The following is a 72,089-nucleotide window of genomic DNA, read 5'->3' as shown; positions in this document are numbered from 1 at the left end:
TTGAATTCTCATTTGTAGAATAAAGCAATGACAAAAAGTTTAAATCAGTTTTCAAATTTATTAACAAAAAGACGGCTGTTGATTCATTGTCGTGTAAACAAAACTATTCATATTATTTCGTAACATTTCTTAAAATCACATAATGACAAAAAAATCCCTTCTTATTTTTTGCCGATTTTTGTGCTTTTTCAATTTATGCAAACTAATTGGTTTCAGGATTATTCACTTTGCTGATATTGCAAATAATATTGATAATCAGCTCACTTAAAAAGAAAGCTACAGATTTTTGACAATTCGATTTTTTTTATTGCTAGAATGTTGTAAAAAGACTTTAAACATTTTCCATACGAAAAATAAATTTAGTGTATTATCATACAAAACGAAACACGTCTTTTATAACGTTAACTGTACGTTTTGTTTTGTTTTTGGTATCAGCCGATTAATGTAGGTTTAATTGATAGGTCCAATTCTGAAATTGACTTGATTATGTCGGAAGTATTTCAGTTTTCAAGCACTATAGGATAGAGAAGCTGTAAGCTTTGTCTTTCATTGTGATTAGGCATCTATTTTTTGATACATATAAAATTGACACATTAGGGCTACAAGAGAGGGGTAGCATATTGGTATCTTTATAACGAAAAAGGGACAAAACAAAAATATAGCCTGATTTATATCAATAAAATTGAGAATGGAAATGGGGAATGTGTCAAAGAGACAACAACCCGACCATAGACCAGACAACAGCAGAAGGTCACCAACAGGTCTTCAATGCAGCGAGAAATTCCCGCACCCGGTGGCGTCCTTCAGCTGGCCCCTAAACAAATATATATACTAGTTCAGTGATAATGAACGCCATACCAAACTCCAAATATTTGTCAAAAAGGTGGTAAACACACAAAATAGAAAATTAAAAAAAACATAGGTCGAATAGAAAACGGAGAACATCACGACAATTAGAAACAAGTAACCGGATTAACAACTTTTCACATAATACTTTACAAAGGTTAAGAAGCAATACTACGCATTGAAAAAAAACTCGGGGGAAACTCAAGTGTCAATGATGGCTAAGCTTTTCATGCTCCACTTCTGCACACTTCGTGATGCTAATAGCAAGTACGTACTCAGGAAGATAAGTCTATACTATGTACCGTGTTTGTATATTCTTGTTGGTTTATCAGAAACCAACTATAATCAATGTAGACCGGTCAGCATACTTTTGTTTATATGATTTTCTTCAAATTGATTTTTTTTCGTGTAATTCAAAACAGTGAAAAGTGAACTTTTTTTAAGAATATTTTCAATAAAATGGAAAAAAAGCTACTTCATACTTTAAAAAGCACCACAGATTAAAAAAAAAACGATTTCAAAAGAAAAAGAAAACGGAAATTTACCAATATTAGTTGTAATTTACAATATCCAATTGCAACACCAGCAGATATCAATATAAAAATCAATTATTAAAATCTACCCATTACCAGTGAATAAGCATCTCATATATGCTTGTATATATGTTATATTACTTGATCAGTGAATTCAACTTACGGATTACATTTTGAACGAAGACTGAAAAAACAACTGTGCGACGGTTCAGGTCTTATAATAACGTATGCTTACAAAGGTTGTAATTTCTATGATTTCAACTCTATCGATAACCAACATTCAGTCAACATTGCAGTCTAGATATAGATAGATTTTTATAACTCACTTCAGAATTGTAAGAAAAATGTGGTCACCAAGACGTTAGTGTATTAGTTGTCAAGATTTACCTGTGAAGCAATGACCTATTTCTGTTTACATCCAAGGTTATTACGAATATGCATTCAAAGCGTACCGAAAAGTAAAATAATGTTCAATCATCAGGCTTTTAATTTTACAGTTATCTATTAAGGATGAGGGTTTCGGGTTCCTAAATGGAAATTATACAAAATGTATTAGTCAATGACAATAAAAAACATTCATTCGTTCATTCATTTGTTCTTTCATTGAATCGAAATTTTGCATACTAGTAATTATACGGATATATTGTTGCATGACCTTTCAAAAAAAGGTTTACAATCGATTCTGATGGACTTAGGACTTCATTATGTCGTCAAAATTAAACAGCTCTTGTTCAATTGTTTGTTATTGGAATGCACCGAATGTAATGCTATAAGAATGTACGTAGTGTAATGCTATAAAAATATTCCTAATGCTATGCTTTAAGAATGTAGCTAGTGCAAAATTAAAAGAATGTACTTATGCTATGATATAAGAATGTACCTAGTTTAATTCTATATGAATATACTTAGTGTTATGTTATAAGAATGTACCAAGTGCTGTGCTATAAGAAGTTACTCAGTGTTCTGCCATACGTATGTGCATAGTGTAATATGAATGAACCTAGTGTAGCGGTATCAGAATGAATCTACTGTTATGCTTTAAGAATGTACTTAGTTAAATGCTAGAAGAATGTACCTTGCGTAAATACTTTAACAATATACCTAAAGTATGGCATAAGGATTGTATTAAATACAATGCTAAAGGAGTGTTGTTAAAGTCTTGCTGCAAAAACGAACCTAGTGTACTGCTATAAGAATGTACCTAGTGCTATGCTATATGAATATACCTAAAGTATTACTGAAAGATTGTTCCTGATACATGGCTAAAGAAGTGTTCCTCGTCTCATGCCGTAAAAAAATGAACCTAGTGTACTGCTATAAGAATTATCTAGTGTACTGCCATAAGTATATACCTAGTGATATGCAATTAAGATATATACAATGTAATGTTTTATGATTGTACTTAGTGAAATCTTAGAAATGTATCTTGTGTCAAGCTATACAAATACCTAGTGTAATAATATCAGAACGTACCTAAATTATGGCTGAAAGAGTGTACCTAATACAATGTTAAATACGTATGCCTTCTGTCATGTTATTAATACGAACCTAGTGTACTGCTATAGGAATGTGCATGTATCTATGCTATAAGAAAGTACCTAAAGTATGACTGAAAGATAGTTCCTAATACAATCCTAAAGGGGTGTTCCTAGTGTCATGCTATAAAAAATGAACTTAGTGTACTGCTATAAGAATGTACATAAAGTATGGCTGAAGGATTGTAATGAATACATTGCTAAAGGAGTGCTCCTAGTGTCATGCTATAAAAACGAACCTAGTGATCTGCTATAAGAATGTACCTAGTGTCATGCAATAAGAATGTATCTAAAGTTTACTGAAAGATTGTAATTAATGCAATGCTAAAGGACTGTTCTTAGTGTCATGCTATAAAAACGAGCCTAGAATACTGCTGTAAGAATGTACCTAGTGTAATGCTATAAAAATATATCTGAAATATGACAGATTGTTCCTTATACAATGCTTAAGGCAAGTTCCTAGTGTCATGCTATAAAATGAACCTAGTGTACTGCTATAAGTATATACCTAGTGTGATGCTATAAGAATATACCTAAAGTATGGCTGGAAGATTGTTCCTAATACAATGCTGATTGAGTGTTCCTAGTGTCATGCTATAAAAAAATGAACCTAGTGTACTGCTATAAGAGTGTTCCTATTGTTATGTTATCGGAATGGACATTAAGCATGGCTGAAAGATTTTATTAAATACAATGCTAAAGGAGTGTTCATAGTGTCTTGCTGCAAAAATGAACCTAGTGTACTGCTATAAGAATGTACCTAGTGCTATGCTATATGAATATACCTAAAGTATTTCTGAAAGATTGTTCCTAATACATAACTTAAGGAGTGTTCTGTAAAAAATGAACCTAGTGTACTGCTATAAGAATGTATCTAGTGGACTGCTATAAGAATATACCTAGTGCTATGCAATTAAAATGTATACAATGTACTATGTTTTAAGATTGTACTTAGTGAAATAGTTGAGATATGTATCTTGTGTCAAGCTATACGTATTCATGGTGTAATGATATCAGAATGTACCTAAATTATGGCTGAAAGATAGTTCCTAATACAATTTAAAAGGAGTGTTCCTAGTGTCATGCTATAAAAAATTAACCTAGTGTACTGCTATAGGAATGTACTTAGTGTTATTCTATAACAATGTACATACAGTATGGCTGAAGGATTGTAATTAATGCAATGCTAAAGGACTGTTCTTAGAGTCATGCTATAAAAACGAACCTAGTATACTGCTAAAAGAATGTACCTAGTATAATGCTATAAGAATATATCTAAAATATGAAAGATTGTTCCTTATACAATGATATAGGCGTGTTCCTAGTGTCATGCTATAAAATGAACCTAGTGTACTGATATAAGAATATACCTAGTGTAATGCTTTAAGAATGTACCAACAGTATGATTTGAAGATTGTTATTGATACAATGCTAAATTAGTGCTCCGAGTGTCTTGGAATAAAAATGAACCTAGCATTCTGCTATAAGAATTTAACTAGTGTAATGATATAAGAATGTACCTAAAGTGTCACTAAAAGACTGTAACTCATGCAATGTTAAATGAGTATGCCTAATGCCATGTTAATAAAACGAACATATTGTACTGCTATAAGAATGTACCTTGTGATATGCTATAAGAATATACCTAGAGCTCTACTATAAAAATATATCTAGTGCCATGCTATAAGAATATACTTAACGCAAATGTATATAATGTAATGGTTTAAGAATGTACTTAGTGGAATGCTATAGACATGTACCTTGTATAATGCTATACGAATACCTTATGTAATGATACAAGAATGAACCTAAAGTATGGCTGAATGATTGTAACTTATACAATGTTAAATGAATAGGCCTATCGCGTGTTTATTGAACGAACCTAGATTACTGCTATAAGAATGTACCTAGTGTAATGCCATCAGAATATATCTAAAGTATGAATGAAAGATTGTTCCTAATACATGGATAAAGAAGTGTTCCTAGTCTCATGCTGTAAAAAATTAACCTAGTGTACTGCTATAAGAATTATCTTGTGTACTATCATAAGAATATACCTAGTGCTATGCAATTAAAATGTATACACTGTACTAGTAATGTTTTAAGATTGTACTTAGTGATATACTTTAGATATGTATCTTGTGTCAACTATACGTATTCATAGTGTAATGGTATAAGAATGTACCTAAATTATGGCTGAAAGATAGTTCCTAATACAATCCTAAAGGAGTGGTCCTAGTGTCATGCTATAAAAAATGAACCTAGTGTACTGCTATAAGAATGTACTTAGTGTTATGCTATAAGAATGTACATCAAGTATGACTGAAGGATTTTAATAAATACATTGCTAAAGGAGTGTTCTTAGTGTCATGCTATAAAAATGAACCTAGTGATCTGCTGTAAGAATGTACCTAGTGTAATGCTATCAAAATATATCTGAAATATGACAGATTGTTCCTTATACAATGCTTAAGGCAAGTTCCTAGTGTCATGCTATAAAATGAACCTAGTGTACTGCTATAAGTATATACCTAGTGTGATGCTATAAGAATATACCTAAAGTATGGCTGGAAGATTGTTCCTAATACAATGCTGATTGAGTGTTCCTAGTGTCATGCTATAAAAAATGAACCTAGTGTACTGCTATAAGAGTGTTCCTATTGTTATGTTATCGGAATGGACATTAAGCATGGCTGAAAGATTTTATTAAATACAATGCTAAAGGAGTGTTCATAGTGTCTTGCTGCAAAAATGAACCTAGTGTACTGCTATAAGAATGTACCTAGTGCTATGCTATATGAATATACCTAAGGTATTTCTGAAAGATTGTTCCTAATACATAACTTAAGGAGTGTTCTGTAAAAAATGAACCTAGTGTACTGCTATAAGAATGTATCTAGTGGACTGCCATAAGAATATACCTAGTGCTATGCAATTAAAATGTATACAATGTACTATGTTTTAAGATTGTACTTAGTGAACTAGTTGAGATATGTATCTTGTGTCAAGCTATACGTATTCATGGTGTAATGATATCAGAATGTACCTAAATTATGGCTGAAAGATAGTTCCTAATACAATTTAAAAGGAGTGTTCCTAGTGTCATGCTATAAAACATTAACCTAGTGTACTGCTATAGGAATGTACTTAGTGTTATTCTATAACAATGTACATACAGTATGGCTGAAGGATTGTAATTAATGCAATGCTAAAGGACTGTTCTTAGAGTCATGCTATAAAAACGAACCTAGTATACTGCTATAAGAATGTACCTAGTATAATGCTATAAGAATATATCTAAAAAATGAAAGATTGTTCCTTATACAATGATATAGGCGTGTTCCTAGTGTCATGCTATAAAATGAACCTAGTGTACTGATATAAGAATATACCTATTGTAATGCTTTAAGAATGTACCAACAGTATGACTGGAAGATTGTTATTGATACAATGCTAAATTAGTGCTCCGAGTGTCTTGGAATAAAAATGAACCTAGCATTCTGCTATAAGAATTTAACTAGTGTAATGATATAAGAATGTACCTAAAGTGTCACTAAAAGACTGTAACTCATGCAATCTTAAATGAGTATGCCTAATGCCATGTTAATAAAACGAACATATTGTACTGCTATAAGAATGTACCTTGTGATATGCTATAAGAATATACCTAGAGCTCTACTGTAAAAATATATCTAGTGCCATGCTATAAGAATATACTTAATGCAAATGTATATAATGTAATGGTTTAAGAATGTACTTAGTGGAATGCTATAGACATGTACCTTGTATAATGCTATACGAATACCTTATGTAATGATACAAGAATGAACCTAAAGTATGGCTGAAAGATTGTAACTTATACAATGTTAAATGAATAGGCCTTTCGCGTGTTTATTGAACGAACCTAGATTACTGCTATAAGAATGTACCTAGTGTAATGCCATCAGAATATATCTAAAGTATGAATGAAAGATTGTTCCTAATACATGGATAAAGAAGTGTTCCTAGTCTCATGCTGTAAAAAATGAACCTAGTGTACTGCTATAAGAATTATCTTGTGTACTATCATAAGAATATACCTAGTGCTATGCAATTAAAATGTATACACTGTACTAGTAATGTTTGAAGATTGTACTTAGTGATATACTTTAGATATGTATCTTGTGTCAACTATACGTATTCAAAGTGTAATGGTATAAGAATGTACCTAAATTATGGCTGAAAGATAGTTCCTAATACAATCCTAAAGGAGTGGTCCTAGTGTCATGCTATAAAAAATGAACCTAGTGTACTGCTATAAGAATGTACTTAGTGTTATGCTATAAGAATGTACATCAAGTATGACTGAAGGATTTTAATAAATACATTGCTAAAGGAGTGTTCTTAGTGTCATGCTATACAAATGAACCTAGTGATCTGCTGTAAGAATGTACCTAGTGTCATGCTGTAAGAATGTACACAGTGTCATGTAATAAAAATGTATTTAAAATATAGCTGAACGATTGAAATCAATGCGATGATAAAGGACTGTTCTTAGTGTCATGCTATAAAAACGAACCTAGTATACTGCTATGAGAATGTACCTAGTGTAATGCTATAAGAATTATCTAAAATATGAAAGATTGTTCCTTATACAATGATAAAGGCGTGTTCCTAGTGTCATGCTATAAAATGAACCTAGTGTACTGATATAAGAATATAGCTAGTATAATGCTTTAAGAATGTACCTAAAGTATGACTGGAAGATTGTAATTGACACAATGCTAAATGAGGGCTCCTAGTGTCTTGGAATAAGAATGAACCTAACATACTGCTATCAGAATGTAACTAGTGTAATGATATAAGAATGTACCTAAAGTATGACTAAAAGACTGTAACTCATGCAATGTTTAATGAGTATGCCTAATGTCATGTTATTAAAACGAACATATTGTACTGCTATAAGAATGTACCTAGTGGTATGCTATAAGAATATATCTAAAGTATGGCTTAAAGATTTAACAAATGCAATGGTAAAGGAGTTTTCTTAGTGTTATGCTACAAAAATGAACCTAGTCAACTGCTTTATGAATGTACCTATTACTATGCTGTAAGATATATCTAGTGTACTGCTATAAGAATATACATAATACTATGCAATAAGAATGTACCTAATCTAATGTTTTAAGAGTTGCTGAGAAAAATGCTTTTGAAATGTACCTTGTAGAATCCTGTACAAATACCTAATATAATGATATAAGAATGTACCTTAAGTATGGCTCAAAGATTGTAACTAGTCCAATGTTAAATCAATATTCCTAGTGTCATGCTATTAAAACGAACCTCGTATACTGCTATAAGAATGTATCTTGTGATATGCTATAAGAATATTCCTAGTGTTCTGCTATAAAAATATATCTAGTGCCATGCTATAAGAATATACTTAGTGCTATGCTATACAAATGTACATAATGTAATGATTTAAGAATGTACTTAGTGGAATGCTATACAAATGTACCTTGTATAATGATATACGAATACCTAATGTAATGATACAAGAATGTACCTAAAGTATGGCTGAAAGATTGTAACTTATACAATGTTAAATGAGTAAGCCTAGTGTCGGGTTAATAGAACGAACCTAGTATACTGCTATAAGAGTGTACCTAATGTAATGCTATAAGAATAGATTCTTAAGTATGGATAGAAGATTGTTCCTTATACAATGATAAAGGCGAGTTCCTAATGTCATGCTATAAAAATGAACCTAGTGTACTGCTATAGGAATATACCTAGTGTAATGCTATAAGAATGTACCTAAAGTATGGCTGGAAGATTGTATTAAATACAATGCTAAAGGAGTGTTCCTAGTGTCATGTTATTGAAACGAACCTAGTGTACTGGTATAACAATGTACCTAGTCATATGCTATAGAAATTAACCTAGTGTAATGCTATAAAAATATACTTAAAGTATGGATGAAAGATTGTTTCTAATACAAAACTGATAGAGTGTTCCTAGTGTCATGCTATAAAAATGAACCTAGTGTACTGCTATAAGAATGTACCTAGTGTTATGCTTGAATGGACCTTAAGCATGGCTGAAAGATTTTATTAAATACAATGCTAAAGGAGTGTTCCTAGTGTCTTGCTGCAAACAAAAAGAACCTAGTGTGCTGCTATAAGAATGTACCTAGTGCTATGCAATTAAAATGTATACAATGTACTAGTAATGTTTTAAAATTCTAGTGCAATACTTTATACGTATTCATAGTGTAATTATATAAGAATGTACCTAAATTATAGCTAAATGATTGTAATGAATACATTGCTAAAGGAGTGTTCCTAGTGTCATGCTATAAAAATGAACCTAGTGTACTGCTATCAGAATGTATCGACTGTACTACCATAAGAATATAACTAGTGCTATGCAATAAAAATGTATACAATGTACTAGTAATGTTTTAAGATTGTACTTAGTGAAATACTTTAGATATGTATCTTGTGTCAAGCTATACGTATTCATAGTGTAGTGATATAAGAATGTACCTAAATTATGGCTAAATGATTGTAATGAATACATTGCTAAAGGAGTGTTCCTAGTGTCATGCTATAAAAATGAACCTAGTGTACTGCTATAAGAATGTACCTAGTGCTCTGCTATATGAATATATCTAATGTATTAGTGCAAGATTGTTCCTAATACATGGCTAAAGGAGTGTTCCTAGTCTAATGCTGTAAAAAATGAACCTAGTGTACTGCTATAAGAATGTATCGACTGTACTACCATAAGAATATAACTAGTGCTATGCAATTAAAATGTATACAATGTACTAGTAATGTTTTAAGATTGTACTTAGTGAAATACTTTAGATATGTATCTTGTGTCAAGCTATACGTATTCATAGAGTAATGATATAAGAATGTACCTAAATTATGGCTAAAGGATTGTAATGAATACATTGCTAAAGGAGTGTTCCTAGTGTCATGCTATAAAAATGAACCTAGTGATCTGCTATAAGAATGTACCTAGTGTTATGCTGTAAGAATATGCCTAGTGTCATGCAATAAGAATATCTCAAGTATGGATAAAAGATTGTTCCTTATACAATGATAAAGGCGTTTTCCTAGTGACATGCTATAAAAAATTAACCAAGTGTACTACTAAAAGAATATACCTAGTGGAATGCTTTAAGAATGTACATAAAGTATTGTCGAAAGATTGTACCTCATACAATGTTAAATGAGAATTTCTAGTGTCACGATATTAAAACGAACCTATTGTACTGCTATAAGAATGTACCTAGTGTTATGCTTAAGCCTATAAGAATGATCTTAATGTGATGCTATAAGAATGCACCTAGTGTTATGCTATTTAACATACCTAGTGTAATGCTATAAGAATGTACCTAGTGCTATGCTATAAGAAAGTATCTAATTTATGACTGAAATATTGTTCCCAAAACAACGATAAAGAAATGTTTCTAGTGTCATGCTATGAAACATGATACTAGTTTACTGCTATAAAAATGTACCTAGTGTTATGCTGTTAGAATGTACCTAAAGTATGACTGAAATATTGTAGTTAATACAATGCTAAAGGAGTGTTCCTAGTGTCTTGCTATCAAAATGAACACAGTGTACTGCTATAAAAATGTACCTAGTGATGTGTTATAACAATTTACCTATTGCTATGCTATGAGAATATACCTAGTGTAATGCTATGAGAATATATCTAAAGCATGGATGAAAGATTGTTTCTTATACATTGATAAAGGCGTGTTCCTACTGTAATGCTATAAAAAATGAACCGAGTGTATTGCTAAAAGAATAAACCTAGTGTAATGGTATAAGAATGTACCTAAAGAATGGCTGGAAGATTGTAAGTGACACAATGCTAAAGGATTGCTCCTAGCGTCTTGGAATAATAATGAACCTAGTGTACTGCTATAAAAATGTTCATAGTGCTATGGTATATGAATATACCTAGTGTATTGCTATGAGAATATACCTAGCGCAATTCTATAAGAATATACCTAAAGTATGGCTGGAAGATTGTAATTGACACAATGCTAAAGAAGTGCACTTATTGTCTTGGAATAAAAATGAACCTAGTGTACTGTTATAAAAATGTAACTAGTGCTATGCTTGAGGAATAAACCTTATATACTGCTGCAAGTGTATACCTACTATTATGCTATAGAAATTTACCTAGTGCTATGCTATATGAATGTACAAAAGATAATGTTTTAAGAATGCCTTAATGTTTTAGAAATGTACCTTGTGTAATGCTATATGAATACCTGGTGTAGATATAAGAATGTACATAAAGTATGGCTGAAACATTGTACCTCATACAATGTTAAATAAGTATCCCTAGTGTCATGTTATTAAAACGACTCTTGTGTAATGCTACAAGAATGTACCTAATGCTATGCTATATGAATATACCTAGTGTAATGCTATAAGAATGTACCGAAAGTATGGTTGAAAGATTGTAATTAATACAAAACTAAAGGAGTGTTCCTAGTGTCATAGTATAAAATGTACCTTGTGAACTGCTATAGGAATGTACCTAGTGCTATCCTATTAGAATATACATAGTGCTATGCTATAAGAATGTACTTGAAGTATGACTGAAAGATTGTTCCCAGTGCAATGATAAAGGAGTGTTTCTAGTGTCATGCTATTAAAAATGAACTAGTGTACTGCGATAAGAATGTACCTTGTGTAACGCTATAAGAATGTACTTCAGGTATGGCTGAAAGATTGTTATTAATACAATGCTTAAGAATTGGTCTTAGTGTCTTGCTTTTAAAAGGAACACGCACACTGTACTGTTATGAAAGTGTACCTAGTGCTATGGTATATGAATATAACTAGTATACTACTATAAGAATATACCTAGTGCAATGCTATAAGAATATACCTAGTGCCATGCTATAAGAATGTACCTAATGTAATGTTTGTAGAATGCATTTAGTGGAATGCATTAGAAATGTACCATGTGTAATGCTATACGAATACCTAATGTAATTATATAAGAACGTACATAACGTATGGCTGAAAGATTGTACCTCATATAATATCAAATGAGTATTCCTAGTGTCATGTTATAAAAAAAACCTAGTGTAATGCTATAAGAATGTACCTAAAGTATGGATGAAAGAATTGTTCCTAATACAATGCTGATGGAGTGTTCCTAGTGTCTTGTTACAAAAATGATACTAGTTTACTGCTATAAGAATATACCTAGTGTTATGCTGTAAGAATGTACCTAAAGTATGACTGAAATATTGTAGTTAATACAATGCTAAGGACTATTCTAATTGTCTTGCTATAAAAATGAACACTGTGTACTGCTATAAGAATGTACCTAGTACTGTGGTTTAACAATATACCTAGTGCTATGCTATAAGAATATACCTATTTCTATGCTATAAGAATATATATAGTGCTATGCTATATGAATGCACATAATGTAATGTTCTAAGAATGTTTACTCAGTGGAATGCTTTAGAAATGTACCTTGTGTAATGCTATACAAATGTACATAATGTCATGATATAAGAATGTACCTTAAGAATGGCTGAAAGATCGTAACTCATACAATGTTAAATTAGTTTGCCTAGTTTCATGTTATTAAAACGAACATATTGTACTGCTATAAGAATGTACCTAGTGATATGTTATAAGAATATACCTAGTGTAATGCTATAAAAATGTACCAACAGTATGGCTGAAGGATTGTTCCCAGTGCAATGATAAAGGAGTGTTCCTAGTGTCATGCTGTGAAAAATGAACTTAGTTTAATGCTATAAGAATGTACCTAGTGCTATGCCATAAGAATAAACCTAGTTTAATGCTATAAGAACGTACCTACAGTATGGCTGAAAGATTGTTCCCAGTGCAATGATAAAGGAGTGTTCCTAGTGTCATGCTGTGAAACATGAACTTAGTGTAATGCTATAAGAATGTACGTAATGTAATACATTACGAATGTACTTCAGGTATGGCTGGAAAAATTGTGATAAATACAAAGCTAAAGGAATGCCCCTAGTGTCTTGCTTTAAAAATGAACCTAGTGTACTGCTATAAAAATGTACCTAGTGCTATGGTAGATGAATATACCTAGCGTACTGTTATACGAATATACCTAGTGTTATGATATAAGAATATATCTAGTGCTATTCTATAAGAATGTTCCTTAGTAATGTTTTAAGAATGTATTTAGTGAACAAACAAAACAAACAAAGAAATATGTTTTGCCCCCCGCACACCCTTTTGAAAGTATGGGGCATTGACCCCTTCCCCGGATCATACCCCCAAATAAAAACAACCAAAAAACACAACAAAAATATGAATAACAGATTTAAGACATTTAAAATTCAACGACGTATGCAAATAAAAGAAGAAAGAGTAATCAGACAAACGTGAATACAACCTGTTTAAATATGAAATCAATAAAATAAAGAACAAACTATATAAATATGAAAAACAAAAATGTTTCTCTTTTTTATGAGGAATAACATGCATTGAAAAATGATCGATTTTGTCTCGTTTTAAATGTTTTGATCAATATATTTTGGAAATCAAATTTTTCAGTTTATTTAAGTGCTCTTTGCAGTAATGTGATATTCGAGTAGACCCAAATATTGATGACGTGACACGATGTTTTTTTTTCATTTTCATCCCGATACCCAAATTGGGTGGTAGTTTATTTGACGTTGAGACTGATTTTGCGCTATCATGATTCGACTTAAACAAATTCCTTGAACATGAAGAGAAAAGGGGAAATCCTCTGTATAGTTCGATTTAGACGATTCGAAAGATTTCAGCTTTACTGCTTACATGCTAAGCAAACACATGAGAAGTTTGTACAAGGAAACATTTCATGGTTGCAGTTACTCTTGCAATCAGTAAATTCGTAGACACTTTATTCAATTTCAGCGTTTTGGGACATAGTTAGCTTTTTTTATAAATATGATTTTTATGAACAGTTTTCATATAAAACCAGGTAATTAGGTCACAAGGTGTACGGTAAAGTGCCTATGAACTCACTGAATGCACGAGTGACTCTACTCCTAAAAAGTGCCCATGTAACACCCGTTAATGTACTGTTTTTCTATAGCTCTGCTTGGGAAAAAGTAGTACAAAAAATTTACTTACGTCAACGTGTCCCATTTGTCATCCTCCTTGGTAGTTTTAAATTGGCCACAATGAAATGGTGATGATTCTACTTCACTTATATTATATGCAGATTCCACATAAATCGCAGCGATTATTGCCAGCATTACAAAAGATATTGTTCTTTGATTAAAATGTCAATTTGTAACTTTCCTTGTCTTCCTAAAACTTGAAACGCCAAATAAATATAAAAAATTCGATTATTTCTTTGTCTATTCTACATTGATTTCCACTATTTAATCGCACAAGAGACCGTGAATGATTACAAATCCTTATTACTCTATCAAGTTGAAAAAGGACTAACCCTAGCTATAATGCAGTACAATTTAATTTTCTGTCCAATAAATTGATTTATTCTTTTTCTTTGTTTTCTTGAATGAAAGTCAAAATGTGTGTATCTAGATCGGTGGAGGGAGGGGGATGGGGTACACGAATCGAAAGGAAATTAAAGCGAGAAAAATCAAACGTTTTAGCGCCAGATTTTTATTTCATTTTAGCGAAAACAAATCTTGTCATTTCTGATTTTAGCGACATATCAAAAGTAATCCATGTTGAGTAAATGACTCATCAAAAATATAGAAATAGTAAATAATGAATTCCAAAGTCAAAAGAGGACAATATTAAAATGTGATATTCATTACAATGCAGCACTGAAAGTCTAAATACTTTGCACATTCATCAGTTTAGTTAACACTATTTATTCAGATAAATCATCACACTACAATATAAACTGGAAACTAGTTATTGATGACAATTATACAAGTTGATGTCATTCAAATGAATTTTATTTGTTTATTAAATACATACATCATAAAATTATTAATAAAGAAAGAAGATCATAATTGGATATTTCGCAACTCAAATAAAATATATATATATTGAATGTTGGTACAACATACAAGGTATTAGTTCATATAATTCACGAGCAAGTTAAGATAAGGAAAACCTTGGTTGAGTTGAAATTGTTTTTTAAATTTTGCCGCCACAAGTTACTTTAGCAGTAATTTCTACAATCAATAGATTAAGTCACGTGTACCTATAATTGCCCACAGTCAGGATTCTACTTCCATAAAATTATCTCCCCAATTACGTTTTCTACAATTATTTCATCCCTCAGCTTGGAAAAATGTGTTTAGTAGATTAAGTAGATGCTGTTTTTTTGTCCAATCATAGCGTTCAGATATATTGACCTAAGTAGAGTTCACAAAAGAGCCACATAGTTCCTGGAAAGCAAATACTATGGTTCTACCTGTTGGCATGACGCGCTGTCAATTTAGCTTTTGACCATGTCATTATTACGATCCTTTAAGTTACATGACAGTTGTATTTTGAAAGAGAAATGTTTCTACTTTTTTGTCAACTTAAAAATGTTGTCTAATAGGGTGTCCGCGGGAATTTTCGAAAGTTGTAAAACACCATTTCGTGGAAGGGTAGAATTAAAAATTCAGAGGTTGAAGAATAATTGCCATAGATAACACACAATATATGCATACAAAAGATCCACAAGTAAAGTCTGTCGTCAAGGGCTTTCGGTCAAAAGGGGGCTGTAAGTAACATTTTTAGTAGCACGAACCTTTATTTTTTGTTATTCAAACACACTTTCTCTGTAATGACTCATTTTTTGGTACTGTAGATACTATTATTCTATATTTTGCAAAAAAAAAGAGAAAAAAAAAAGAAAACAACCTAGATTATGCACCTATATTAAACTTTTAAAGGCCATATATACAGATGTAAACAATTCAAATATACCAACATGGCCATTTTTACCTTCTCTAATAAAGAGTTTTATTTTTTTTTGTTTAATTTCAACTGGATATCAGCCTGCCTTAATAATGGTCTACTTCATGTGTTCATCTCAAATGAATTGACAAAATGTCCATGCATTAGTTGTAATGAAAACGTAAAAAATTAAATTGAGAATGGAAATGGGGAATATGTCAAAGAGACAACAACCCACCCAAAGAGCAGATAACAGCCGAAGGCAACCAATGGGTCTTCAACGCAGCGAGAAAATCCAGCACCCGGAGGTGGTCCTCAGCTGGCCCCTAAATAAAAATGTGTACTAGTTCAGTGAAAATGGACGTCATAATAAACTCCAAAACATATAAATGAACTAAAATTAAAAAAACATACAAGACTAACAAAGGCCAGAGGCTCCTGACTTGAGACAGGCGCAAAAATGCGGCGGGGTTAAACATGTTTTGTGAGACCTCAATCCTCCCCTATACCTCTACCCAATGTAGAATAGAGAAACACACAGCGATACGAATAGTAAAACTCAGTTTAAATACCTATTTCAAAAGCACAACACGTGTTTCAGGAATTAATTTTGCTCAAAACAAAAGGTCTGGGAAGTCATACACATACATCCTCTGTGAGCATCAAAATATAGTCATCACTGCCGGAGTTAGCAATAGCTGAAACCATCTATAGTCATCATTGCCTGAATAAGCTGCAATGTTTGCTAAAATCAAAGTGCTGGATAGCATTGTTGGAAAGATTGCAACAGTAGTTGCGTATTATTTCAAATAGGAATTTAATCACAGCTTTGTTGTATGTTACTTAGAGATAGTTGTCTCATCAGCAATTATAGCAAATCACGTCTTTTTCATATGTTCATTATGAATATGTTTTATATATTTATTGCAACCTTGCGTGATCAAAAGTTTCACTCGTAATTTAATCTCAGGTATTTTGTAGTAAATTGTAATGTTGACTACGAGATTAACGTATTTTCATTGGTTGTTTTGAAATAGAATTTAATTCTTGGCAAATGAGAAATTTAAATGGCAAACCGTAAATAATGGACTGTACATTTAAACAATTAACAAATAAATGGATTCTCAATGCATCAGAAGTAGTTTTTGAATGCCATGTATAGAAACGCCCAGTGTTTACTGCACAAACTCCGCTAAAAATAACCATACAGAAGTTTAAAAGGATCAATGCACATGTTTCTCGACTGTGGGGTCAATTTAGTAAAAAAAAAAATGTGTTTTGGTTGAACAGATAAATTAAATAACGGATTATTTTGTTTACTGGCTACACCATTTTTCATGAATGACACTGAACATAAACACAAAAATGGCTGCAGAAAGTTCAAAACATAGACGATAACGACACAAACTGTTATTCTCATGTCCGTTGTGCATGTATAATGAATATGCACACACTATGACACAGCATAACAATACTATTTCTTATTGTTTGTCTCAAGCATAACTTGAAAAAATCGGTAAGCAGGCACACACACACATGGAAGTTTGAGTATTCATGCGCATGTCCTGAAATCCCGTAGATGAAAGAACAGGGTTTACATAAACATACAAAATGGCTGAAAATTCAAATCATGCATAATTTATAAGGGTCAATCATAAAAGCAAGTACAAACATAAATGATTGCTAGGGCATACACAAAGGGTTATACTTTAAATTCATACATAAATGTCAAAACAATCACCAAGAAATGAATATCAGGCATTTTAAATCTTCTTTGAATAAAACGTGGGAACTGCTGTCTCGAGTAGATTTGATATTAAAAATATTTTTCCGCGCGCGCCAGATCCGCGAAGTAATGTACCCTTCTGGTGCACTTAATATTTCCTTTAGTTTTTGGTGGAGTTCGTGTTGCTCAGTCTTTAGTTTTCTATGTAGTGCTTTGTGGACTTTTCAAATTTTGCAGCGGGAATTTATATACTCTTAATTCCATCAAATTTTCGGTTAACTTTCAGTTCATTTTTGTCAAAGCTATAAGCTTATTAACAAATATATAACTCTAACTTTTAAAAATCGTCATAAAAAACCATAAGTACTACATTTTTTTTTTGTAGAAAGAAACTCTAGTAGTATATGACCTAGCTATACTTCCGGTTGAGGCCGATGCCTTACGGCAGATTTGCAATCATATTACAATCTTTCCAAAAACTGAGGACGACAGACCCATGTCCGACAGGTTCATGATACTTAAGTAAATATACTAGATTTCAATTTTCGTAATCACAATACCGTACTCTTTTCCTTGATTATGACATTATCGAATGAAACTTACCACGAATTTGTACATACCATTGTGCAACATGACGGGTGACAGGAGTGTAGCAATATCTCTTCACCCTTCTGGTGCACTTAATATTTGTTTTTGTTTTTGGTGGAGTTCGCGTTGCTCAGTCTTTATTTTTCTATGTGGTGCTTTGTGGACTTTTCAAATTTTACAGCGGGAATTTACCCAAAAGGAACTTACTTTAAAAAAATCTTATACAGACATCAATAATTGTCCTTTTCTAGATTTTGGCACTTCAGTTTCACACGGGAAACTCTATACAATAGTTTACGACAAAAGGGACGATTTTTTCGTCTGTGATTGTTAATTTTCCATTTTTGACAGTGATGTTCATTTTGCCCCTTCTTACGGTGTGTTTATTTCACAACTTGTTCACTATGCCCGTATCTGTAGTTGCATTTTACATTTCAATGAACGTAGTTTTTGTATACAAGTAACTGGTAAATTTTTAAGTCAGGGATTTCAATACCACAAATTAATTAAAACCTTTACCAATTTTTTTCATAGATAAAAAGATTTCGTTAGAACGTTTGGCTGTGACTGTAGAGTTCTTATTAAAAACGGAATATCGCATCCTAATTTGTACTTTTTTTTTGTTTGAAAAATCAAAACATAACTGAATTTATATTGCTATATATGTACAATTATGGGAACGCATGATTCTACATTCGATCGATACTGTTTACCGTTTACTTATATTTTGGCATTGAACAAGGTGATGCGTTTTGTCTAATTCGGTAGGTCACATTCGGGGAAAAGGGGACGGTATTGTAGTTACGACAATTGGAACATATCCACTATCATCTGTGAAACGGATATTACATAAGGGTCAATCAATTCGTGATGGCGTCCGTAAAATTTACGAAGGGATAATTTCAACTTCACCACTTGGAACTCTCGGTTTAATAGCTTCCTTGTGAGCAACAACCCTCTATCGAGAAAACTATGATAGGAAATACAAGCCCTGGAATAACGTATCAACTGGGAGATATATACTCCGTATGCAGGCGCTTCTGGAATGTTGCTACATAGAAATGGAAAGTTCACAATTGGGAAGCTGAAATCATCTCTTTTGTCGTAAAGTTTTGTTTTCAACCGACCATCATTGTCAATTTCTAGATGTAAGTCAAGATATGAGACAGACTTAACTGTATCTGTTGTATCCTTAATCTGAAGCTCGATGGGATAGATGCGTTCAACATAGTCACCAAATTTTGAATTATTTAGTCAGAGAACATCATCTATATAGCGGAAAGTAAAATTAAAGGATACATCTTACTTCTTTTCTTTCTTCCTAAGAAGTTCCTGTATGAAGTTAGCCTCATATGAATAAAGGAACAAGTCGGCAAGAAGAGGGACACAGTTGGTTCCCATGGGAAAGCCGATTGTTTGTTGAAAAACACGTCCTCTAAACGTAACAAATATGTTGTCAATCAAGAAACCAAGCATCTTGATAATGTCAGTTTGACAGAATTTTTTGTTTGAATCACAGTGATTTTTTACAAAGTACGATTTATCCCACCCTAAGACAAGATACTTGTATCTACGTTGGCCATTCTTTTTTATGGAACAAATCAGGACCAACTCTTTAAATTTGTCGTTTAGTTTGGAATGGGGAATACTTGTGTAAAGTGTAGTAAAGTCAAATGTTTTAATACTATTGCAAGATGAAAGAGTCTTAGATTGTATGTACTCTAAAAAATCTTTGGAATTTTTTAGATCCACATCTGATTCACGCCACCTCTAGAATAGGTAGTTTCACAATAACTTTGTCGCCCGGCTTTGATTGCTGATAAAATTGATGTTAATAATTTAGGAAGAGGTTTCGTGGAGTACTTGGAAGATCCTGCAATATAACGTTGTTTGTAAGGACACTTTTGTAGTTTAGGTATCTAATACAGTGAAGGAAGATCCAGTTCTTCACCTTTGGTTGAAATTCCAAAGGAACATAGAACACACCTATGATTATCCAGGATTTCCTCCTTATTTATATATTATTTATACATTTGTCGTCGAACATTTTTTGCTAGACGCTGTAAGTTTATTCTCGACTTATGAGTTTTGAATCTCCCCTTGGTATCTTCTACCTGTTTTTTTATATCTACTACCTACGATAAATAAATCTATTTTATATCACCTCTGTGTAATAAATTGGACATTGATAAAGCTTTGCAAATACCGATTCACAGTTACATAGTTGATACAATTTCCAACTGCAATTGTTTTCGTAACGATGCGTTTTGAACTCGCCGTATAGGCAATTTGAAATAACCAAAAAGTAATATTAGGCATTATCAAATGCTGAAGATCAATTAACCAAGCATTTGTTGTCTAAACTTTTATGACATATGGTCTAAATAGACAAGTTATATCTTTCAAAAACTTTAAAACCTTACAAATACCGGTACTTCTGTTTTACAATCTTTTGGTAATATCCATTCAAAAATATGTATTCAATATAAAAAGGAGGTGTAGTATTAAATCCAGTTAGACATCTTTCAGTGCTGGGACTAAATGACCAGGATGTAAGCATGCATGCAAACGTCACCGTACGACCTTCAACAATGAGTAAGATCTATACCGTATAGAAAATAAGGAAAGACTCCGACATGACAAAATGTAAAATAATTCAAACGAAAAAACCAAAATGCAATAGCAGATATTTTACAAAGCTATTTTTACAGACCTTTGCCATATAGTTTCTACACTTGAAGGCTATGCCCCTGCCAATATTGTACACCAATAGGGTATAGCACGTACATTTCTAATAGTTAAGAAGGATGCAGCGAACAAAGTAAATAAAACTTTTCCTAAAGGGGTATGAGATCTAAATTAAGATATGATTTTGTTTTTGTTTCAAATATTTATAAAGACAGAATATAGAAATGATATTTAGCTATTTAGCAGTCAATTTGGTTCAATTTCGTTTAGATAAACTGAAAACATCATCGCTGGTCTATTATTGACTTGTAATTCAATTATGCAACTTCATTTAAATCCGTATTCATGCAACCTTAGTTTAACCTTTAGTGGAGATAGGCACGCATGTGTTCAGTAGGTGGTTCATTCATTAAATGGGAAAGAATATCAACATTGATAGTAAAACAAGAGAGACACTAGGAATAACCATTGTTGACTGCTCCGGCATACAAAAATTATTCTTATATAGGTAAAACGATGATATACATATATGTTTAATCTATAACATGAAATCAACAAACCTAGAAAAATCGTTATTATACGATTGCACGTGTTTGACTGTCTTTTTATTTTTTTATTTATATCAATATCGGGTTATATGACAGTCGGCAGTCTTCGGAGGTCTTCTCAATAGATAACTAGATGGCGTTTAGTCTAAGATATGCACGAAATGTAATATAACGAGTCCATGCAACTGTTTATTGTTTCTTTTGGACTTTTTTAAATTTGAATATATAATTTAGTATGTTATAAATCAAAATATGAGAATTTGGGTCAAATCGATGAACATGAAATTGACAGCTAATGCCCATTTAATATACTTCAGATTTTTATAGTTTGTTAGTATGTTGTGCTGTTACAACACTGTCCCACGTTAGTAGAAGAGTTGGGTGTCCGCAAACATGATGAACCCCGCCTCATCGATATGTGTCGGTCCCTATTCGGAAATTCAGTGGTGTTTCGTTGCGGTTTGTCATATTTGTTTTTTGCATTAAGCAGGACGTTAGTTTTCTCGTTTAAATTACCTTACATTTGTCATTTTGGCCTTTTTATAGCATGTTATGCGGTTTGGGTTTTGCAAGTTATTGAAAGCCATACTGTGACCTTTAGATGCCTACTTCTTCGTCAATTGGTCCCTGGTGGAGTTTTTTCTCATTGACAATCATACCACATCTTCTTATTTTTATAGTTCACAAGCATTGGCATCGATCACGTTTGCCATGTTGCTGTTAATCTACATTACAGAACAGAGGTCTAAATGTGAATATAGGAACTAAACCGTTTAGTATTCCGGCTTTCTGGAATATTGCCTTTATTTACACTCATGAATCAAGTGCGTGTGGTTAAACAATTGTCACAATTCTCGATTGATAAAGAGAATTAGAGAAAAAATGCCCAATTTCCATAGCAAAATTAATAGATTGTATCGTGTGCCAAGAAAAAGGCGTCTGATAAAATTTCGCCACATATATGATCCATTGCCTATGTTGCCCTTATAGCAATATCATCAACTTTATGTTAATTCATTAAATCGTGAAATTACCCAGCGACATATTTTCAAACCGAAAAGCTTATTTTGGTAGTTGTTGAAATATTTTGTACCTTTTTTTGTCATTTTGTGTTATTTCATGCAAATGAATCTCTAATGAAACAAAAAATTCTCTGAAATTGACATTATCAAGATGCTTGATTTCTTGATTGACAACGTATTTGTTACGTTTGGAGGACGTGTTTTTCAACAGACTGTCGGAATTCCAATGGGAACCAATTGTGCCCCTCTTCTTGCCGACTTGTTTCTTTATTATTATGAGGCTGACTTCATACAGGAACTTCTTAGGAAGAAAGATAAGAAGTTAGCAATATCCTTTAACTCTACGTTCCGCTATATAGATGATGTTCTCTCACTAAATAATACAAAATTGAACGAATCTATCCAATCGAACTAGAGATAAAGTATACTACAGATACAGTTAAGTCTGCCTCATATTTTGACTTACATCTAGAACTTGACAATGAGGGTCGGTTGAAAACAAAACTTTACGACAAGAGAGATGATTTCAGCTTCCCAATTGTGAACTTTCCATTTCTATGTAGCAACATCCCAGCAGCGCCTGCATACGGAGTATATATCTCCCAATTGATACGATATTCCCGGGCTTGTGTTTCCTATCATGATTTCTTTGATAGAGGATTGCTGTTCACAAGGAAGTTTTTAAACCAAGAGTTCCAAATGGTGAAGTTGAAGTCATCCCTTCGTAAATTTTACGGACGCCATCACGAGTTGGTTGACCGTTATGGAATAACCGTTTCACAGATGATAGTGGATATGTTCCTTATGTCGTAACTACAATACCCTCCCTTTTCACGAATGTGACTTACCCTTCCGGAGCACCTGAGATCAACCCCAGTTTTTGGTGGGTTTCGTGTTGCTTAGTCTTTGGTTTTCTATGTTGTGTCATCTGTATTATTATTTGTCTGTTTGTCTTTTTATTTTTTGCCATGGCGTTGTCAGTTTGTTTTCGATCTATGAGTTTGACTGTCTCTCTGGTATCTCTCGTCCCTCTTTTGAATAATACAAAAAATTGAAAAGTGCCATACGTAAATTTAATCAAATGGTAACAATATATAATTTCGATTAAAAACATTCAGATTAAAAATTTCTTTTAATACTTATCTGTTTGAAATATAATTTTTCATAAGAAAACGATAACATTTTATTGGAAACAAAGTTCTCCAAAATGTCTTTCCAATTACAGTAAGCATAATTCGAGAAAACAAATGTCCTGGTATTTTCACTTTAGATATAGCACAAGTCAAATATGTAGCATGAAAGACGTCTTCTTATACTGAAAGAAAAGAAATAAATCTTTTAAAAATTTTTGCAAGCCGGGACAAATCAAAAATTTAAAACAAATTAAATTTCATATTGGCTACATCCCGACTAAGCACGTTATACTCAGGAGTAAGAGAAAAAAACAGATAAGACTGAACATATTTTGACCGAGTAGGGTCGAATTTCGTATTGCGTTATAACATAGAAAATTAAAACTTGATTCAGTGTGTTAGTCTTTTACAAAGAATCATTTTTATCATATGTTAAAAGAGTTTTCGTCTTGATTATGCTTGTAACATTTACTGCTTGATGTGAAGCAGTCGTCAATCAACAAATTTATTTATCGGATATATGGCTTTTACACCGGATGCGCATTATAAGAATCTTAGAATATGTTTAATATTTGACGTTTGAAATTAAACAGTCGTCAATCAACTCGAATTAATATTTATGTACTTTTGGACACCTTTCAATGTTTTTTACTTGTCCGAGTGTACTGTAAACATATCTGTGAAAATTAAACAAATAATGTCAAGCAATTCAGCAGCAGAAATAAATACATAAGTGGGATGAAAGGAAAAATGAAAGTTGGACGGAGTGGACTTAACAATGAAAGTTTAACTGATTATAATCGTTCTTTTCTTAAGTCTCACTTTTTTTTTTATCCATATGGGATTTAATAACCTTTATGGGTTGATCAATATTAATTACCCGACAACAGTTTTCTTAAAATAAAGCGTATGTTTATGTAAATGTTAATGTTCAAATGTCAAAACTTTATCACTATAATAATTCGATCACATGTGTTGATCTTAAAATGCATGAAGTGTTTGCAAATGGACATAAAGCAAACAATAAATGCATTAATTCTTTATTCATAGAGAATAGAACGGAATCATTTAGAATGAGATTTCAAGGTAATGATCAGTTTTAGCTTGATTTATGCTTGAATTCTTTCCATAGTTCATAATTTAAGTTCAGTATTTTTTTTTTGTAATTCCAAACGCTTTCAAGGTTAATTGTAACCACTTTATATCAATCAAAACAATACAATAAAAAACATAAGCATGATGAGGGTAAAATACAAAGATTTCACCCACTAAATTAATTTTTACATATTCTGTAGCACTTCCCCGAAAATACAAATCAAACGCAAAGATATATTTAATACAGATATGACAGTTTTTTTTTCAAATCGATTGTATCATTGAAAAGTACACACATATATATACATAATCCAGTTATAAATGAAAAAAGATAATTGATTGAAGTAAACTGGCAAATCAAACACACCTACAACATGCGTGTGAAGTAGCTTATAACTATCACTAAATTTTAAATTTAGATTGAAAACTTATTTTTAAACTGACTAGTAAAACTAGTTTCACAATGTTTATATTCTGTCACTAATTCTGATTGGTTATCTGCTTAACTATTGGCTCCACCAAAAGGCAGGATATACCTTACCTAATAATGATTTCGTGGTTCAGCTAGCAAGGAAGCTAACCAAAAATTCTACCTTTACTTACACACTCAAGTCATTCTGATGTAATAGAGTTAAGCGTCCACTCTGTGTTTTTGTTAGATGTATTTCTATTTGTATCCATGTGATGAGTTGAGCCTTTTTGAACTGATTTTTATAGTTCGTTCTTATGTTGCACCGTAACACCACTGTCCCAGGTTATGGTGAGGGTTGGGATCCCGCTAAAATGTTTAACCCCGCCACATTCTGTTTGTATGTGCCTGTTTATATATTTAGAGGTTTCGGTGTATTTGTGTTTCTATCCCTTTCTCCATTGATCCGCTTCAATATATCACCATTGAAACAGAGCTCAGTTTAGGCTCCAAGCAAATTTACAATTTAACGCAAGGGAAGATAGTTTTGTAGCAAAATTACATATCCATCATTTACATTAAACAACCTTTTGTATCAGATACCTATCCCTATCCCTATTTTGATGAAATATACGTTGCATAATTCTGTGTAGTATTTTGTCTCCAAGAATAATTCGATATTAAAGTTATAAAGCTGTTGATAACTATGACTTACTACCACACTTACCTTAAATAGAGTTCACGTCGGGTGCTAAAATCTGTAGAAAATAATAAAACTTTACGAAAATATATAGCATGGTTAATAAATTATTATAATTTGTCGTAAAGTTTTGTTCTTAATCAACTTTTTATAAAAATTGCTCAATTGAATTCAAGGTATGAGGCAGAATTAACTGGTATCTTTTATTATTTAAAGTTCGAAGGGCTAGATGCGTTAACATATTTTTAAGCATAGTCACCTAACATTGATTTATCTAGTGAGAATACATCATTTATATAGCGGAACGTGATATTTCAGGATGATACTAGCTTGCTTTCAAATACAAGAGGAGCTTATGTTTGGAGTCTGTCTCATAATATTAAATAAATCAGTCGGCAACAAGAGGAGCACCGTTGGGTCCAATAGGAATTGTGATTGTGTGCTTTAAAACATGTCATTCAAACGGAACAAATGTGATGGCAGTTATGAAATTAATTCCATATGGATTCCCACCATAATAAATGAAAAATAATAACATACTACAGTGTACTCCTTAGTTTGCCATATTGAAATCTTTCTAAAATCCAGCATCTTGATAATGCCAGTCTCGGTGACGATTGGACAAAACATGAGACTTCTTCTTTCAATCTGTCTTTAAGTTGAGAATTAGGAATCATAGGACAAATGTTTTATTTTATTTCAAGAGGAAAGAGACTTAGATTGTAAGTACTCGTACAAATCTATTGTTTTGTTTTATATCATATCAATATCAATATTAGGTTCATAACAGATGAATGTAGCCGAGTCTTCATAGATCCATGAAATAATTAATTCTAATTTGTATAAATGACCTCACAACATTTACCCATTCGGAAAGAGTACTCACGCCTTTTATTTCACGTTCAGTCCATTGCCTGACATAATCCGCGATAAAATCAACTAACATGTTAAAGTAGTGTTTCCAATTTATGGATTTAGAACTAGTTATTGAATGTTCATTGGATTGTTAAGAAACGGTCAAAATAGGTAGGCTGTTTTACAAAATAATAAATGAATAAACCTTAACATAAGGTTAAACAGATATTCTTGTTAATCAAAGAACGATACATTTGCGAATATTTTTTGTTAGTTAAAGTACTTGTTTCACATTCTTTCTAACGGTTTACCTATGTTAATGAAATCAATAAGCCAACAAACCTTCTTTACTTTTTCTTTGCACGAAGTTCCACAGGAAGGATTATAACAGCACATTTGGCCTGTAGACGAAATCAGGACATTAAGATTACACAATGTGTTAGATTATGATTCAAATAAATTAGGATACGTAATTCTGTTAAAAACACTTTCAATTCTTAATCAGATATATATCTAACACTATGTCTAAACTACCCCGGCAAAAAATGTTTGGATTCGATGGTATCTAATATCCGGCACGGTGACGGAACATCAACAGACAGAGAAAAGGTAGTTTTCTGTTTATTTATTTGTTATTTTTATGATATCGAAGAATATATATACATATACTAGACGTTCCCTTGTCACCATCTTACGGTGTTTATATATCTCAACTTGTTCGATTCGCTCGTGTATGTAACAATGTTTTAGATTTTAACGAGAGAAATTTATGTATTACTGAAAAATTATTACACCAGGGTTTTCGATATCACAAACTAGTCAAAACATTTACTAAATTTTATCATCGGTATAAGGACATCATTCGTAAATATAGCTCAACATACAGACTTCTTACACGTTCTGGTTTTTCACATCCAATTTTTTATGGAAATATTCTTTATAAAGCACAAAAATGTCAGTATTCACCTCTGAAGCTAACAAAACCTTTAAATAGACTTATTACGAAGGGATATAGTTACGATACTGTTGTCAGGTCATTAAAGATTGCATATTTTGGCGTTAATATTGATTCACTTATAGGGTCTTTGCATCGGAACTAAACACATTTATTTAAAAACCAGTTGTTGGCATGACACGGGTTATGTTTTTCTCATATATGTTATGATGGTATGATACAAAACCCCTAACGGGAAGGTTGTGCCTGATATTCATATGATGAAGACATAATCTTTCAATCAGTTTAATTGAAGTCTGGAGCTGGCATGTCAGTTAACTGCTAGTAGTCTGTTGTTATTTATGTATTACTGTCATTTTGTTTATTTTCTTTGGTTACATCTTCTGACATCAGACTCGGACTTCTCTTGAACTGAATTTTAATGTGCGTATTGTTATGCGTTTACTTTTCTACATTGGCTAGAGGTATAGGGGGAGGGTTGAGATCTCATAAACATGTTTAACCCCGCCGCATTTTTGTGCCTGTCCCAAGTCAGGAGCCTCTAGCCTTTGTTAGTCTTGTATTATTTTTAATTTTAGTTTCTTGTGTACAATTTGGAGTTTAGTATGGCGTTCATTATCACTGAACTAGTATATATATTTGTTAAGGGGCCAGCTGAAGGACGGCTCCGGGTGCGGGAATTTCTCGCTGCATTGAAGACCTGTTGGTGACCTTCTGCTGTTTACTGTTCTATGGTCGGGTTGTTGTCTTTTTGACACATTCCCCATTTCCATTCTCAATTTTATATATAACTATTTTCTGTTGTGAGATGTAATATTTTCTACAACCGTTCTAGATTAACGGAGAAATAAGTAAAAATGCACGTCAAAATGACGAATTGAGTGAACCTTGCTTCGAATTTGTTTAATTTCTCGATAAATTGTTCACATGGTACGTAAAGAAAGGTACGGAAAGAAAGATATTGACATTGAGATTGCAAAACTAGTCACTTTGAGCACCTCAATACTTGTATTTCTGTGTATGGAACGAAAGAAATGGGTCATTTCAAAACGGAAGCACCCGGTTTTGTCAATGTGTATAACCCGGTTTTGTCCTAGATTTCACAAGGCAGAACCCGGTTTTGTCAAAGAAAGAAAATGCATAATTGCATAACATAATTGAACTTCAGCGTTTAAAAGGAGTTTGGTGGCTCGTTGGGAAACGATTTCTTACAGATGACAAATTATTATTTATTTGAATCTGTAAACACTTCAATTCTTACTTTATTCGAACAAAAATAATTATAATTTTGCTTTGCATTTAAAAAAAAACTTTAACTGCGAAACAGATAGAAATGACGGTTAAAACGCAAATTGAGGTATAAGCTCTCTATACGTTTGTTTTTTTATACGAATAATGTAAATTTGAGTGTTTAAACTTAAAATTACCGTTTATGGTCTTAAAAATTGAAGGACGCACATTTGGTATGTGATTTTCTTGCACAACAGTATGGTTATCTTTATAAGTAATACAATCTACCTAGTGGTTTAATCTTTCCTATGAACGTTTAAAATAAATCTTCTTAAGGCTAAATGTTCATTATAAGGCATGATAATCAGATAAATGTATATATGCATGCAGAATCGCAAAAGAAAATGAATGTTTATGGTGAGAAAAGGATTACAATAATCATGCATTACAAATCAAATCTATTTAGCCCTAATTGTAACTATAATACTAAATATAAATTAGTATGATAGTCACAGGCCATCGAGAAAATGCAATAATCATTATTTTATTAATAGTTGTATAAATAAACGGTTCTGTAATCTCTCCATTGTGTTATGATTATCGTACATTGACGTTGGTCAATATATTATTGACAATATATAGGGACGGATTCAGGTTTTTTCAAAGTGGGCGTAATTTAAACAGCTTAGTATTTACATACCGCAGAGCGTAGCGAAGCGAACAATGTTTTGGACGAATTTATGCTAAAAAAGAATCGTAAAAAAAAGATTCAATATTTTTTGGGCCATCAAAGGTGGGGGTGGGGGCGTGCGACCTATACGCCACCTGGATTCGCCACTGATGTTATATAACTAAATTGATACCAACTTTAAAATTAAAAAAAGAAAGCAGGGACACCCGTGAAATTTGATGTATGTGAGTAGGATTATCATGTTTATTCAAAAAAATCACATTGATATTTTGGAATTTTCGGAATGCGCGACCAAGGGATGCAAATTCGTAGCGGCTTGAACTATTTGTATGAAGCTTCATATGTCAGAAGTTAGAAGGCCTGAGTGCAACATACCTCGCACACAGATGTTTTATGTAACGATGTTTCTATCTGTCATATGTCCATTGCCCTTGACCTCATTTTCATGGTTCAGCGATTTCCTAACAAAATGAATAGCTGATAATGGTTGATATCTATGATCAAGGTTAACATTTCGTGTTCAAGTCCGTATCTCTAATACCATAAATATTAGGTCAACTATATTTGCTCGTATGGCGCACATGACTATTTGTGTGACCTTGAACTTATTTTCTTGATTAATTGGTAAATGTTAAGTTTTTTTTTGGTTTTAATGATTGTAATATGTTCATGTGCGTCTGGCAGGTTTCATCAGACCTTGACTTTTTTTATTGTTCCATGAACAATGTTAATTTTATGTGATACTTTTATTAAATAAATTATCAAACAGACCTTCAAAATAAATTCAACAACGATCATTCAAGCAGTTGCAACATGTCAGTGCCTACACTCTTGTATAAATAATATGAAGTATTCATTTTTGTTAAAAAAAAGCAATTTAAGTTGTTTTGCCATGTCCGATTAGTTAATCTCGTTCGTGTAAGCCTTAATTATGGATTGTTAGACATTTTTTTTTTATTTCAAGAACGGTGCAATCTTGTTTGGAATTCTTGGTTGGTTTTAGCTCACCTGACCCAAAGGGAAAAAATAGCTTTTTTTCATCACTTGGCCTCCGTCGTCCGTCGTCTTCCGTTAATTTTTTTTTCAGAAATATTCTCCTCTGAAATTACTGGGCTACAATACATTTAACAAAACTTATCCACAATCTTATGTCGGTTTTAAAAGTTCTAACGAACTTATGTTTAACTGCTTTTCATCATCATTGGGGTATCTATTTAAAAAAATTTTGATGACCCCGCTTGTCAACAAAGATGACCGACATGGCTTAAAATAGAACATAGGGGATGCAAGTTTTGTCTATTATTTGAAAACAGCTATAGATAGAGAAATTTTAACTGGAGCAGATATGTACATAATGTTGAGCTCTACCTTTTGTCCATATACATCAAAACTCTCACACGAATTCTTATAGAAGTTATTGTCCTTAAATGACAGATTTCTTATTTTTTATCCATTTGCAATGCATAAAAGTTATATAGCAAAAATGATCAGCAAGACAATATATACTAATAAGTCGACTTGGTCGATATCCTTATAAGAATTATTGACCTTCAATTAAAAGTTTTACTATTTCTTTGCGTTTTTGCCAATTATCTTACAAAAATCTTCTCCTCTTTAACAATTTAATTAAACTTAACCACACGCTTTATTGAGGTATCTGGTTTAAAAACCAACATGATCAGCCATTTGTAAATTAATTTTTTTGTTTCAGGGTACCAGTGTAAACGTTGATTTTCATCAAATAAACAAAACCTGGTTCTATACATAGACAAAACCGTGTCATTGTGTAGTAAACAACATTGACCAAACCGGGTGCTTCCGTTTTGACATGAACCATTTCTTTCGTTCCATACACAGAAATACAAGTATTGAGGTGCTCAAAGTGACTAGTTTTGCAATCTCCATGTCAATATCTTTCTTTCCGTACCTTTCTTTCCGAACCGTGTGAACAATTTAACGAGAAATTAAACAAATTCGAAGCAAGGTTCACTCAATTCGTCATTTTGACGTGCATTTTTACTTATTTCTCCGTTAATCTAGAACGGTTGTAGAAAATATTACATCTTAAAATAGAAAATAGTTATGTATGTATATATATTCTTCGATATCATAAAAATAACAATTAAAAAATCAGAAAACTACCTTTTCTCTGTCTATTGATGTTCCGTCACCGTGCCGGATATTAGATACCATCGAGTCCAAACATTTTTTGCTGGGGTAGTTTAGACACAGTGTCTAAGTCGTGTCCTTTAGACAATATATTGAGTACTAAGTCTACCTCATATCTTGACTTACATCTAGAAATTGACAATGACGGTCGGTTGAAAACAAAACTTTACGACAAAGGGATGATTTCAGCTTCCCAATTGTGAACTTTCCATTTCTATGTAGCAACATTCCAGCAGCGCTTGTATACGGATTATATAACTCCCAGTTGATACGATATTCCAGGGCTTGTATTTCCTGTCATGATTTCCGTGATAGAGGGATGCTGCTCACAAGGAAGCTATTTAACCAAGAGTTCCATTTAATAAATTTGAAATCATCCCTTCATAAATTTTACGGACGCCATCACGAGTTGGTTGAACGTTATGGAATATCCGTTTCACAGATGATACCGGATATGTTCCCATTGTCAACTACATTCCCGTCCCATTTTTAACGAATGTGACCTGGCGAATTAGACTTTAAGTATTACAAATGAAAGTGAATCAAAAAAGCCCCTTCAGAACATTAAATTCTAGGAATAAAATAGATGTCGTGTTTACGTCAGTCAGACGTCAACTGAAAAGTAAAAGACATCTAGAGGCAAAGCTATGGTCTTTAACAATAGACACGTTAAATCAAAGAAAAAAACTTTAAAGTTATTTAACTGTATACATTTGAAATAATGAATTGCGATTAAATTGCCTTTTTGTCTTTTTTTATTTTTGGCCATGGCGTTGTCAGTTTGTTTTCGATCTATGAGTATGACTGTCCCTCTGGTATCTTATGTCCCTCTCTTGCACATTGACAATTTTTGCCCTCAACTGGAGAATGACACTATTTTACATACCACATATAACTCTTTACTATTTTAAGTATCATTAATTTTTCTACATTTATTTCGTGTTTTTCAAGGTGGATTATGACCCGACGTTAAGCAATCAACAATCAATATATCATTCAAAGAGGGATGAAAATCAAATCTTCAAAAAAAATGAATCCAATCAAAAAAAATATTTCCGAATTATCTAGGTGTAAAATATGAGCTAATTTCATACACCAAATAAATCGTTTTAATATTGGTATTGATCGTTATTAGATTTCAAAGCGTCCAACACGTGCATCAATTTCAACAAACAGATGCTGGACAAGGAACAGGGGTGCGATCTGGTAATTATCAGAATAGTTAATTCACTATTGATTCCCATTACTTTCTATGAGTGTTATTATCTTAAAAAAACAATTGTTCTCTTTACTGGAATATCACGTGTCATTCCATGGGCACGTCAATGTCGATTCGTCTTTATACTAACAAAAACTAATCGGAGATAAAATGTTATCTGGTATAAATAGCAGATCTTAATGGCATTCATTTACCATTCCTGAAGATATTATGGTGTAAAAACAACCTTTACTTCTACAGATTGTAGAAACTCGCAGTGGCTTGTAAATGATTATATCATATTTGATAAACTTATATTTTGTTTTCAAAAAAAAAGAAAAAGCAATATTTATATTTACCTGTATTACAGTCCTGATCTGAGTTACACAGTTGTTGATATCTAAAGCAAACGAAGTCATCAACTGGACATCCCGGTAGTTGTATCTATGAGAATCGTTATTAGATGATTATTTTTGTTGGAATAACAACTCAATATTCATGGAAAAATACTGTTAGAGTACCTACATTTTATCTACTAAAGGGTTAGACGATTTATGATAACATAGCAGTATTTTTGTATCTTTGTACTGTTTGGTCTTCTTATCTGTGTCTGTCAGTCTTGCTTATCAAATTAAATTGATGAATGTATTCCAAAATATAATAAAAAGGATTGATAAGTTTACCCGGATCGTATCTATAATTGAAAAGTACTTTTCTTCTTATCATCAATGTTCAAATTTCGTAAATCAATTAAATACAGACACATCAAGACAATATAAAAAAACCCTGAGATAATCGTATAAACACCGAAAGGAGCAAAATGTGCAAGACAATGAACGTCGGCATGATAAGCGTTACCTACCGCGCATGAACCAACCGCCATGCGATTCCATGTTCACTCAAATGTCAAAATCAGAAATAGGAAAAAATCAGTAAAATTACAGATCAAACAACTATATTAGTAACTAAAACTCAAAGACCGCGAGACCATGTCACTAGTGAGTTGAAACACCGACAATTTGTATCGTTTAGTGATGGTCACTTAAAAATTTATGTAGTGTCGATTTCAGTTGTCTTCCTTAGAACTCAGTTGGAGCAGTTTTATGTGTAATGAGCACACCTCTGTTGATAAAGTAAGTGTGAGAATTTACGAGCGTGAACTAAGATATAAACACCATACGATTGAGCAGAAGGTATGTTACTGCTGAGAAATGGAAAGACAATTGGAAAGTTTAAATCATCACGTTTGTCATAGATTCTAATTTGAATTATTCATCTGTGTTGATATTAAAGAACAGGCCCAGATATGAAACAGACCTTCTACTTTCGGTAGTGTTCTTTATCTCAAATTGGGTTATATTATATGTACTCAATCAAATGTGGGTTATTGAGTGACAGAACAACACCAATATATCTGAAAGAGAATTTAAAGAACTTTGTAAAAGAGAGGCGAAAGATACCAAAGAGACATTAAAACTAATGAGTCGAACTTAAACTGAAAACGCCATTGCAAAAAAAAGAAAAATACCAAAGACTGAGCAGCACGAACCAACCAACAAACCGGGGTAATCCGGAAGGGTAAGCAGATCCTGCTCCACATGTGGCATCCGTCATGTTGCTCATGTAAGTACAAATCCGATGATAAGTCTGATTCGGTAGGTCACATTCGAGTAAAAGAGGACGGGATTGTGGTTACGACAGTTTGGAACATATCCGTTGTTATCTGTGAAACAGATATTCCATAACGATACATGAGCAGCACGACGAATGCCACACGTGGATCAGGATCTGCTTATCCTTCCAGAGCACCTGAGATCCCCCTGTTTTGGTCGGGTTCGTGTTTCTCAGTCTCTTGTTTTCTATGTTGTGTTTTGTTTACTGTTGTTCGTCGTAATTTGGTCGTTTTTCCGTTTTTACCATGGCATTGTCAATTCGTTTTTGACTTCTGAATATCACTTTGGTATCTTTGCCTTTTTCTATCATTTCTTATCATAAGTTAAAGAATTAATCACGGTCTGATTAAATTTACTGATTAAATCCTCAATATTTCTATGGAATAAAATTTCAATTCATACATCTCATTTAAATTCAATACGTATATTGGAAATATTAGATCTTGCATTCAAGAAGATTATTCGAGCATTGACCTCTCTAATGTTCTGCTAATGATATAGAAAACTTCTATAAAATTTAAAAGAATAATTGTATGGAACATGCTAAATCACTGCCCCGGTTTATATAAAAACGCCTTACAAATTGTCAGTTTCATCAGAATTACAACAAACTAGTAGCGGCGATAAGGTCATAGTAGTTATGCTTAAAATATGATACAAATAAAGAATTAAAAACATATTAAAATTATGTTAGCATTGCTTGGACTACTATTGCAAACGGAATGGTGACAATTTCCAATTTTGTACTTTTCCATAATTTTCTTTTTGTGTTTCATAAATGATAATCAATAAGTTCTGTTATTGGAAGTTTAATGTTTGCAGATAATTTATTGATAATGTCAGAATCAAAAGGAGGTCTTAAGGAAAGCTTAGATAAATTTTCTTCTTACTGTGATAAATGGCAACTAACTGTTAATTGAAAAAAAAGACTATGGTGCTTGGTCGTCGTCATAAAAAGACGCAAAATACAATATTTAATTGCATGCACACTGTTCTAGAATCAGTAAATGAATTTAAGTTTTTAGGCAACTTGCACTCACAAAATGGAAATTTATTGTCATCTGCTGAATCACTTTCGAAAAAAGCTCTTAAAGTTATGTACTCTATCAAAAGCTATACACGTGGCCTGTACCAATAGCCAGCAAATTGATCTGTTCATTTATTTGATTCTCTAGTTCGTCCTATTCTTACATATAATTGTGAAATTTGGTATATTGATGTGTACAGATCATACTATGGTGCAATTGCTTGAGCCAGAAAAAATATTTCCTTTGGATAGACTCAATTTTATAGAGTCCCCAGAAAAAAATCACAATAAGTTTTGTAAATTTGCACTTGGAATGAAGAAATGTGCTAGTTATATTGCCTCTATATCAGAATAAGAGGATTCTCCTTTTATTGTTTCATTGCCACACAGTCACGTTTTTATGAAGACCGACTTTTGAATGAAAACTCATCTGATTTACTTAAAGGGTGTTATTCCCTTTAAAAGTCACTTCATGATCAAGGTATATACTTATGGTACTCATATGTAAATCACATTAGGTCCGACAATAATATTAGCAAATCCAAAGATGAATCATCTAAAACCAAATACAGAGCCTGTAAGAATCTTATTTAAAGATAATATAAAAATGAACTTTAGCAAAGCTATAAAGAAATATACGACAATAAGATATCATCTCTTGATCAAAATAGTAAACTTCTTTTGTTTAAGGATATAAAAAACTGAACATAAACAAAAATTTTATTTGGCATACCCTAGTCTTGGTACAAGAAAACTTAGCAAGTGAAATATTTAGGCTACTTTATTAAACAGTCTATGGAACTGAGGACAGGGGGCACTTGAGGTCATTTGTTGTGTTGAGTGTTTAATATTTTGTTTTATTTTTATGTATTTGTCATCATTATATTGGTGTTTATACATGTAATTGTTATTACGCCTTTGGCCCTCTTTTGGGTGTAATTTGTGCTTAATAAAGTGTATACAGATTTTGAAAATGTTAAGTATGAGCACAACAAACTTAATACTAATTATTGATTAAAAATATGAAGTTATTAATACGTCATAATATTTGAAAACTTATTTAATTTATTTCTTGAATTGTTTCTTGATTTCTATATACGTTTATAAGCTTTGTGCAAATTTGAAGTTACTAAAAGCCCTTTATATATATAATATATATCGTCCTTAATATCTCTGTAATATTACCAAAAGGACGTTGCAATTGTACGTTACTTCAACAACATATTTCGTAATTAAATAAATAATATTTTTAATATTTTAATATTTACATACTCAATAGTGTGTTAAAATTACATTGTTAGGCAATTTATATATATATATATATATAGGGCGCCGGAAACGGTGCAGGTGGTGTTTCCACGATGTCACAGACGCTTGGGATCGAATCCCGCTGAGGGAAGAACAACAATTTGCTAACGCAAATTTGAAGATCTAACATTTTTGGGCTAAATTTGAAACGAATTATATATATATGGTGTTAGTCCTGTATAACCACGCGTTATCCGATGGAGAATGTCTGTCATAAAGTTGTCACATGTTTAGACGTGTATAATAAAATTAAAATTTGATGTGGCGGCATGGTAATTAACATTATCATCCTTTACGACAGACAAAATAGTTGATCTGAAAGGTACACCATTTACTTGCCACTATACATCATGTACTGTGTTATTATATATAGCAGTTTGCCTAATTAGATGATGCATGTCAAGAGTCAAGAATGATATCTGTGTATTCTAGTATTGCGCATCCATAAACATAGTACAAATTCACAAAGAAAGCTTACCAGTAGAGGATTTTTGCAATTGTTTGATCCACAGTCTGTTGGACAGCATTTCATACCATCTACAAACAATTAAAAAATATCTTCATTACATAGCAATGACATTCAATATTCGTTTTACTAAAATAGTTTTGAAATGAAAAGTCTTTGATATATTTAGGTAACTGCACTTAAGAATAAGACAGTTGTTTTTCATTCGTTTGCTGTGTTTGCTTTTTTGATTTTGCCATTTGATGAAGACTTTTCGTTTTGAATTTTCCTTGTAGTTTTTTTTTTTTTTTTTTTTTTTGGTACTTTTGTTATATTCCTATTTTCAGACAATGTGGATACAATCTTGTAAATTCTACATATTTAAAATGTTTGACCAAAAAAGAATAATTTGGTATCTGAAAGTCGATATAAATATAGATTTATTATTAGTTAGACTTTTGCTTTGGTTACGAATGTCCTCCTAACATATAAATGTAGTGCAGCGGAATGTAACAACTTAATTATGCAGGTTAGATTAAGGGTTTTACAGTTGACACAATAAAACAGACATGTTTCGAAAACAGTCTTACATTTCGAAAGACAACAAAAGCCACAAATGGACATTCTTGAACCCTGAGGGCTTCACGCAGTTAACATAAAACAATGTCAATTCTCTCTTAATGTATATCGCGATAATGACATTAGTGTAAGGGAGTTTTTTAACTGGTTTAAAATGTTGCTATGGGAATACGTTCTCCGTATCAAAAAGAAAATTGTCCAGAGAGGTTCGTTTTGTTAAATCTTCAGTTTTCTGTATTGTGTTTTATGAGATATTGTTCGTCTTTTTGTCGTTAGAGTTTTTGATTGAACTCTTCGAATGTTTTACCTCTCCTTTGTCAACTAAATTCATCAACAATTAAATTAATTTCAAATTATTTTTTAACATAATTCTAATTTGGGCTTTGAATTATTCTTAATTTGTAATTAATAATACAGTAATATATACCTTCACAATCTGAGTCTTCGCCAAAGCAATTGGAACTAATTTTAGCTAATGAACAATCTGTGATAGGATTCACTAAAGGGGGACAAACGCCATGTACTGTCTGAGTCTAAAATAAATTGGTGAATATAACCAGAATTCTTGATAAATCGATTATTCTATTGAATAAAAGACTATTATTGTTGATTCCTATCAAACATGGGATTTACATGCATTGGCTCACAATTAAAATATCAACATCAGTTGCAGTTTGAATGTCACCGGAGATCAAAATTAACATTTCTGTTGGTGTTGCTGGCTAGGAAATTTAATAAATCATTTTTGATGCAAGTCTTTGTGTATTTGCATACATTTAAACAGTGAAGCGTTTGGGTTTCGAGAACGTCTTTGCCTCATCATATCTAATTCGAAATGAAATGTCTTCTCTGACCACTTCGAAGTACAAACGTTCTGAACTGTCCCTTGAGAATACACAAAAATGCATTCATTTCATGCCTCATGTGTCGTTGTTCTCTTATATTTGGTGCGTTTCCCCAGTTTTAGTTTGTAACCCGGATTTGTTTTTATCTCTATCGATTTATGAGTTTCGAACAGCGGTATACCACTGTTGCCTTTATTTATACTTTCATTTTCCATTTCGCGAACGCTCGGTGAAATGATATTGACAAATATAATGCCTACCTATTTTAAAATTATCATGGATCATGAGATGAACGAATTATTTCTAAAAAAAAATAGAATATACTTTGAAATATTTATTTGAATATGAAAATATTTTTTATGTGAACTGGCCGAAAAGAAGTGAAATCGAACAATCAACTTGAACCTTTACTTCTTTATTGCTACATAGAAATATTAAACAGAAACTTACGAACAAAAAGTAATAAAATATCATTATATGTAATGTTTACGAAGTTAAAAAAATGTATAGGATTATTTTCAGGGGGGATATATAACCGAAAGACCAATAGCTAATATTAATTTCTGAAAACAAAAGGGATGTTTTACTTAATGTAGTTCTGAGATCATGCATATACATAAATCTTTTCACGGTGTTCAATTATTCAAGTTAATCAAAGTGATTTGAAATTGAATGTATATACTGGCATTTGTTTGGTATCAATTTATAAAATTCATTCATGAAAAAAGAGTGATGTAAACTTACATTAATACGGGAAACCAAAAACGGCGTAATAAACCCAACAACAGTATCCAAAAAACAAATTAAAGACCAAGCACAAAGAAACCAAACAAAGAAACCGAGGAAATTCTTAAATTCTTAAATTCTCAACAAGGATGCGCAGATCCGACTCAATATGTTTATGTGGCACCGGTTGTGTTGCTCATGCCAAATACAAGTTTTATGATTTCTCATTCTTTGATGTCACAAATAAGGAAAAGAGGATGTATCAGATCATTGGTGTAGAGAAGCTGTTAGTAATATAGTGATTGGTGAAAATCTTGGCATCCATGTATTAAAATATCAAATGAAGACTGTCAATACCTATATAAGGATATCCCGTCAACTGTAGCAAATACTGTGATGGTTTTTCTTAAGTCATAGATGTTAAGCAGATTTCAGGACTACGCAACCAGGAAGATAAGTCTATACTATGTACCATGTTTGTATCCTATTGTTGGCTTATAAAATACCAATTAAAACCAACTTAGACGACGCAATGTATTATTGTATATGTAATATTTTTATATGAATTATTCATTAGACATTGAGGACATAAAATTAGCAAACGTCTGATTTACAACATAATCAGTAAAAAAAATAAAATAAAAAAATAAACAGTGTACTTCATTCTGTAAAACAAACCACCATGAAGTAACAAGAATAACAATCTGTATAAAGAAATTGAATAAGTATTAAAATTATAAACTCATCATAGATACCAGGCTTAAAATTGTGTACATCAGACGCGCGTTTCGTCTAGAAAAGAATCACCAGTTGCACACTTCTCTTGTAAACAAAATTACTAGTGACACTTGATAGTTACTCGTGTGAAATTATTCAAGAAGAGAACAGATCACAAAAACGGATTGGTTACTGTTTCTTGTCTAAGAATAAGAAATTACCAATTCATAGACCAACGGTACTTGTGAATTATTTTGTTCCTATATATGTTCAAATACGCATGTTTGAAATGAAAACCTTTTTTCTAAAATAAACTAGCATATATTTAAAATGCTAGAATTACTTCTGTTTGATGTATTTGATCACTACTTCTTATATTTGTGTATAATTCCCGGTTGATCAATTAGGGAGTTGATAAGAAACTAAGCTTCCAACTCTCTGAGGCATTTGATCGTTTATCAATTTGGGAATTCGTTTTAGATCCCCTTTGTTCATAACGCTCCTTAAGTTCTATATATTTATGCAACCCATGCTTTCAAAAAAGTATTAGGAAAAATACCAAACTCCAAGGCAAATTCAAAAAGGGACAAGTCCATAAAAAGCAAACGTTAGAGCATATCAACCAACGGAACCAATGGAAAATAACTTTCATATATCTGACTTGGTACAGGCATTTTTCGAAGAAAATGGGGGGCAAACCTGTTTTAATAGCTAGCTAACCTTCCATGTGTATGACAGTTGTTTAAAGTTCCTTTATATTGACAAAATTGGGTGAGCAATCCGAAAAGACATAATTAGTTACTGTGACAATAATTGGGATCCAGCAGCGAAAGCTATGTTTGGGTTTGAGTGTTCTTGATTAAGCCAAATCCAGAAAAGCGCTTTGTACGCACAAAACTCATGAAGTGCTATTTTCATTCTCCAGTAGAAATTGTAGCCGCATAACAGTGGAAAAGATCATTTATCCGAAAAATTTTCTCTCTTGCCTACAAAAATTAATAGGACACGGTAAAAATCTGTCTAATTAAAGCACAACGGTCAAAAGAAGAAATACTTTGCTATATATTGCTTCGAACACCTTTCTTATCATTGTAGCACAAATCACACAGAATACATGTCTGGGTTGGTTTAAAAGACTTACAGCTTTATTGAGAAGAAGTGAACAAAGCACAAGTTAACCAATATTGATTGAGATTAAGGGATGCAAGTACATAAAACTAAATCCTTTGGAGGTCAACATGTATACAGTCTTCAACAATAAACAGTTGTCTTTATACTATTTAAGATTTAACTTGTTCCGTAATGTCAATGGAAACTCTGAGTGTTACTGATGAAGCTAATGGTCTGTCCTGAGTACCGTGTTCAGCCCTAGTTTATGTTGGAGACGGTGTTGATTATTTTAAGTGTTATGTTTAGTGTTGTGTGAACGGGCAGTAGTCTTTTCGTCGTTATTGTACTCTCTATTTTACTTGAATTTATGATTTAAATAAACCCGTATTGCACCTTTTCTCTTTTTGTTTGACTCTGTATTACAGAAATTGTCGTCCGAGTTACAGTATGAAATTAATTCTGCTTCCGCTTCCGGAGCACCTGAGATCACCCTCGGTTGTTGATTGGGTTCGTGTCGTTAAGTCTTTAGTTTTCTATGTTGTTAACTATGTATTGTTATTTGTATTTTAGTGGATTTTAGTCTTTTGCCATAGCATTGTCAGTTTGTTTTCGACTTATGAGTTTGAAAATCTTTTTGGTGTCTTTCGCCTCTCTTTTAATTATAATTATAATTATATAATATGAAAATAAAAGATAAGCTAATAAGTAAAATATTCATGAATATGTCCTGATGCAAATATGGTGTAATGTTGATAAGGTGATATGCAACTTTGAATTCCAAACTCATTTAAGACAATAATTAATTATGTACATCTGTAACACGCAGAAAAAAAAGTTTATGATTTATTTTTCTTTAAACATTTCAATTGATGAAACAACTAACCAAAACAATAATTTTTCTGTAAAGACAGTTTCAACTCGGGAAGATTTATGGCTCCTTATGTTGCAGTGCCAGTAGAGATATAGAAAATAGAACCGTTGAAGATTCTGAGATTATCACTATATCTTTGAATTTGTCAGTTTTTATGGACTTCCCCTTTTTGAATTTGTCTTGGGGTCAGTATTTTTGTTATACTTTTTTCATATCTATGTATATACATATAAGCTAACACTTACATATCCATAATGACAAAAACTAAGCAAAACTATCCAAATCGACCACATAGCAAACAATCTCGACAGAAATTACTAGAGTCTTCTCAATAGCGATAACCGCACTGGTTTAATTTTTCAACATATAGTCACAGTAAAGTCTATAGATTTAATAACTGCCTACGTAAAAACACGTCATTATTTGACAGTTGAATATAATGCATATGTTTCTTTTGCAATAAACATGGATAAGATGCAACAAAAGCATGGATACAATAGCTTCAATTCTCGTTTTTTTAATAAAGCAATGACAAAAAGTTTTAAATCAGTATTCTAAATTATTAACAAAAGCCGGCTGTTTATTCATTGTTGCGAATATATGATTGTGAACAAGCATGTCATATTAAACCCTCGAGATTTTTCCGATTTACTTTACATTTTAGCTTTAACAACATAGTCCACATGAGTTGGTTTAAATGGTATGTTTTACATATATTACGTTTGACTAGAAAAGTAAAATGATATTGGACTGTTCAACTAAAATCAAATCGGCATAAATCGTATTGTTAAACCTATACCAAATTTTAAACTTGTTTGGTAAACAAACAATTCATAATATTTCATACATTTCTTAAGATTGCAAAATGACATAAAACCCCTCTTAATTTTTTTCCGATTTTTGTGATTTTTAAATTTATGTAAACTAATTGAATTGGAGGATAATTCTCATTTTTGATATTGCAATAAATATTGATAATCTGCTCACTGAAAAAGGCTACGGCTTTTGACATTTCGTCATTTTAGATTGCTAGAATGTTATAAAAGGACTTCGAAATTTTCCATTTAAAAATTGAACTTTCTAGTTTATTTTTATACAAAAAAAACATATCTTTTTAAAATGACAGAATAACGTTTGTTGTACTTTTTTCAACTGTGTTTCGTATTGGCTGATTAGTGTAAGGTTTACTTCGTATGTCCAAATCTGAAGTTAACCTGATTATGTCAGAAATATTTCAGTTTCCAAGCACATTAAGATATATAAGCTTCAAGCTGTGTCTTTCATTGTGATTAGGCATCTAAACATATAAAAAAGAAACTTTGAAGCTACAGGAGAAGGATAGCATAAAAAAGTATACCAACAATACCGAACTACAAGGTAAATTCAAAAAGGGGAAATCCACCAAAACTAACAAAATCAAACGTTATCAACCAAATGAACGAGTGAAAAACAACTGTCAGATTCCTGAATTGGTATCTTCCGAAAGAAATGGTAGTTTAAACTTGGTTTTATAGCTAGCTTATCCTCCCACTGTTATGACAGTTGTCTATAGTTCCGTTATATTGACAATATAGGTAAAAAACATAATAGGTAAATGAGACAATCATTGATCATTGGCATACATATTACGAAAAAGGGAACACAAAAAATAGCCAGCATTATACGAATGATTATCAAAAATGAGGAAACTACACCACATAGAAAATTTTAAAACAATATAGGTCTAAAGAAAAAGGAGAACATCACCACAATTACAAAAAAAAAGAAACAGGAACAATAACTGTTTACACAATATTATTCAGACAATAAAGGTTAAGAAGCAATACTACGCGAAAAAATAAACGGGGAAAACTCATGTGTCATGGATGGGTAAGCTGTTCACCTTATGCACTCTTATGGTGATGACAAGTAACATACCAGTAATATGTTGCACAAATACTTTGATGATCTATCTAGTTCTAGTTGTATGTAAATAAACATGTTGCTTCAGACGAGTGTCTATATTACTACATGAACACCAAATAAAAATCACTTTTACGGTAATTATGTATTGATTTAGTGAAAACAATTGTGAGGAGAACGTAATCAGAAAGATATGTCTATACTATGTACCATGTTTGTATATTCCTTTGCTTGTTTATCATAAACCAATTAAAATCAATGTAGACAGGTCAATATACTGCTGCATCTATGATATTCTTAGAATTGATTTTTTTGTTGTTGTGTAGACATAGACGTAACAACAAGTTTTTTTTTTGTAATTCAGAACACATCAAGGTGAACTTTTTTTTAAAGAATATTTTCAATTAAATGGAAACAAAAGCTACTTCGTACTTTCAAAAGCACCACAGTATAAAAACAATATCAATATAAAAAGTAAATGTAAATTTACTACTATTAGTTGTAATTTACATTATCCAATTGCTACACCAGTAGAGTTTAGAATTAGAATCAATTATTGAAATCTATCTACTACCAGTGAATAGGCATCTCATATATGCTTGTATATTTGATATATTACGCATGATTCTACATCCGGTCGATACTGTTTCTGTTTACTACTTATGTTTTGGCATTATGTGATTTTCAGTCTGTATATGATGTCTTTACATTAAAATTTGTTGGATGTGTACTGATTGATACTTTAGTTTCTGAGAACATGATTTATCTTTTAGTTGTAATAATCTTTGAACTAGCTTTTAGTAACTACGAGTACTCTTATTTCGATGCTTTGTGTCCAATATGTTTGTGCCTCGTACCGATCTTTTGAGTTAATCAATTCTTTACAGTTTGATCTTATATGTGCTGTTACACCTCTGTGCCAGGTAAGGGAGAAGGTTGAGTGTTGAATTCCACCATATTCCTTGTGTGCATGTCCCAAGTCAGGAACCAGTGGTTGTCGTTGGCTCAAGTCTGTCATTTACTTTTTTTTTTATATAAATTAGGCCGTTAGTTTTCACGTTTGAATTGGTTCCAATTTTTATGTCGGGGCCTTTTGTAGCCGACTATACGGTATGGATTTTTCATTATTGTTTTAGGTCGTACTGTGGCCTATGATTGCTTACATCCACTTCATTTGATCTCTGGTTGGTAGTTGTCTCAATGGCAATCATACCAAATCTCCTTATTTGTATGTTGTTTATATATTTGTCGCCTAACATTTATCTTCGATGAGTTTTGAATATCCCCTTGGTATCTTCCAAATGTTTTTTATATCTACTACTTGTGATACAGAATCAGTGTAATATATTAGACCTTTATAAAGCTTTGCAAATACCAAATCACAGTTATATAGTTGATACAATTTCCAATTGCAATTGTTTTCGTAACAATGCTATTTGGATTCCCCCTATATGCAATTTGAATTAACCAAATAGTAAAAGTTTTGAATGCTGACGAGCAAATAACCAAGCATATTTTTTTTTACTTTTACGACATATGGTCTAAATAGACAAGTAATATCCTGCAAAAAACTATAAAACCTCAAAAAAACTTTTATTTTACAATCTTTTAATATTTTTTACGCAAAAAATATTCATTCAATATGAAAAAAGTATGTGTAGTAATAAATCCAATTATACAACTTCCAGTTCAAGAACTAAATAACCTGAATGTAAGCATGCAACTATAGGTCAACGTACGACCTTCGGTAATGAGTAAAACCCATACTGTAAAGTAAGCTATGGAAGACCTCGACATGACAGAATGTAAAATAATTCAAACGACTAAATCAAAATGCATTAGTAGATATTTTAAAAAGCTATTTTACAGACATTCGTCATATAATTTCTACACTCGAAGGCTATATCCCTGTTAATATTGCACGTCAAGTAATAGGGTAAAACATGTACATTTCAAAGAGTCAAGAAGGATGCAGCGAGGCAACCAATTAAAACTTTGCTTAAAGGGGCATTAGCTACGAATTAAACTAAAATTAAAACATGTTTTTCGGTTTGTTTCAAATATTTATAAAAGCAGAATATATAATTGATAATTAACCATTTAGCAGCCAGTTTGGTTCAATTTCGTCAAAATGAACTGAAAACATCGCCGATGTATTATTTGTTATAAATCAAATATGACAATTTGGGTACAACCGTTGAATATGAATTTAACAACTAATGCCCCTTCAATATAATTCAGTTGGATTAAAATAGTAGGTTTGTGTGCATAAAAAATTGCATTCACACTGTTGAGCAGAAGTTCGCCAGTCATTATAAAAATCACTGCAAATTTCTAAATATAGTTTTATTGCATAATAAAGTTCTCAAAAATTTCTTTCAAATTACAGGTAGCACAATTTTTGAAAACAAATGTCCTGGTATTTTCACTTTGGGTAGCACAAGTCAAACGTGTAGTATGGAAGACATCTTCTCAAACTGAAAAAAAGAAAGACATTTTTAAAAACGAATTTTTGCAAGCCGGAACAAATCAAAGATTTAAAACAGATTGAAGGTCATATTGGCTACATCCCCACGTTACAGCAATGGCTATACCGTGTGTAGTTACTGAAGAATTGCCAGGCAATAGCATTATACTGTCATTAAACTAAGATTTCCAAAAAATGTTATGATCTTAAATTTCAACCATGAATAATTTGGAACGGTATTTAAATGTTGATGACAGGTTTAACCATGAAAAGCATACATACCTGGACAGCAAAAAGCAAAACGATCTAATCGATTAGTTTTACACCTGTATCCTTTTGGACATTTTTTTCTGTTTGGTGATCTACCGCAATTTATTCCCAGCAATGGAGTTCCCGTGGTACAAGCTTAAAATAAAGCAAACAATTAATGTATCGTTAGTGATGCTCTAGGTAAAACAACTATTAAACGAAAACCATTATTTGATAGAGACAAAACTTTGAAGTTGATAAGAAAACAAAATTATAGTTCTTTCCTAAGATTCCATCTTTCTGCAACTTGATAAGAGACTTACAATATGTATACGGCTTATGTGTACACATCCGCGAAGTAAGATTATTTTAGCACGTGCAGCTTTAACAAAGTTCATTAACATTTACTTTATTTGTCTACTTAGTTCTAGAGCAAAATTAAGGTTATATTTAGACAACTTATAATAGAAGATTATTTCATTTTGTTGTCAATTATATTTCTTTGATATTCTATGTTCGTACCCAACTTTTCTATATTCGGAGCGATTTAGAGCTTGAAATACTTTATATATATATTTCTCTATTGTTGATGATCAAATATAGACCTTTGGTTGTCTTTTTGTGTCGTTGTGATGCTGTCTTAATGACTTGTAATCCTTATTCTCAGTTTGTCCATAATTATTTGGAATAACTTATGTATATCACCATTGATATAAATCTCTGTTTTTTCTCTTATCAGATTTACATTTTAACACAAGGGAAGTTAGTTTTGTAGCTCCATAGTTACAAAATTACACTTTTAGAATCTACTTTGAAACAATCCTTTGTATTAGATTAATATGCTTGTTTTGACGAAAAATGTTGCAAAATTTCTGTGTAATATTTTTATCTCTAGGAATAACTTGATATTAATGTTATAAAACTGTTAATAACTGTCACCCTTACCTGATAAAGACACGATCTGTTGAAAATAATAAAACTTTATGCAAAGTATATAGCATGGTTGATATATTTACAACAAAATTATTTTACAGCCTGTATATACTGAAGGCTTGCGTGATGTTCATTTTATATATATTTGAGTGTATATTTTCCGTTATAAAAAGAATTAAAAGATAAAAAAACTTTTAAAAAATAAAGCTTTGCTGCTATCATAGATTATCTCATTTCAATTTGATTGAATTGGTTTTGTCTGATCTTCTTAAAATTTTCACACAGTATACTTTTTTGAAGGGTTACCAGAATGTATCGAAATATGATAAAAAGCAGTCGGGTTATCTAAGTTTTCGGATGTTTACCCTATTTCAAAATAGTAAGCCTTATACTAAAAAGACGTATTTATTGATGTGCCAATGACTGTGTGTTCCCCGTAACTGGAGTCACTATGGAAACTTTATTGTGAACAATGCTATAATTATTATTTTGTATACTCTTTATTCCGTCCGTTTCAAATACTGTAACATTTCTTTATTGGAAATAATATTCTAGAATTTTTTCACTTGGAAGTGGTATTAATAAGGATTTCCGTTGCATTGACGTATATAGTTGACAGAATACAGTAAAACAAGAAATGAAAAAAATACTTTTTACATTTGGACGTTTCTATTTTGATGATTTGTAAAATGTATTACAAATTTCTAATCTTTTCTATGACATAACATAATAATTATTTGTGTAGAAGGTCATTTTATCGATATGAAGCTAATCCCTGGTCGCGATATTGATTGCAATTCAGTAAAACAAGAACCTACGTCAAACGGTTCAACATAAGCAAACTGTCGGTTTATATCACTATTTGAATATGTTCCGCTTCCACTCTGACACCCGTCGTGTTCGTTATGGTAAGTACAAATTTGATGATAAGTCTCATTCGGTGACATCAGAATCGAGGAAAAGTTGTCGGGATTGTGGTTACGACAATCGTAACATATCCGTTGTTATCTATGATACAGATATTCCACTCAGGTCAGCCAACTCATGATGGTGTCCATCAAACTCTTGGAGGATCAAACTCAAAATTACTTCTTGAAACCCTTGTTTAATATATTTTCTTGTTAGCAGCAACCTTGCATCAAGGAAATCATCAGATAAACCTTTAACTATAGCGTCAACTGGAAGAAATATACTCCATATGCAGGAGCTGCTGTAATTTTGCTTCATAAAAATGACCAGTTCACGATTGAAAAACTGAAATAATCTCTTTTGTCGTAAAGTTTTGTTCTCAACCGACTTTTATTGACAATTCTAGATAGGGGTCAAGATATGAAGCAGAATTAACTGTTTCTGTAGTATCCTTTCTTTCAAATTTGAAGTCCAAGACACGTTTATCATAGTTACCAAACCTTGAATTATTCAGTAAGAAGACATCATTTATATACCGGAACGTGAAGTTTCAGGATAATACTAGATTTTTTACATTATACATGAGAAACACATGTGTTAGGTCTGTCTCATTAGAACAAAGGAATAAGTGGGCAAGAAGTGGAGCACAGTTGGTTCACACAGAAATGCTGATTGTTTTTTGACAAACATGTCATCCAAACGGAGCAAATATGTTGGCAATAAAGAAACCAAAACAAGAGTTCCATATGACACCCCACCGTTATAAATGAATAACATAACATCTTGCAGTTTACTCCGTGGATTGCCATATTGAACTCTTTCTGAAATCAAGCATCTTGATAATATCAGTCTTGTTGATGGTTGGACTAAATTTTGGAAAAATTCTTTCAATCTAGTTTTAAGTTGAGATTGAGGAATTGTATGAAATGTGCAGAGAATTAGTCAAATGTTTTTATATCATTTCAAGAGGAAAGACTTAATTTTTTGTATTTATTTTTTTTTATTTTTCAATATCGCCCATAGAGTAAGTTGTTTCACAGTAAATTATGCAGCCAATCTTGGATTTTTTTTATAAAATAGATGTTGATAATTCTAGAAGAAATTAAGAGATTAAGAATCCTTGGGGTATACGAAGACCAAGTTTCCACCCATCTCTGATTGAACATTCAATAGACATTTGATTGTTCAGGATTTCCTCTGTGGAAGAGTCGGTAGAGTATATGTTGAGTTTCAAGGTGAAATATCAATTCATAATGCCTTTATCAAGCAATTTATGCAATGTGATCAACGAACACACCTTATGTTGTTGGATGGTGTGTCTGCAGAGTTGACAACATATTTGGCATGACGCTAGGGCAGTTGTTAAGCGATATTTGGGTTATTACAGATGGATGTAGCTGAGTGTTTATAGATCCATAGAATAATTAATTCTTATTTGTATCAATGACGTCACATCTTTAACCCATTCGGAAAAAGTATCCACGTCTTCTATTTCACGTTTAGTTTATTGCCTGGCATAATCCTCGACTAAATCAATTAACGTCTTAAAGTTGTGTTTCCAAATTTTGGATTTAGGATTAATAATTGAATATTCATTGGGTGGCAGAAATATGCCAAATGGGTATGCTATTTAACAAAATAATAAATAAATAAACCCCAAAATAAAGTTAAACAGACATCCATGTTAATGTAAGAATAATAGTTATTTCACAATCTCTCTATCATTTAATCTATGTATATGAAATCAATAAGCCAACAAACCTTCTTTATTTCTGCTTTGCATGAAGTGCCACAGGAAGGATTAAAACAGCAAATGTAACCTGTAGACAAAATCAGGATACACAATTTACATATATTGTAAGGATATGATCCAAATAAAATTCTTTAAAAAACTTTCCATACTTGATCAGATAGAAATCCAACATGTGCCGTCTAAACAATATAATCAGTATTACATATGAACTAACATTCTTTTTTTGCGCTTCAAATATTTTCTATTAGTGTTATTATCTAAGAAAGCAACAATTAATTTTTCGTTACATGAATATCACGTGTCATTCCATGGTCACGTCAATGTCTTTTCGTCTATATACTGTCAAAAGTTAATAGAAAATACTTATACTCATAAAAACGTAATGGAGATAGCATGTACATTTAGAGTATGTTTGCTGGTATAAATAGCAGATCATAATGACAATCGTTAATTATTAAAGGTATTATGATATCAAAAAAACCGTTACTACTTTAGATTGTAGAAACTCACAGTTGCCTGTAAATGATTATATATTTTAATATATGAATTTATATATTTTGTCAAAAAAGAAGAAGAAATATATATATTTACCATTCTTACAGTCCTTTTCAGAGTTACAGAGCTGTTGATATCTCTTGCAAATACGGTTGTCAACTGGACATCCCGGTAGTTTTTTCTATAAGAATCGTAAACAGATCATTATTTTTGTTGGAATAACAAATCAAAACTTTTGGAAAAAAAACCTCATTTATAATTATCTACGGAAGGGTTTAATGATTTGTGATTACAGAGCAGTATATTTCATCTTTGTTGTGTTTTGTTTGGTTGTGTTGTTTTGGTGTTCTTAGATGTCTCCCGCTATTGTGTTATTTTGCTATTGTCATTTTTTGTATTCTTGTCTTTCAATTTTCTTATGTGCTTTGTCTATGTGCCATTTTGTTTTTTCTTTGTTGACAAATTTGTTTGTTTTTGTAGTGATCAAGATTATAACACAATGTGGACTGCTGTACCCCTATTTTTGACATTTTTACCTATTATGTCTGTTTGTTTTGTTCACACATTGTTGTCAATATAATGGAATTTTATGCGACTGCCATACAACTGAGAGGTTTAGCTAGCTATAAAACCAGATTTCATTCACAATTTTCTACATAAGGAAATGCCTGTACCAAGTCAGGAATATGTTTTCCAATCGTTTGATGTGTTTGAACTTTTAATTTTGCCATTTGATAATGGACTTTCTGTTTTGAATTTTCCTAGGAGTTTTTTTATTTTACCTTTTGCTTGCGCTTGTGTAATTTATGAATGTATTTGAAAAAATAATATAAATTAAAAAAATACTTTTCTTCTGATCATCAATAATTTACTGCTGTCGAAACATGTACATATATAAAACGCATGTTGATAACCTTTTTGATGAAGTACCTAATGAAATTGAGAATGGAAATGGGGAATGTGTCAAAGAGACAACAACCCGACCATAGAGCAGACAACAGCCGAAGGCCACCAATGGGTCTTCAATGCAGCGAGAAACTCCCGCACACGGAGGCGTCCTTCAGCTGGCCCCTAAACAAATATGTATACTAGTTCAGTGATAATAGACGTCATACTAAACTCCAAATTATACACAAGAAACTAAAATTAAAAAAACCTAATGTTGTAGTTTAAGCTATGTTTATTCAAGACAATATGAAATCTATTCTAGCTCGTTTCATTGTTTAACGAAACATGACGGTGTTTAAACACATATTTTAGAAATATTCCAAACACTTTAAATTGTGTATCCTTTATATGAATGTTTCTGGTTCAGCAGGCAAACTTCAGAAGGGCGTTGTTGAATGTATATAAATAGATTTATACAAGAAAGCTTACTTTGATGGGTGTAACTTTGCACTAATCCATAATTCACTTTAACAGGTTTACAGATACCACAGATATTGTTATATGAAATTAGTTGCAAGGGTTATCAGGATCTCAAATTTATATATTGTTTCTAGTAAAAAATATTGTAATGGTAATTATAATATGATGATATCTATTTATTATAATTTCTTTTGGTGAAATGTCGTGAAAAGACCTAAATCATTGAACAAAATATATTCACTCTCGCAGAAGTTCTTAGATCTTTTAACAGCAATGGCATAAGAAGTGGTAACGTCCAAATTCAGTTACATTTAGTCGACAATAGTTTACCGATGTTCAGATTTCGTAAATGGATTTAGAAAAGACAACAAACAAAAACTAAAAAAATCGCATGAACTGCAAACGAAGCAAGACCGGATGGGTCGACTGAGTAGGCGTTACCTACTGTGAATGCATCACCCTCCATTCGAATCCACGCTCAGTCAAAATATCGCAATTGTCAAAATTACAGATCAGATAACTATATATAATGTTCTAAAACATCAATAAACAAGCCACTAGTGAGGAGAGACACCGAAAATTTGTCAATCATTTCGTGATGGTGATCGAAAAACTTATGAAGTCGTTCCTCCTCATAACTGTGTTGGAACAATTTTCATGTAAGGAGCACATCCCTGTTAATGAAGTCCGTAAAGTGTGATATAGAAGCAGACATCCTAGTTTCGGTAGTATCCTTAATATCAAGTTCACTGGGATATTATGAAATGATAGCACTCTATGAAATGTGGTTATTGAGTGACATTAATATATATCTAAAAGTAAAACTAAAGAACTCTGCAAAATGCGTTTTCTTTTTGTATAACTTGAGAAGGTAATATATGTATTTTGCTGTATAAGAGTACAAAAGTTGGCCAATAGTTGTGCACAATTAGTACATATCAGAATACCGACTGTGTGCTTCCCAGTTTTGCTGTGAATTTCAAGTTCTTTATATAGACATTCCAAATAGAATTTTGCATATACAAAAAATATTGTTTGAAGCTTCGGTAAATGCCTGGTAATTTTAGATACTCACTGGCCTCATTCAAATATTTCCAATTTCAAAAGTCAAGATCATGTTTTCAATTTTGAACTTTTATTTTTATCGCAACTCCTCAGAACCGTAAAGTATTTGTTTAATTGACACAGCACAAATACTTTTTGTTCAAAGTACTCTTGTGACTTTTTATATAGTATTCTCCCCTTAAATATTCAATATAAGCTATTGTTATGGTTAAAGCTTAAAACTGGTATTTTATAAATCCATGGGATCTTTAGCTTTAGATTTATAGACAAATGACCTTAAAAAAGGTTAATTGAAAGTGAACTGGAGTAAACCAGAAGTGGCTATTTTTGCGCTAATTTCATGCAAAAATACATAGAAACCAGCATCAACATGGAATACACATAAAGTTACCAATCATACGACACAGGTAATGACATTCTGTAAACAGGAAATAACCAATTTTCTCCATTAGAAACAATTTTTTTGAATCAGTGTAATGTCAGTTATTATATGACACCGGAAGGTACTTTAACTGAAGCAGAAAATTTTCTCCCTTTTTTCATGTAAAGTGAATATGTTTGAAATCAATGTAAAGGAAACTATTATTTCATTTAAACGGAAGTAGCCGGTGATCTTCCTGACTTCATACAAAGTTTCAATAATTTATATATATATCTATAAACCGTAAGTTACCAATATTTCCAAAATTTTATTAAACAAATCATATATTCAATTTAAATGAATGTGTGATTTTGTAGGTGGACAGACTTACAGAGAACAATTGGTTTTGAATTCGGATATGATTTACATATCTACAAATACTTAAATGTGGTTGGTCTGTTAATATTTGTTCCTTGGTTTACAATTCGATAGATCATGTTTTCGAAACTAATTTCGTTGCCCATGTAGGCACTATTATAATATGTCTATTTTTCTAGAGATTATTTATGTGTAAACTGCTGACTCCTTTGGACTCTTATTCTGGTTGTGAGTTAATCGGCCCCAGTTTTCAAAGCAATAACCCCCAGAAAAAAGCTTCTAATACTATAATAAACGTGAGTAAACATTAAAAAAAAATTACTCAAATGTCGAAAAAGAGAGTTAAAATATGTTAGTCTTAATGTCAGCTGACATGTTTGTGATGTTTTTATTACAGCCAAAGTTGCAACAGGATAAATTTAAAAAAAAAATAAAAACGTAAAACCGAAAACTCACATTTTCAAATTTCATTGCATTATTTGTACTAGTAAAAGTAGTATATAGCATTTGCTGAAATCACAATAATTTATCTCGCAATCTTTTTCCATTGTTCAACAATTGCATTAAAAGATGCACGCAAAAATATAGGCACGGTCTGTTTAATCCTCAGTACTTTTTAAGGAATAAAGGAGAAGAACTTTAAGTGTTGACTTTTTATTTTGAATTCAAAACGTATCCTGGAAATATGAGATCTTGTATTTAGGCAGAATCTTCAAGCATAGACCTCTCTGATGTTCCATTAATGTTATAGAAAAACTTCCATACAGTTTTAAAAAAATTATATATGGGCATCTGATCTCAGTCCTATGGTAAGATAAAATATCAGTGCCACGGATCAGATAAATGCTTCTTACAAATTGCCAGTTTAATTAGAATAAGTATGAGGCCATTGTTGGGCCTAAATAATGGTCCAAATAAAGAAATTAAAAACATGTTAAACTATTAAGTAAAATGGTATTAAAAAAAGTTACCAATAGAGGTTTTCTACAGTTTTTTGAACGACATTCAGTTGGGCAGCATTTCTCATTCCCTACAAATTGTAATAAAACATTTTTATTTACATAACAAAGACAAGTGCATTGCAGGAAATCGTTGTATAGCAAAACAAAATCCAATTTTTGTACATAGAATGTTGATATAATATTGTAAATTCTTCATCTTTAACATGTTTAACCCAAAAGAATATATGTGCATCTAAAAGACGATATAAAATAGATTAACTTGTAGCTGATTTCTTTGCTCTGATAAAGAATTTCCTCCTAACAAAATCTAAATAGCAATTATGAGACAGATAATATCTGATCATTTGTTAAGAAATATACCATAACATTGTTTGAAGCTCAAAGTACACATTTAAACCAATCCTATTGGAAATTTTACTAAAGATTGAAATACTGTTTTCAAATTACCCATCTCTTTTGCAAAGGAATAATGGAATAAATTTAAAAGAAATCTATAGATAATTTTTGAATAATAATAAGTCAAAGAATTAAACAGAAATGGAAGTAGAATACACGGAATTGTCAAACGAATGAAGATAAGGTATGTTGACAGGGTAAACATCTAAAAGACTTTATGGACTCAACATCCGTCTCACGATTAGAAAAAAAATACACAGTGTCAAAAATAGAAACGCGGTTCAACCGATTATTGTTTCAGATTGACAAAGTGGATATATTGGACATGTGAAATGTTACAAATTAGAAATTTAGACCCTCTAATGATCAAACCGTTCACGTTTTCAACCAAAACACTTAGGGATCGATAATTTCAGATGTTATTCTCCATAAACGAATTTCGGTACACGGGTTTTGTTTTTGTCAAATGCTTGTTTTATTTAATATTAGTACAAGAACAAGTGGGCTATCACTAGCTGGTGGGTACAATAAATGAAAACAACACGTTATAAATTTAATGCGTCCGAAGTGCTTTTCTGGATTTACCTTTACCAGGAACGCTTAAAGCCGAATATTTGAATGCCAAGGATGTACAATTATCCCTTTAAATAGATACCGACAGTCTTTTGGAACATCTATCACAAGAAATATATGCTGTTGATAATAAAAAAAAAAGGAATTCAAACGGTATTTTTTTCGATTAAATCAAAGCAATTTCCGAATCCTTTTAGAAAATTCTTACAAGAACTTTTTAGTTCAAATTGTCTGTACCTATCTACAAAACTTGACTCACACATACAATGGATTTAACATCCCCAAACGATTCATTAAGCATGTAGGCTTTTTCTATTGCTTTCTTTATATTTAACTTAACTAGCCTTAATACGGGACTTTTTGTTCAATTGAAATGCATTTTAATCATGAAGGATATCGTTGAATCCTAGTATTCAGCATCCACCCACATTATAGAACTTCAAGTCTTTATTCTAATATCAAATGTGGAATAAAAATTGTTGTTTTGTTGTTGTATTCCATTTCGCACCAAAGACCTTCTCGAATTTAAAATGGCAATCATACAAGTAGAAAATTTGGCATTCTTTACAGTATTGTGTCGCTCACTTCTTTTGTAGAAGAAGTGAGAAATGTGAGTATCATTTTGTTTCTTCACTTTTTTGGGGGGTTTCGGATAAGCCTTCGTATTTTTACACCTCCATAATGTAAAATTGCTACTTTTAATGTAAGAAAAAATATTTCTACTTTTGTCCTAAAAATACAGTTTGACATATGAAATGAAATAAGAAACGAATTTTGCAACAAAACCACAACGGAAGTCTCGTCGAAAGACAACACAATTCACCCAAACACACATTGATTTAGAACATCACAGATAACAAATAAGAAAAAGTGAAAAAAGTTTAATAATCTAGTTGCAAAAGATTCCCCCTGAAAACACTGAGAAATTGAGCATTTCAAAGTTCTACACGTTCCCCATGAGCACGCTACTAATCATATAAACTCTCACAAGAAAACTTTCTGATAAATAGTAATAATGAACAAAACAAGTTGTTTTCTTCTAAAAATGGAAATGCAAACGTGAACCTTAGAACGCTGCTTATTTGAACGGTCAATTTATTGTACAAATCTGAAACCAAAACTTTTTAATAATTTCATTTAATATATATTTGCAGATCATTGTTATGGGATTTCAGATAGGGGTTAACATAGAAATTTTGAATTGTATCGTAGTTGATATGGAATGTGTATCCAAATCTTTAAAAAAAAGGAATAAAAATACATTTATTTCGAATTATGTTCATTCTTCATATATACAGGAACGATTATGTGTATTAATATATAAGAACACAATGTACTGTTGAAAACATACTATTTACATTCATATCTACTAGTAGTTAATTTTCTTTCAAAATAAATATATGCCGATGGGTTTATTTTATTTTTTCCGAAGGAAATTAAAACATATCTACAGCAAAGTATATTTATGCATTTATATTCATATTACAGAATTTTTGTAAATGCACTCTCAATAATACAATTAGATTCGAATAAAGACTGTATGGTCTAAAGTTATGTATAATATAAAAACTCACACACACGAAATATAGAACAAATCTTAAGGTGAATGCAATTTCTTGTACTCTAGTATTGAGGAACGCATCTTTTTCAAACAAAAAGTTCTTGATGTGGGTAACAATTTAGCTTTACTGTGCAAACCGTCAGACGATCAGACGTTCGTGAGGATCAAACAAATTCTTACCCTATTGGAATTAAAATTCCGGAAGGTTTCGCCATATACAACTAAGATAACATATTTTATAAAGATAAAGAAAGAGCTTTTGTTAAGTATTTATTAGGTATAAACATCAAACATTCGCATATCATTAATTTGTCTCTGTATATAGTGCTTTATCTTTATAACTATTTTAAGAACGCTAGCTGATACTGCATATACAGGTGTCAGACCACCAATTCAAAACCATCATATAATCAAACATTTTTTAGCTCATCTGGCCCCAAGGGCCATGTAAGTTTTTCCCATCACTTGGCGTCCGTCTTCTGTCGTCGTCTCCGTCGTTTGTCGTCGTCGTTTGTCGTCCGTCATCCGTTAAATTTTACAAAGATCATCTCCTCTGAAATTACTGGACGAAATTTAACCACACTTGGCCACAATCATCAATGGGGTATCTTGTTTACAAAATGTGTCCGATGTTCCAGCCTGCCGACAAACATGGCCGACATGGCTTAAGATAGAACATGGGGGTAAAATGCAATGTTTGTCTATTATTTTGAAAACCGCTTTAAATAGAGAAAATCTGACAGATGCAAAAATGTTTAAAAAAATGATTTCTACGTAATGACTATTGACATTTAAACTGTAAGACGACTTAATTTTTTCTTTATTGCCTGTTGTCTTGAAAATCATGATAAATAGAGAGATACTTTATATAGCAAAAATTATCAGCAAGACAAGACCTACAAATAGGTCATCATGGTCAAAATTCTCTGACAACTCCTTATTTGAGTTATTGCCCTTTAATGACGATGTTTACCAATTTTTTGGGTTTATGCCTAATATCTGAAAAACTAAAATAGATAGGTAGAAACTTTAATTAGCAAAAATGATCAGCAAGACAAGACCTCAAAATAAGTGAACATGATTAAATTCATTTGATTCCTTATTGGAGTTATTACCCTTTAATAACGATTTTTACCATATTTTTTTTTTTTGTGTTTTACCTTATATCTTAAAAAAATTGTAACAGATAGATTTAAACTTAAATCAGCAAAAATGAGCAGAAAGACATGATCTACAAATAAGTTTTCTGACTGTAATCATCAGTTCTCCCCTTATTGGAGTGTTTTGTCGATTATCTTGAAAACTATTATGGATAGATAGCCACTTTAGATAGCAAAACATGATTAACAAGACAAAAAAATGTTTGTCCTATTCTTGTTCACATTGTTGGAGAGTGTTCATTGTGGAAGATGCACATAGACCTAGGAGAGCGAAAAGCCTCTAGTTTTCAATTTTAACAGCTTTCTAAATATTTTTGCCTTATGTTTAACTTCATAGAAACCATGTATATCCTGAATTGTACATGTATCACCTTTCCATATGCCAGTCTTGAAGCAGTTTTTAAAGTCTTGTAGTGAAACACGATCGTGCGAAAGTCAACTGCTACTACGAATAACCCCTGGTTATCTTGAAATCATAAATAAGTATACTATGGAGGGCATTAATCGTCAGTTTCAATGGAAAATCATGGACAAGTAAATTTTGGCTAAAAATTGTCTTAATATATTTCTCTTTCACCAAAAGATTCATTTCTGCAAATATTATTGTTAGTTTAAGTTAAACAATGACATCAAAGAACCATTTTTTGTCAGGGTAGGGCTACATTTATTTTCTGAATTGGAGTGGTTGAATTGGTGGTCTGACACCTTAGATCAGTTGATTTTACCTAACCCGAATAATTCAATCCCTCCTTGTAATCGACCTCTCCTACTCCTAAAAAATCATCATAGAGCAGCGGAATATAATTTCTGAATTATTCGGATTAGCTTTTAGCGTTCAGAATACCTCCGATTGAAGTCGTGTTCCCTGAGGTATTCACGCAATTAAGATAAAAATGAAATTAATATACGCTGCTATCATTAATTTCTTAAAGGAGAGCGGGCTTTGGGAATTTTGTTAAAAATTGGCTTGAAATGTTTCTTAGGGGATAAATTCCTGATGTACTAAACTCTTTTCAATTTTCTACTGGTTGCATGCGTCACTTGAACAGACCAATTTGGTGTATGCATAAGCAAATAGTCGTAGTAATAGTGCTTTGATTTGTTCAATCTTCTGTTTCCTGTGTTGTGTTTTATGAACTGTTGTTTGTATTTTTACACTTGGTAACTTCTACCTCCCATTTATCAACAACATTAAAAGAATTGAAATTATCGTGTGTATGTCTTTGTGGTTTGTTAGTGCTTTTTCTGGTTATTTGATTATTTTTCATATTTGAACTTCAATTTTTATATTGATTGGCAATACAATTATTTTCAATTTTTTTCACAATTTTTTGTATAATTTTCTTTAATTTTTATCTGGGCTTCTTAATTTTCTTAATGTGCAGCAATAAGATAATACATACCTGGACAATTGGCGTCATCTCCAAAGCAATTGGAACTGAATAAAGCTGTAAAACAAAAACCAATTGGTTGGTCCAATATAGGCGGACAAACACCACGTTTTTTTGTCTGAGTCTAAAATAAAAATGTAAATATCATTAGTAGTCTGTACAAATCTATTATTCTAATATAACGCTCATTTTTTCATTGAACATAAAGCTCAGTTCTAATTCCAATAAAACATGGGGTGCACGTGCATGACGTCACAATAATAATTGCTTTGTCAGTAGTAGTTTAAACGACGCCGGAGATCAAAATGGACATTTGTTGGTGTTGATCGCTAGCAAATTAGATAACACCATTCTAAATGTTAGTCTTGATGTATTTGCATACTTTTAAAACATGAACGGGGTGGATTTCTAGAATGCTTTTACTTCATCAAATCAAAATGACTGCCTTGCGAACATGTCTTCTATGTCCGCTTCGAAGTAAAAAAAGTTCTGTATTTGCTATAAGAATCGAAATAATTCTTTCATGTCATACTTTTTTTTCATTTTACATTTTGCTAACGCTCGGTTTATAGATATTGACAAATATATTGCCTGCCCATGTTAAAATGAGCATATATTATTATTTTTTTGTACTTTAAACAGGCCTTCAGTTTTCTCGTTTGAGTTGTTTTACATTTGTCATTTCAGATTCCTTTTATAGCTTACTATGCGGTATGGGTTTTGCTAATTGTTGAAGGCCGTAAATTTGTTAACCTCTACGTCATTTGGTCTCTGGCAATCAAACCACACTATCTTATTTTTTATATATAGAGCATAACATGAAAAAATTATTTCTTAAATAAAAGTAAATACTTTGAAATATTTATTTGAATATGAAAATCCTTTTTTTATTGTAAATTTGCCGAATTAGAGAAATGTCTAACAGCAAACTTAAATCATGACTTCTTTTAAACATAAAATCATTTTAACGCAAAAACTTACATTATTATATTAACAAAAAGTCATCATGCTATTGTGAGCAATTTTACGAAGGAAAAAAAAATATATAGCGATATGTTCCAGTGATTAATTTCTCACTGACCAATAGCTTATATTAATTTCTGAAAATAAAAGGAACAGCCTTGCTTAAAGCAGTCTTGAGATCATGAACGTGCATATTTCTTTTTATGGTGTTTAACTATTCGACTTATTTAAAGTGAATTGAAATTGAATATATGATTCATATCACGCAATTTGTATGTTAATAATTTGTAGAATTCTTCTTATTTTCATAGAAATAAGTGCTCAACACAGCATTCGAAAAAACGTTACAATAACATATAAATGATGAATGTATCAATTATCTGTCTGATAACTGTTACAGAATTAAACCAAAATTGCTGATGCAATACCACAATCAAATATTATGAATTATGAAACGTACTCCTTAATTGTAAATTAAAAAAACATGCTGATCGTATATACAATTGACAAAACTAAAAGGAGAAGATATTTGTGGCAAAGGGACCGGCCTTTTATGGTCGAGAGTTTTTTTTTTTTTTTTATCTTATTTAAGACAGCTGGGCTACATGTTTTTCTGTAAGAAACGGATCTACACCTTAATTCAAACATAATCTTTCGGTAGAGGGAACAACATATTCAAAACCCATAACAAATAATCTTAACAGTGTCTGATTTTGAAACGACATGACAACATTATATTTGTTAAAGTTTTGTTTTCAATCAATTCCGGTAACAGGTCCTACATGTAGATTAATTCTGTTAGTCAAGGTCTTTTAAGCTGGCTTCAATATGTCGACAGAAGATACCAAATGAAAAACAGAAAATATAAATCGACAAAAAACCAACAATACCATTGAAAAAACGGAAAACTTCAAAACAACTAACAACCATAACCAAAAAGGCTATATAGAAATTAAAGACTAAGCAAAACGAAGCCGAACAGAGAAACCGGGGTTGATCACATATTTTTTTTGGAAAGGTGAACAGATCCGTCTCTATATGTGGCACCCGTTGGCAAATATAAATTCTGTTATTTCCCATTCTGTGATGCCACAATCAAGGAAAAGAAGATGAATGGGTAGTTAGTACTATCTATCATAATGATTGGTAAAACCTAATGATTTATGTTTTACCATATGAAAAAGAAACTCTCAATACTTTGTTTTAGATTATAGATAATCAAACAACAGTAGCAAACACTTTAACGGTTTATCCTCAATCAATCATTGTAGGGTTTTCTGTTCTGATGCTTTTCTTATCAAGAAAGACATTCAAATATAGAAAATTATACGTTTATCTACATGTATAGATTATATTAACCACTGTTGCAATAATTGTATATCGATTAAAGTTAAACAGATGTCAGGACTACACAACCAGGAAGATAAGTCTATATTATGTACCATGTAGACATAGAGAACATAATCTACATTAAACATCTGATTTCTAATATAAACAATGAAAACAGAAAAATAAATAAAAAGTTTACTTCATACTGTAGAACAAAGCACCATGAAATAACAAATATAACATAATATAAAGAAAATGAAAAAGTATTATCATCTTTCTCTTGTAAACATAATTACTAGTGGCACTTGATGGTTACTCGTTTTTAAATAAGTTTGTGGAAAGTATCCATGAAGAGGACATCTCACAAAAAACGGATTGGTTATTGTCACCTGTCTAACCATAAGACATTGCCAATTCATAGACCAACGGTACTTGTAAATTATTTTGTTCTTATATATGACCAAATACGAATGATTCAAAAGAAAACAGTTTTTTAAACATTTTTGTTTTAAGGGCCAGCTAAAGCCCGCCTCCGGGAGCGAGATTTTCTCGCTGCGTTGAAGACCCATTGGTGGCTTGAGCTGTTTTCTGCTCTTTAGTAGGGTTGTTGTCTCTTTGACACATTCACCGTTTCCATTCTAAATTTTATTTTGTTTCGAAATAAAATAGCATATTTACAATACACGAATTACTTCCGTTCGTGAGTTTGCTCACTACTAGTCCTATTTGTCGATAATTCCTAGTTGATCAATTAAATAATTAATAATTAATTCCCTCAGGCATTCAATTTAGCTATTAGTTCCTTTTTGTCATAAAGATCATACCGTGTGTAATTAATGCACCCCTCGATTTCAAATGTTTGGGTTTGAGCATTCTAGTGATGTTAAATCCAGAAAAGCGCTTTTGACGCAAGAAACTTCTTCAATCCCCAGTAGAAATCAAGTAGGTATTGGTCACGGTTTCGATTTTGGTTTCACTTATGGAGAAAATGCCTATCAGTGCAGCACAAATAAGACATAATACATGTATGAGTTGGTTTCAATGACTTGCAGCTTTATTGGGAAGAGTTGAATAAAGCACATGATTACAAATGTTGATAATTATAAATTGATTAAGATTTAGAAATGCAAGTCAGTGAACAAAACTAGATCATTTTGAGGTCAATATACAGGCTTCAGCAATAAACAGATGTATTTATACTATGTACACTTAGTAGACATAATGATCCGTCCAGAGAACCGTGTTCAGCCTTAGTTTTTGGTGGAGATCGTGCAGCTCAATTCTAAGTGTTTATGTTGTGTGAACAGATGGTTTTTCGTCGTTATTGTGTTGTATGTTTTACTTCAACTTATGGTTTTAATTATCTCGTTTTGCATCTTTTTTTCCCTTTTTTTTACTCTGTATTACAGAAATGGTCGTATCAAGTACATATTAAATTATCTAGCGCTAATTAAAACAATATTCTGCACTGACCAGTATTACACAAGATAAAGTATTCACGAAATTTATTTGTAAACAGTTATTGTCTTCATTAACTATTGTATGATATTGCTCATGCAGATTTGTTAATAAAACACTTGGGTTTTTTTTTATTGCTTCATGTTATATTGGTATGAAGACATAAGAAATACTAACAAGTAAATTGATTAAAGAATATGTCATATTGCACATATTGTGCAATGTAAATAAGGTGATATGAAACTTAGAATTGAAAAATCAATTAAAACAATAAATAATGTTGTACATCTGTGACAAGTAGAAATTGAATTTTCTTTAAACATTTCAGTTAATGAAAACAACGATTTCTGTTATGGCACACCGGAAACCGGATTTCAACCGAGCGAGATATCCGACTCTGTATGCCCTTATGTTGAAGCACCAGTTAAACTTAGAAATTATTTTAAGGACTTGTTGTTTAAACTGAGCATCTACAATAAGAACATCTTGCATTTTTAAGGTAACTGATTTAAACAAAGTTTTCCAATCAAGATGATCGAGAGAGGACACTAAATCACCACAATTTTAAAAGTGACATATTCAAAGAAGGTGTTGCATTATTTTGAACTGTTTGTGACGTTCTGCTTGGTCAAGACGTCTTTTACAAGAACGCTGAGACTGTGCCACGTGTTTTACGAGTCCAAAGTCTCAATTTTTTTAATAGCAAAGTAAGAGATATTTCGTCTAGAAGCGGTGAATATTCTGAGATTATTACTATATCTTCACATCTATGTTTATAAATATAAGCTATGACTTACATATCCATAATGAATCAAACTAAGCGCAACTATCCAAATCGGCCACATAGCAGAAAATTAGACAGAAATTACTGGCGTCTTCTCAATAGCGAAAACCGCACGTCCTTAACTTTTTGAAATGTCGTCAGAGTAAAGTCTATCGATTTTGATTTACAGTTGAATAGAAAGCATATGTACCTTTTGCCACAAATATGCATAAAATAAAGCAAAACAAGTAATACAATGGTTGAATTCACATTTTTTTTAAATAAAAAGAAAAACATATGTTTTAATTCAGAAATTCTCTATTATTAACAAAAAAGCTGGTATTGATTCATTGTCGGGAAAATATAATTGTTCATTCCGATTTGTTTTACATTTTAGTTAAAATTACACAGTGGACATGTGCGTTTTTTTAATAGCTTAAAATACATTTATGTTAGACTAGATAAGTAGAATTACATTAAGACTATTCAACTTAAAATAAATCGGTATAAACGTATTGTTAAATCTATACCAAATTTTAAAATTGTTAGGTTAACAAAATAATCATTATATTTTGTAACACTTCTCAAAATCACATATTGACATAAACCCCTCTATTTTTTGTGCTTTTTCAATTCTTGCAAACTGATTGATTGGTTGGATTATTCTTATTTTTTATGTTGCAATGCATACTGATAATAAGCTCACTTTAAAGGCAAGCTATTGGCGTTTTAGGTTGCTTGAATGTGGTAAAAGAACTTTAACATTTAAAAATTCAAAATGAAAAATAAATACTTATATATAAAAAAAAAGAGAAACATTATCCTTTAGAAATGACAGAATAAAGTTTGTTTTAAATTTTGTTTTTCAACTGTTTTGGTATGAGCTGTTTAATTTGATTTACTTGGTAAGTCCAAGTCGGAAATTGGCTGTATTATGTCGGAAGTATTTCAGATCCTAGCGCTATAAGATGAAGAAGCTGTAAGCTATATCTTTCATTGTGATTAGACATCTATTTTTGGACAACATATAAAGGTGAAACGTTTAGGCTACAGGAGAGGGATAGCTTATTGTCATCTTTATTACGAAAAAGGGACAAAAAATATAGCCTGATTCATATCAATATTTGTCAAAAAGGAGGAAAAAACACCAAATAGAAAAAAAATAGGTCAAATAGAAAACGACGAACATCACGACAATTAGAAGCAAGAAACCGGAACACATTATACTATTAAAACACGTGGCTTCAGACAATTATTTTCTTAACTAAATGAACACCAAAGATGTTTTACTGTTCCTATAATTGTTTATTGATTGAAAAAGAACGAATGCAAAGAGTACGTAAATAGGAAGAAAAGTGTATACTATGCACCATGTTTGTATATTCTTGTTGGTTTATAAGATACCAATCAAAATCAACATAGAAAGTGCATCACACTGTTGTTTATATGATATTTTTCAAAATTGATTTTCTCGTGTAGAAATAGATGTAAAATAAAGTTTCTTTTTTTATAATTCAGAAAAGTAAAATGTTAATTTTTTTTCAGAAAACTATCAATAAAATGAAAAAAAATATGTTTTTCTTCAAAACAAAGCACCGCTGAATAAAAGCAATATAAAAACAAAAAGAAAATATTTGATGTTATTTACACTATCCAAAAAAAGTATAACAAAAATATCGAACACTACCACAAATGTGACACCAGTAGAATTTAGTTTTAAAATCCAATATTGAAATATATCCACTACCAGTGATAACGAATCTCACACTAATATATGACAATTGTTTTATTCTAACCATTTGAAGGCCATCAGTACATGGAAATTATATATATCTAATACATGATTGAATATGTTAGTTTGAAATTCCTATTTTTTTAGAAAATGGACATGCAAATTGTAGATATAAAAGATCTCGACTAATAGATTACCTCAGCTGAATTTGGCAAAAAACTTAGGGATTTTGGGTCCTCATTCTCTTCAACTTCGTACTTTATTTGGCCTTTTAAACTTTTTTGTTATTCGAGCGTCACTGACAAGTCTTTTGAAGACGAAACGCACGTCTTGCGTACAAAATGTCAATCCTGGTATCATTGATGAGTTAATTTGCCACCGCTGGATCAATGCCACTGCTGGTGGAGTTTTGCTCTCCGAGGGTATCACCAGCCCAGTAGTCAACACTTCTGTGTTGACATGAATTATCATTGATATGGTCATAATCATAAATTAACTGTTTACAAAACTTAAAATTTTCGAAAAAATAAAGCTTTTCTACATCGGAAATAGATTATCTTAGCTGTATTTGGCAAAAATTGTACAAATCTTGGGTCCTCAATGCACTTCAACTTCGCACTTTATTTGGCCGTTTTAACTTTTTTTTATTCGAGCGTCACTGATAAGTCTTTCGAAGACGAAACACGCGTCTGGCGTACAAAATTTAAATCCTGGTATCTATGACGAGTTTATCTTACTACCACTTGGTTGATGCCACTGCTTGTGGAGTTTTTCTCTCCGAGGGTATCACCAGCCCAGTAGTCAGCACTTCTGTGTTGACATGAATTATCATTGATATAGTCATAATTATCAATTAAAGTTTTCGAAATACTAAGGCTTTTCTGCCTCAGTAATAGATAACCTTAGCTGTATATGGCAAACATTTTAGGAATTTTTGGTCCTCAATGAACTTCAACTTCGCACTTTATTTGGCCTTTTTAACTTTTTTTCCAGCGTCACTGATGAGTGTTTTGTAGACGAAACGGGCGTCTGGCGTACAAAATTTCAATCCTGGTATTTATGATCAGTTTATATAGGAACAACACAGACATTGAAAATGAATTACAATTACAAAAGTGATAACAGAAATAACCACAAATATTGAACTGAACAAAAGACAACATCAACACCAACATCTGAGAAAATGTACGCCAAATCATTCATAAACAAAACATCAAGATAATCTGACTTCCTATTGACGATTATGAAATTTTGTCTGAGTGTAAACTCGCATAAACACGAAACGCTTACCTTGTGACCTTTCGGTCTCGACCGCTTGTGAGTTCGTTCGATCCCTTCGTTTTTGATTGATACCTTGATTTATCTTCTCAACCAATTTATGAGATTTGAACATCGATAAACTACTGTTGTCTTAATTTGCTAAAGGCTAAAATTATGATCGGGTTTAACCAATATTTTGTAACCACACAAACATTCGTCATTTAGACAATATGTCGTAAATACAAAATAATGATAAATCTGTACAGACCAGCTGCCTGTTGGATTCCGAATAACTTCAGCAAGGAAATAAAAAGACGGCACATTAATTTGAAATAAGGGCCAATGTGCCCACTAACAGAAAAAAATAAATAAGGTAGCCATAGCTGTTGGTTTCATGAAGTCTGCTTATGAAATTTGATTTAAATGAACAGTTTTTGTGAGAGCCCAGAAAGTATTTGAAGTCGTCTCCCACTGTAGAAAACCCCATTTAAATCATACTAAAAAGCATGTTACGCATTAAGCTCTTGCTGTTGAAAATGTCTATCTCGAATTTAATATTTTATATTTTTTTAGTACCATTAACGACATAACAAGAGAAGATGGAATACGTAATATCGTTTAATATTAACCAGTTACAAGAAACAACATATCCGAGAAAGATAGAACGAACATTATTTTGACTACCCAAATCGACCCCATAGGAGAAAGTTACTTACTTCTTCTCAGTAACAAAAACTGCAGGAATCAAAGTTTTCAAACTCTAGATAGAATAATTTTTATCGATTTAGTTACCGCCAATTTGAATACTTCATTATTCAACATTTGAAAAGGAAACATGTGTTTCTATTGCCATATATAGGGATACTATCAACAAAAGCAATAATACAATGGTTCGAAGTCAATTTTTTAAGAAAAGATAAAAATAAGTGCACAGTAGTTCAGCAATACTAAATTATAACCATTGAATGTGGAAAAAATCCTTTGGTGAGTGCATTTCAACAAAAAGTTGATTGTTTAATTTTGGGGCGAGCTAACATAATTGTGTACAAACAATTCACATAAAAGCTGTCCAGACTTTGATATTTTTTTGTCCTCTTTTTAAAAATAACTAAGTGCATTTTTCTCAAACAGCCTAATAGAATCATATATGTTTGCTTAGTATAGATAATTGAAATTAAATTGGAACATCCAAAGAAATAATCGGTATAATTCGCATTTATAAAACTGACACATAAACACCGGTTGATGTAGTTAAAATTTAAAAATTACATAATCGAATTTATTTAAGTATCCGTAGTATAACATCATTTTTTATTTAGCTTTTCGAATGTTGGCAAATTTTGAGGTTTAGGTTTTTTGTGAATTATCATTTTTGAATTGATAAAAATTCCCTTTTAAAAGTAAGTTTTTATATTCACACAGAATCATGTGTCTGCGTTAATAAGCATACTACAAATTAGTCCAGTATTCATTGGGGATCTACAAAAAAAAACATAGTTTGTCGCGTTCTTTGTTTCCTTTTTTGACGATTTAGCTACTGAAATTAGAGATCTAGATACTGGAATATCGTGTGATAAGGAAAAGAACAGTCTTCTTTATATACAAACGACATAGTTATACTGACAAAGAACGAAAGTAATACAGTGTTGCTTAGATGTTTTGTACAGTCGGTGCCACGTTGGAGACTTAGGGTATTGTTTAAAATCAATTTATCATACATTTTGTAAAAAAGCGTACATGTCCCACAAAACAATTTTGATTTTAAGATTGGAATTAACAGGTATGTTTACAAATTGTAAGTCAATACCTATGTGCAGGCGTAATTTTTCAGGATAAAATGGAATATAATGTTGCTGGAGGACGGACACTAGGAATGATGATATAAGAAAAATCACAGTTAAAGGACATTGGATTTAAAACATTTGAAACACGTTTCGAGTCTTGCGTCGTACCAGTTATTGACTACTGTGCAGGTGTTTGGGGATTTATAACATATCACTTCATTGAAGCTCAAAAAAATGTGCTGTTAAATACTGTTTGGGGTTACACAAATTAGCATTATTTGTTTTCTGTTAACAGTGAACTAGGATGGTAACATCCTACTTTAACAAAACCTTATAAAATTGTCCGTTAACAAATTTAGAAATTATTAGAAACGAAGGTTTCAACTCCCTCAAGCAAAGTTGACCTTAGATGGATTTGGCTATTTGTTATAAAATTGAAAATGAGAATGGGGAATGTGTCAAAGAGACCACAACCCGACCATAGAGCAGACAACAGCCGAAGGCCACCAATGGGTCTTCAATGCAGCGAGAAACTCCCGCACCCGGAGGCGTCCTTCAGCTGGCCCCTAAACAAATATGTATACTAGTTCAGTGATAATAGACGTCATACTAAACTCCAAATTATACACAAGAAACTAAAGTTGAAAATGATACAAGACTAACAAAGGCCAGAGGCTCCTGACTTGGGACAGGCGCAAAAATGCGGCGGGGTTAAACATGTTTTTTGAGATCTCAACCCTCCCCCTATACCTCTAGCCAATGTAGAAAAAAATAAACGTACAGCAGTACGCACAATAAAACTCAGTTTAAGAGAAGTCCGAGTCCGATGTCAGAATAGGAAACAAAAGAAAATAAACAAAATGACAATAATACATAAATAACAACAGACTACTAGCAGTTACTGACATGCCAGCTCCAGACCTCAATTAAGCTGATTGAAAGATTATGTCTTCATCATATGAATATCAGGCACAATCCCTCCTGTTAGGGGTTTAGTATTATACCATCACAAAATATATGAGAAGAACATAACCCGTGTCATGCCAACAACTGGTTTCAGAATAAATATGTTTAATTCCGATGCAAAGACCCTATAAGTGAATCAATATTAAAGCCAAAATATGCAATCTTCAATGACCTGACAACAGTATCGTAACTATATCCCTTCTTAATAAGTCTGTTTAAGGGTTTTGTTAGCTTTTGAGGTGAATACTGACATTTTTGTGCTTTTTAAGAATATTACCCTAAAAAATTGGATGTGAAATACCCGAACGTATAAGATGTCTGCATGTTGAGTTATATTTACGAATGATGTCCTTATACCGATGATAAAATTTAGTAAATGTTTTGACTAGTTTATGATATCGAAATCCCTGGTGTAATAATTTTTCAGTAATACATAAATTTTTCTCGCTAAAATCTAATACGTTGTTACACACACGAGCGAATCGTACAAGTTGAGATATATAAACACTATAAGATGGTGACAAGGGAACGTCACCATCTAAAAATGGATAATTAACGATAGGAAATGAAAATTTTATCTTTTATCATAAATTTTTGTATTAAGCTTCCCGTTAATGATATAGATATCAAGATCGAGGAAAGGACAGTGGTCATTGTTAGTATTAGCTTTATTTAAAGTAAGTTCAACAGGATAAATTTCTTTAGTATACATACTGAAGTCGTCATTATTGAGAGCCAATATATCATCCAAATATCTGAAAGTATTGTTAAATTCATAAAACTCATAACAATACAAAAACAGGTCCGCAATAAGTGGTGCACAGTTAGTCCCCATTGGAATTCCGATAACTTGACGATATACGGAATCTCCAAAGCGAACAAAAATGTTATCAAGTAAAAATTCAAGGGCAGATATAGTATCAAAGCATGTCCAATTGACATAGTTCTTTTTTGTTGCTACTAAAAAATGACCTAAAAGAGTTTGAACATATGTATTCGCATTCCGACTTTTTAAATGCCCATTTAATTAGGTGTGTGATTTTTTTCTTAATAAGAATATGAGGCAAAGTGGTATATAGGGTAGAAAAATCAAAACTTTGAACAGATTCAAAATCACCAATATATGCATGCAATTTATCAAGTACTTCCAACGAGATTTTGACACTCCAAAAGTAGTTAATTTCACTATTTTCAAAGGCCTTATTTGAACAATTTATTATCAGGTTTTTGATTGTACCAAGTGTACTAGTAAGTAGAATAGACAATTTAGTAGTGGAACAATGACTTGAAGACGAAATAAATCTATATTTGTAAGGTGGTTTGTGTAGCTTCGGAAGCCAGTACATAGTTGGGACTTTCATTGTATTTGGTTCTGCTTGTAAAGAAGTAGCTAATAGTTTATGTTTGTTACAGATATCGTTTTCTGAAAATGAAGTCAGTTGGAATGTTGGTGAATTCGTGATTTCCTTTTATGTCTTTTTTTGGTAATATAGCTCTTCAACTGTATAGGTTCTTATACATCCTTGGCTTTCAAATATTCGGCGTTCCTGATGAAGGTAAATCCAGAAAAGCGCTTCGGACGCATGAAATTTATAACGTGTTCTTTTCATTTTTTAAGACGATGTATGGTAAGAAGATGGAACCGCCTTGTAAAAATGGACCATGGTAGATTTACGAAAAAAGATTTTTCTTTATCTATATATAGTGGAGTTCTCAGATAAGGGAAATTTTTCACAAAGTCGACATGAGCAGTTGCTATAAATTTAAAATGTAAACAATATGCAACTATTTAAAACGAAACT

At 31.8% G+C, this 72,089-nt stretch overlaps 2 protein-coding genes across 2 annotated transcripts; both read right to left on the bottom strand.

The window, feature by feature from the left end:
- Positions 1-23,446: 23,446 nt before the first annotated feature.
- LOC127709149 (WAP four-disulfide core domain protein 5-like) lies at positions 23,447-42,475 on the bottom strand. The gene is made up of 7 exons (XM_052214514.1): positions 42,355-42,475; positions 38,268-38,373; positions 37,295-37,353; positions 33,168-33,252; positions 26,908-26,966; positions 25,738-25,768; positions 23,447-23,688 (listed from the first exon to the last, which is right to left on the bottom strand). The coding sequence occupies exons 1-6, from the start codon at positions 42,400-42,402 to the stop codon at positions 25,739-25,741; spliced, it is 387 nt and encodes a 128-aa protein (XP_052070474.1). The 5' UTR covers positions 42,403-42,475; the 3' UTR covers positions 23,447-23,688; position 25,738.
- A 3,905-nt stretch (positions 42,476-46,380) lies between these two features.
- LOC127709146 (WAP four-disulfide core domain protein 5-like) lies at positions 46,381-64,674 on the bottom strand. The gene is made up of 8 exons (XM_052214510.1): positions 64,580-64,674; positions 60,045-60,156; positions 54,961-55,019; positions 50,914-50,998; positions 50,331-50,389; positions 47,673-47,688; positions 46,761-46,883; positions 46,381-46,488 (listed from the first exon to the last, which is right to left on the bottom strand). The coding sequence occupies exons 1-8, from the start codon at positions 64,625-64,627 to the stop codon at positions 46,484-46,486; spliced, it is 507 nt and encodes a 168-aa protein (XP_052070470.1). The 5' UTR covers positions 64,628-64,674; the 3' UTR covers positions 46,381-46,483.
- Positions 64,675-72,089: the final 7,415 nt, after the last annotated feature.

This window comes from Mytilus californianus, unplaced genomic scaffold (genome assembly GCF_021869535.1).
Source record: "Mytilus californianus isolate M0D057914Y unplaced genomic scaffold, xbMytCali1.0.p SCAF_7, whole genome shotgun sequence".
In the NCBI taxonomy this organism is placed as follows: domain Eukaryota; kingdom Metazoa; phylum Mollusca; class Bivalvia; order Mytilida; family Mytilidae; genus Mytilus; species Mytilus californianus.
The sequence above is the reverse complement of the archived record's forward strand: the minus strand, read 5'-3'. Positions and strand labels throughout refer to the sequence as shown.

What these genes read in the sequence shown, in the direction of transcription:
- LOC127709146 (XM_052214510.1), bottom strand. Translation starts at nt 64,627, where the DNA reads ATGTGGCCGATTTGGATAGTTGCGCTTAGTTTGATTCATTATGGATAT. An exon ending in AGATGACGCCAATTGTCCAG is followed by an intron (nt 55,020 to 60,044) that starts GTATGTATTATC and finishes TACAATTTGTAG; the next exon opens with GGAATGAGAAATGCTGCCCA. An exon ending in TGAAAAGGACTGTAAGAATG is followed by an intron (nt 50,390 to 50,913) that starts GTAAATATATAT and finishes TTTTGTCTACAG; the next exon opens with GTTACATTTGCTGTTTTAAT.
- LOC127709149 (XM_052214514.1), bottom strand. Translation starts at nt 42,402, where the DNA reads ATGTGGTCGATTTGGATAGTTTTGCTTAGTTTTTGTCATTATGGATAT. An exon ending in CGAAGACTCAGATTGTGAAG is followed by an intron (nt 37,354 to 38,267) that starts GTATATATTACT and finishes AATTGTTTGTAG; the next exon opens with ATGGTATGAAATGCTGTCCA. An exon ending in ATTGCAAAAATCCTCTACTG is followed by an intron (nt 33,253 to 37,294) that starts GTAAGCTTTCTT and finishes CGATTCTCATAG; the next exon opens with ATACAACTACCGGGATGTCC.